Here is a 72,089-nt window from a genome sequence, read left to right on the forward strand (position 1 = left end):
AAGTTATTTAAGTTAAGAATAAAGAATAAAATAAGAATCATAGACACGTGATATACTTAGAAGGAGGAATGGACTTTTTATTTCCTCCATAGGTGATATAAATACAGTTACTATTCATTAGCTCTAAAATATAGGGAGCATAAGATCATAGATATTCCAAATTAAAATTAAAATAGCATTAAAACCTGATTGAACAGGACCAGGCTTTGAGGTCAGAGACAGTTGTGAGCAAAGAATAGCCAGTGTCCACTCACTCAACATTAGACATTGATCAGTCATGGCAACTCTTGTGGGAGGAAAAATATTTTAGGGTAAGGTTAAAAAAACAGTCTGCTTATTGAAGTGATCAACTGGGCAAAAACAAGCCATAACTAACTTTTCTCTATATATCCTTTATTTTCAAAACACTACAGACCTTTACATCCTCTTAGTCACATTAACTACTGTAATATTTGATGTACTTAATCCTTACACTAGTTAATCTGCACAGATAAGAGAGAGCACAAAGTATAGAAAGACTTCCACAGTAAAACTTTGTGGGACATAAAATTTTCTCCTAGTGGATTTTTTTAAAAGAAGAGAGCTGACATTTCTGTGTACCATCTCCACACTTAGATTTTTATTTCTAACCTAATAATTCTCAGAAAAAATGCAGGGTGTGTTTTAGTAGGTATAATAGCATTTTGTTTGTGCTTTAAAATATAAGTTTATTTAAATATACCCATGCATATTTGAAAGCACTTATTTGAGCATTAATGTGGTAAGCCTGAAGGAATCTTTATGTTGTGTTAAAAAAATTAAAGAGTCCTGTGTATCTGCATCTCTGGCTATAGTATACCATAACTTATGACAACACAAGAGAAAACTTAGATGTACAAGACACTGCTTGTTCACCTGTTTAGGCATATGTGAGTACAGATATCTAGGTCTTCTCTCAATGAAATTTTAGTTTAAAAAGTGTTAGGGTCCAGTAGAGAATGTGCCTAGCTTTATATATTTCTTGGGAAGTGGAAATGTAAGTAATCAAGATCTTCAAGCCCTCAGATAAAGCAGTAATTAAATTGAAGTCCACTTTTCATTAGTTGCCCTATCTCTCTATACCTGGAGTCCTGTCTTACAATCATGGAAGTGCAAAGCAGTAAAAAGATCTACCAAAGAGCAAGGATATTCTCTTGTCCTAACTCTGATATCTAGGTATTTTGTGGAAATCTCAATAAATATCTCATTATTGGGCTTTACTTACATCAAAATTATACTTCATTTGTTTCTATGTAGATGTATGTATGTAGATAAATGCTTAATAATAATAAAAGAAATGCACTATAATGATTATTTTAAAGTGTTATCTGTAACGATACAATACAGATTATCAAGTTTAAATGAAGGGGCTAATTTTTTAATCACTTGTTTAAAATCATCTTGAGAAATTTGAGTTAAAAATTATGAAAAATATTAGGTTATAGTTGATGACTTTAACATCTGTGACAAGAAATATTCAGTGTAATATTATGAAAATAGTGTGAACTTGTCATTCATGCTGAGTTGTGTCAAAATTCTGGTGTCTTGGCACTCTTTCCATTATGCCATTGCACTATGTTAACACTCTGGGCTTCTATTTCCTAATTAGTAAAATGGGCAAAACATTATTTAGTTTGCATTGCCCTTCCAACAAAAATGAACATTTATAAGGATTCCAAGATAATGCCTTTTTCATGTTAGGATCAACAAAGTATTACCTTTCTTCCATACTTCACATTTAAAAATGATACAAACTGAAATCACACTAATAGTGTATAAATCAAAAGAGATACCAAGTGCATGGATCTCTGTAATGACTGGTATGTTCAAATACAAATGATAAAAGTTCAGAATAGGATACAATGCGTACAGAACAGAGAGAACCTACAGGAGGCATGAGTGTTAAACCTCAGACTTCTGGAAAACTATGCAGAAGGCCAGTGAGTCTGTAACGCTCCAGTGGGAAGGCTCACACCATCCGGCAGCTTCTATGACAGGACTAGAAAAACATGGAATTGACTGATAAATGAGTAAGTATACTTGAGAAAAACTCAAACATCAGCTAGAAAAATATATTTCAGGATCACGTTAAGAAGGAAGTTGGCATAGATAAATTCTAAGATCTGTTTTCCCTATAATACCTGACATTTCTAGCAAAAGCTAATCTGGTCCTATGAGTGAGTCAGATGGGAAATTCAGTTGATATTGAATTTTCTTGCACAGAGATGTTTCAAAGTTGGGTTTTCGCTGTTTTCTTTGGAACAAATTTGTGGAATTCATGACTTGTTTGAGAATAAGTGCTTTGTGTTGGGTTGCATAGCTTTGCCCAGTGTCACTAAGCTTTTTTTTTTTTTTTTTTTTTTTTTTTTTTTTTTTTTTTTTTACTCTAAATTACAACCTTGGTGTTTTCTAATGTGATGTTTTGGGGTCTTCTAGATTTGCTTTTCATTTGTTGCCCGATTTGGTTGTGATGAACTTGCCAGAAAACTTTTGCCCTAAAAAGGAGGATTACTTCCATAAAAGACAGAGAGCAGTAGCACAATGGGACTAGCCAATAAATCTCAAACATCTCCAGACACCTTCTTCCTGATGGGCATCCCAGGACTAGAGCACCTGCATGTATGGATTGGGATCCCCTTCTGCTCCATGTACGTGGTGGCTGTGGTGGGGAATGTGACCATCCTGGCCGTGGTGAGGGCAGAGCGAAGTCTCCATGAGCCTATGTTCTTCTTTCTCTGCATGCTCTCCATCACCGACCTGGTCCTCTCCACATCCACGCTGCCCCGCATGCTCTGTCTCTTCTGGCTTGGAGCCCATGACATTGCCTTTGATGCCTGCCTGGCTCAAATGTTCTTCATTCATAGCTTTACTGCGATGGAATCAGGCTTTTTCCTAGCCATGGCCTTTGACCGTTACGTGGCCATTTGTGATCCACTGCGCCATACCACGATTCTCACCCATGCTCGCATTGCCAAAATGGGAGCTTCTGTGGTACTCCGGGGAGTGGCCTTCTTTTCCCCACATCCCATCCTGCTCAAACAGCTGCCCTACTGCAGAACACGAATCATTGCCCACACCTACTGTGAGTTCATGGCTGTGGTGAAGCTGGCGTGTGTGGACACAGGAGCTACCAAACGTTACAGCCTCAGTGTGGCCTCTGTCATTGGTTCCTGTGATGGCTTTTTCATCGCTGTCTCTTATGTCCTAATCCTCCGTGCAGTCTTTCGCCTTCCGTCACGGGAAGCAAGTTTTAAAGCTCTAGGCACCTGTGGCTCCCATGTCTGTGTCATCCTTGTTTTCTACTCTACAGCTGTCTTTACCTTCCTCACTCACCGCTTTGGCCACAATGTGGCTCCCCAAATTCATATCTTTATTGCCAATATGTACCTCCTGGTACCACCTTTCCTTAATCCCATTGTTTATGGTATTAGGACCAAAAAAATTCGAGACCATGTCCTTAGTTCTCTAAAGGTAAAAGTCACTTGATTATCCTGAAATTGTTTGCAAAGATGATATCTATCATAATAGGAAGTATGGAAATAATTGATTCCATTTTTGTAACTGACATGAAAATCATCCCTCCCTCTGGTATCAGATATTTTGGTGGGGAAGAGTGACCACATATAATAGAAATTGCCTAACTGTAATGAAACTAGAGGGCATGAGATATTTTGTGCACACCTGGATTGAAGGGAACTTACTCAAACCTTGTTGATTGGAAAAAGATTCCATTCTGCTTCTTTTTTTTCCATTATCCTTCTTGCTGCTACTGATCTTCTGTGTTGTAACTGAGGCTAGCAGTTTCTTTTCACATAGGGAGTGGTTAAAAACATGAAGAAACCCATGGCAGCCCCAGTGGCGCAGCAGTTTAGTGCCGCCTGCAGCCTGAGGTGTGATCCTGGAGATCTAAAATCGAGTCCCATGTCCGGCTCCCTGCACGGAGCCTCCTTCTTCCTCTGCCTGTGTCTCTGCCTCTCTCTCTCTCTCTCTCTCTCTCTCTGAATAAATAAATAAATAAATAAATCTTAAAAAAAAGAAAAATTAATGATCACTGTCAATATTCCACAGAGGAGGCAATATAACAGGGCTGGTGTCCTTTTAATACAACAAATAATTGTGTTTTATTCACAAGAATGGACACATAGGACAAGTTGTCAAACAGAAATGTGGAAAAGTTCAATATTGCAATAATCAAGACCACAGAAATTTAAACATTGTATCGCTCATGGAATATTGTGTCTCCGCGAAGAATGACTTGTCCATGCTATATTGTTACCTGGACTAACACTAATTATCTTTTAAAATACTCTCTTTACCTTCATCACAGAGTGTCCTGAAAATAGAAACAACATTATGCTTGATGCTACATACTTGGGAATTTGCCCAGAGTTTAGGAACAAGCCCACTGAGCTAGACTCAGCTATGCTGGTTTTCAGATATTATGTCCTTGCTAAAGAAAGGAATCTATTATTAAAATAACTCAATTTCCACAATAGCCAAACTGTGGAAGGAGCCTCAGTGTCCATCGAAAGATGAATGGATAAAGAAGATGTGGTCTATGTATACAATGGAATATTACTCAGCCATTAGAAACGACAAATACCCACCATTTGCTTCCACGTGGATGGAACTGAGTGAAGTAAGTCAATCGGAGAAGGAAAAACAGTGTATGGTCTCATTCATTTGGGGAATATAAATAATAGTGAAAGGGAATATAAGGGAAGGGAGGAGAAATGTGTGGGAAATATCAGAAAGGGAGACAGAACATAAAGACTCCTAACTCTGGGAAATGAACTAGGGGTGGTGGAAGGGGAGGAGGGCGAGGGGTGGGGGTGAATGGGTGACGGGCACTGAGGGGGGCACTTGATGGGATGAGCACTGGGTGTTATGCTATATGTTGGCAAATTGAACTCCAATTAAAAAAGTAAAATAAAATAAAATAAAATAAAATAAAATAAAATAAAAACTCAATTTAATAAAAGTGATTATGCTACTAGTGATAATTAAAAATAAAATTATTAAAAATGATATAAGTATTTTATTGGAAAAAATATGAGTATTTTCTCTTTAAAAATATGACTCTTTCCTTCACTTCTTTGCTTATACAAAATGGAAATTACTCCAGAGTCAATAAATATTATCCTGAATTTCATTGAATTGATGTTCTCTTTTTGTGATTTGTTACTTGTAAAGTATTATTTGTGCCTTCTTTCTTTTCTCTGTGATTTCCTTCTATTTAGTATAAGAGATTCTTAGAGGTAAATATTGGGGCTGCTTCTCCCCATTCCTGTTCCTTAGACTTTACTAAAACATGATTGTTCAAGGTTTTATCATTTCCCAGTTGGGCTATTTCAACAGTTGCCACTGACATTTTCAAGTCATTAGCTTTTAATTACTATGCCCAACACACCCTTCACATTGAGATCATAGTTATCCTCCTAAAAGTTTAAAAAAAAAAAAAAAGAATTGATATGTCAGACCCATGGAAGCACCAGGATAGCAAAGCAAAGCTTAATGAAATTCTTTCTGCTATTTCTCATTCTTATATATCCCTTGAACTCATTGCCAGTTCATGAAGACTCCCACCTTCATTCAAATAATAGATCTTTGGGGTGCTTGAGTGGCTCAGTTGATTAAGCATCCAGCTCTTGATTTTGGTTCAGGTCATGGTCTCGAGGGCTCTGCATTCAGCAGGGAGTCTGCTTCTCTCTCTCTCTCTCTCTCTCTGCCCACTCCTCCAAAAAATAAATAAATAAATCTACGTTGAAGCAAATTATGCTGAGTGAAATAAGTCAATCGGAGAAGGACAAACAGTGTATGTTCTCATTCATTTGGGGAATATAAATAATAGTGAAAGGGAATACAAAGGAAGGGAGAAGAAATGTTGGGAAATATCAGGAAGGGAGACAGAACATAAAGACTCCTAACTCGGGGAAACGAACTAGGGGTGGTGGAAGGGGGGAGGAGGGCGGGTGTTGGAGGGGAATGGGTGACGGGCACTGAGGTGGACACTTGACGGGATGAGCACTGGGTGTTTTTCTGTATGTTGGTAAATTGAACACCAATAAAAATTAATTAAAAAAATAAAAATAAATAAAAATAATTCACAAATAAATAAATAAATAAATAAATCTTTAAAAAAAACAGAAAACTCTCAAATAATAGGTCTCTCCATATCTTTATGTTTTGCTCAAAATGTTTCTCTCCGACTCATCCTCTTTTTTACCTGGGAAGAGTTTAATTATCCTTCAAGATATAGCTCTTATTTAAACTCCCCTACTTTATCAGAAAGATTAAGTTTCTTTTCTTTTATTTTGCTTAAAATTTTATTTATGTATTTGACAGAGAGAGACAGAGAACACAAGCAGGGGCAGCAATAGGTAGAGGGAGAGGAAGAAGCAGGCTACCTGATGATCAGGGATCCTGATGCAGGGCTAGATCCCAGGACCCTGGGGAATCTTGATCCCAAACTCCTAGGATTAAGACCTGAGCTGAAGGCAGATGCTTAACCCATTGATCCACCCAGATGCCCCAGAAAGATTAAGTTTTTTCCCTCAGGGCAAACTAACTAAAAATTCTCCCTACCTTTATTGTAGAAAATGTCATGATACATTTTAGTTAAATTCTTAATATGCCTTTTGCCAAGTAAACTCTTAGTATGGTTTGAAGTTAAGTGCACTGGCTCTAGAAGCAGAGTGTCTGAGTTCATTATTCATCTCTTCCACCTTCTGCTTTTGTGTGCTCAAGCAAGTTGCTGAAACTTTCCGGGCCTTGTTGTCAAAATCAATAAAATAAGGATCATATGATTTCCTGCCTCAGAGAGCTTAAAGGATTAAATAAATGAAAACATATAAGACACTTACAATAGTGCCACACACACACACATATAAGACACTTATAATAGCATTTATTAGTTAACACATGGATTATCATAACAATTTTGTGTATTTATTATAAGTCAGACTTTGTGAGACATAGGTATACATTTGCATATATATGTGCATAAATGCATAGCTCTATATATACACATGCAAATAAAATTTTATAATTATCACCATAATCACTGGATTGTTGGTCTTGATCTAACATGTAAGTAATTTAGATTCAGAGAGATTAAATAATATGCTCAATGTCATATATTGACTAAGTGGTAGTATCTGGATTTAAAGAAAAATAAAAATAATTAATCCCATGTTTAAGTCCCCATTTACTTTCATTATTTATTTTTTAATTTAATTTATTTTTTTAAAGATTTGCTTATTTTAGAGAGACAGAGTGTGTGCACACATGAGTGGGGGGAAGGAGCAGAGGGAGAGAGGAGAATCTTTAACCAGACTGTTCTCCATCACACGACCCATGCGATCGTGACCTGAGCAAAGACCAAAAGCTGATGCTCAGCCCACTGAGCCACCCAGGTGCTCCTTTTATTTTATTTTAAATTCTAGTATAGTTAATATGCAGTGTTATCTCAGTTTCAGGTGTACAATATAGTAATTAAACACTTCCATACATCACCCAGTGCTTAATTCTGAAGAATTAAGAAGGGTGGGCAAAACAAAGTCCATGTCTCAGGGACTTCACATTCTGGTGGAGGTGAAATAATCAAGTGATGCTCAAATGCATAACTACACTGGCTATTAAGTGCTGTCAAGTGGAAACAAAGATTTCTAGTCTAGGGCAATCAAGGAAAGCTTCCCTAAAAATGACATTTACTTGAGTCCCAGAAGGCACGTAAGCAGCTGAGAAAAGAGACAGAGGTCATGAAATGGGACTGGTCATGTTACAGGGAGAGAGAACATGAATGCATGAATATGTGTGGATCTTAAGGTAGGAAAACTGGACAAGAATCCATTTTGTGGCTGGAGGACAGAGAAGGAGGTGAAAAGTGGGTGCCTCAGACTGGGACAGTAGCATGCAAAGGTGCATAGGCCATTTTTTGGGTTCTCAATTTTATCCTAAAAATGAGAGGGAGACCGTGAATGTTTTATGCACAGGAGTGACATACTAGGTTTGTGTTTTAAAAAAGATCATTGTGGAGTGCCTTGGGTGGCCCAAGTCAGTAAAGTAGCTGCCTTCCACTTATGATCCCAGGGTCCTGGGATCCAACTGCATAGGGCTTACTGATGAGCAAGGAGTCTACTTTGCCCTCTCTCACCGCTTACCCCCCACCCCCACTCACACATGCACTGCCTGAGCTCTCTCGTTCTCTCTCTCAAATAAATAAAATCTTTTTTTAAGTGTAAAGATCATTATAGCTGCAGTGAAGAAAATGGGATGAGACAAGAATGGAATAAATGAATGCAGAAGACCTTTTAGGATGTTATAAAAGTTACCTAGGACAATATGATAACACTCTGATCCAAGTTGGTAGAAATCACAAGAGAATTAAATTGATTTGAGTACCCTGAATATACTTTAGGCTGGGGGAACATGGCTTACTGAAGACTTAGACAAGCTCATTGGAGTATGACCATTGCTTCCCCTTGCAGTGTTATTATCGGCCTAAAGTCTAGAGTGGATGCTTGATGAAGACCTGTGTAGGGGCAGGGTGTAGGGGCAGAGATACACATTTATTCATATGAAAATATTTGAAGACCTACAACTTACCAGGCACTGGGGAAATAATAGTGAACAAACAAACAAGGGCCAGTCACTATCATTAGAATGTTTACATTTGACCATCGGCAAAATAGCCTGCAGTTCATATCCCCCTTTACCATTTACTTTCAAATTGAGCTTGTCACTCCCACCAAGAGTCTTTCTGAAACTCAGTCTCTCCTAAACCTAATATTTTACAATATTTTTTTTCTAGAATTCCTCTCTTGTTCCTACTTTTATCTCACCCTTTGATGTTTCTTTTTATATATCTTACTTACCATACTATGGTCTTAATTTAATCAATTAAGATTTTTCATACATTTTTTGAAGTATAATTAATGTTCAGTGTTAATTGGTTTCAGGTGTACAATATGATGATTCTTTACATTTCTCAGTTCTCATCAAGATAAGTATGCTCTTAATTTCCCTTTTTTTCATGTTTTTTATTTTTTTATTTTATTTTTTTTGGTTTTTGGTATATTTTTTATTATAGTTTGGTTTAATATATTAAGGCCAACATATTTAATCTCCCTTTTTGCCAGCTTCTTGTGGATTTTGATTATATCTAGGAAATCAAGATTCTTTTTTTTAACATTTTATTTATTTATTTGAGAGAGAGAGCAAGACTACAAGCAAAGGGAGTGGCAGGTAGAGGAAGGGGAGAAGCAGGCTCCCCACTGAGCAGAGAGCCTGACATGGGGCTCCATGCCAAGACCCTGGAACCATGACTTGAGCCAAAGTCAGATGCTTAACTGACTGAGCCACCCAGGCACCCCAGAAATCAAGATTCTTAATTTCAGCTTAAGTTTTGTACATGGAGTCTCCCAAAGTCACTGGAACTGAAAATGGTTTAAACTATTGGTTCTTAAGCAAGGGAAATCAATTTTTATACAACTATAGCTGTAGCAGCTCTGCTACCTGTTACTCCAGGTGTTCTTTAATTTCCATCCTAAATGAGTCTCCAGTCCTTACTCTTTCTCCCTAGGGCTCCTAAACCATACCAACACTTAGATCTATAGTGTTCCTTAATATCTGCTCTTATCCTCAGGTGGTATCATCAATTATTGTCTCTATGATTTGTTTCCCAGAATATCCAGGCTAGTAAGTCACTTTGCCCAATGTAGAGAGGCCACTAGGGACCCAGAAAGATCAGAACAAACCAGCATAAATCTGCCTCCAACTCAGACACTCCATCTTATTCTGGTTGTCAACAGATCTTCCTCATACCTCAAGCAAATGGGTGCTCTGCTGGTCCCAGCCCTACTGTGACCAGATTCAACAACCATATACAGGTAATACTCTAGGAAAAGGGAGAAATAGGAGAGAAAAAATCAGAAAATCCTGGGATGCACAGTCATGTAAGGAAAAAGATTTTCAAATCTTGTTAATCCACATACTACCATCACCAACATTTATAGAACTGTGGTTGGGTCTTCAATCTTGAGAATTCCCAGTAAATTCTGTAAAAAAATAAGTACATTTCTAATTTTTATGTTTAAACTGATGGTCTTTACTTATAATTAATGTTGATATACTTGTTCCTGGCAACTGTTCCAGGATCACTCAGACAAAACTTTACAATGTTGCTTAAAACTCTAATGTCCTAATATCCCCATCACTTGGAGAATTTTCATCTACATTATTCCTCATATATCATTATTCAGTTTCTACCTGGAATCTCCCACTGGTAGTGGGCTTTTGGTTTCACAGGGTAGTCCTTTCCCCTATTGAACTAAAATGTACTTTTAAAAAAATTTTAGTGTCCTTTATTAGGCCAGATGTCTATTTCTGGTGACACTAAGTATTTTTTTGCTCTCTAGTATCTAATGAATCTAAAAATATTTGAGGATCAAACTACAAGGGCCATCAAATATTCCTCTTTATAGTGTCAATTCAAGACTGTTCATCATCTTAGAGTTCTTTCCAAGAAAAAAACAAAAAGAACATCACTTTTTGAGTATCACACATAAAATTTATACTTCATAGAAAAAGAAAAAGATTTACTATTATAGGACACCAAAGCATGTTGCATATTTTATACAATGTTGGAATTTAATAATGGATTCTATCCTCACTGCAAGCTTTGAAAGGTAAACCTCATCCTATTTTTGAGGTGAGGAAATGAGACTTCAAGTCTTAAGCAGCTTGGTCAAGTCACTTAAGTGGCAGGACTGAGATTGTATCCCCAACATGTGTTATCTCAATGAGTTGACTGTTTTCACTGTATCATGTAATCTTCCAGGATCTGCCTATCATTGGGCTATGGTGTGTTTTTTGCCAAATGCAGTTGATATATTAAATACTTAGATCTAAATAACTCAATTTATGATGTATAAATGATACAGTAGTATTTTGGCAGATATGCCACTCTATTTTGGGCTCCTAAATATTTAGAATAAGTTAATTAGCAAAAAAATGCAAATAATCCAAATCCATTGACAACTAAAAACATAAAAGGAGGGATGCCTTGATGGCTCAGCGGTTGAGTGCCTGCCGTCGGCCCAGGGCGTGATCCTGGAGTCCTGGGAAGGAGTCCTGCATCAGGCTCCCTTCATGGAGCCTGCTTCTCTTTCTGCCTATGTCTCTGCCTCTCTCTCTCTCTCTCTCTCTGTGTGTCTCTCCTGAATAAATAAATAAAATCTTAAAAAAAAAAAAACAGAAAAGGACACAGAGTTAATATTACTGCAATTCTCCTTTTAGAGCAACTTTGTATGAGTTTTTAATCTCTTTATTTTAAGCTTTTATAGAAACTTTATTTCTTCTGTGATTATCTTTTATAAATATATAGGTAGAATGTTTCTAACAAAATATGGAGTCTAAACCTTAATAGTGGAATTTAATTTCAATCATAGTAATAAGAAAAAAGTCTTATTCCTTTGTTATTTTTGTATGTATTATACATTTGTTTGGCTTCTACTTCTAATGTATTAAGTATACTCTTTATAACTTTGGTCAAATTATTTATAAATTTTTAAATATGTATTTTATAGAGACTTTATTTATTCATGAATGAAAGACACAGAGATAGAGAGAGGCAGAGACACAGGCAGAGGGAGCAGCAGGCTCCAAGCGGGGAGCCTGATGTGGGACTCGATCCTGGGTCCCCAGGATCACACTCTGGGCCAAAGGCAGTGCTGAACCACTGAACCACCCGGGATCCCCAATTTTTAAATATGTATTTTGATTCAAAATAGTTGTAGGTTAAAATATTTAGCAAATGCAATAGTCTTAATTTATATAGAAATATGTATTACCATTAATCTTAACTATCTATATTCCCTACATAAATACATATATATACAGAAGATTAATAATTTACCTTTACTTTTGTCCACTCCCCAACCATGCTTTATTGAATAATCTGGAATCTTAATACTAAATTATTATCAACTGAGGCATTTTAGATTCCACATTTATCATCCAAAATATCAGTTATTTTTCCAGAATAACATAATGCTTTCCAGGTATTAAATCAGCAGAATTTCTAGGTTCTCTGTCAAAATCAACAGAGTCCAGAAAAGAATCCTAAGCACCAAGGCCAGTCTCAAGAACTAAAAGGTAGGATGAAGAAATTCAACTTCCTCAATTTTGAATGAAAAACATGCTTTATAGCTTGTTCTTACCCCCACCTTCTGCCTATAATGTTGAAAATGTTTGGTCTCTTGTCAAATCTTGTATCTTGGAAAAAATCCCACAGGACTGCACACATTGATTATTAAATTGGATCAGAGCCACAGGAGAATCTCAAGTATGCAGTTGATATGTTTTTATTGAGCATTTATCCCTAAGACTGCTTCTGCAGAGAGAGTAGCCTAGGATTATCTCCCTCCGCACTCTAAGTAGCTGAAGCATTCATTTGATCATTAGTTTGTATCATATAATTATGATTATCACCATACGCTACTAGAATACCCAGCATTTTAGGTGCAAATGATTCAGTGACTTCAAAGTGTCCCTGTTTCTTTCTCCCTAGGAATCAGACTTTGAAGAGCTCAGGTTAGGGATGACCTCTTGCAACAACTCCATTCCTCAACCTTTGATATTTGTTCTGGCTGGAATTCCTGGCCTGGAATCTTCCCATGGCTTGTTCTCTGTGCCTTTTTTCTTGGTCTTTGTTGTTACAATTTTTGGGAATACCGCCATCTTATGCATCATCCGAGTAGAGAAGAGTCTTCATGAGCCCATGTTTCTCCTCCTGGCTATGCTATCTGTTGTTGACCTGTCCCTGGTCAGTGTCACTGTGCCCCGCATGCTGGAAATCTTCTGGATGAATGCCAAAGAAATCAGCTTCAATGCCTGCCTCACACAGATGTTTTTCATCCCTTCCTTTTACGTCATGGAGTCTGGGATCCTCCTAGCCATGGCTTTTGACAGATTTGTGGCTATCTGGTTTCCTCTGAGATATACAACCATCCTTGCTAACAAGGTACTTGTGAAGATGGCACTGACTGTCCTGGCAAGGGCAGTGGCAGTGCTGACTCCAGCACCCATACTGGCAGGAAGACTGGAAAGTTTCCAAACCCACATCATCGCTTACTCCTACTGTGCCTATATGGCTGTGGTGAAGATAGCCTGTGGAGACATCTCCAACCACATTTTCTATGGCCTCATGGTTCTTGTAGCATCCGTGGGACTTGATCTATTTTTTATCATTCTGTCATATGGGCTGATCCTTCATGCTGTCTTTCAGATACCCTCTTGGGAGGCACGGGGCAAAGCTCTCAATACATGTGGCTCCCACCTTTGTGTCATAGCTCTCTTTTATTCTCCTGTTGTCTTCTCTGTCCTGGCCCAGATTTTAGGCTACCATATGGCTCCTCATCTACAAATTATCATTGACAATCTCTACTTCCTAGTGCCTCCCATGGTCAATCCCTTGATTTATGGGGCCCGAACTAAGCAAATGCGGGAGCGGATGCTGCGGATCTTCCACTGTCATAGAAACTGAGAGTGAATCCGAGGTGGACAGGAAACCTGTGATACAGAACTGGAAATCTTGTTAGGTTGGAGGAAGAGATAATGTCAGGCAGATCAGGGGCTTCATGGAAATAGGAATAGCCAAGACAAGAGAAGGACTCAGTCAGTGTGGGAATGTAACTGGGGCATGTTCTCTCCATCAGAATGTGGTTATCATTGTAAAACCTACATGAGCAGAACCTTCCCCAAATGTATATGCAAGTAATAAATTAGGAGAATATTTTATCATTAATTTTATTATTTAATCCCTTCAAATAAATTGTAAGCACATTTTTCAAATGATATAAAGTGAAATCAGTCATAGTCTCAAGACCTATCAGCAAAAATAATTATCCAAATTTTTTATTGATTTCATCATTTTCCTTCCACAGTTATGTTTCAGATATTTCACCAACATAGAATTATATAATGGAAAATAATCCTAATGAGAATAAACGTGTAAATATCTATGATCATGTCTATGAGTAATGAGCTCATTTTTGGTCTGATGGGTTTAATAGAGAAGAGTCATCTTTAGGGAGTTAGTATGGATATGGTTACAGACTATGGAACTGATATACAGTGGACTAGGCTTGATAGGTAAGCATTTTACAAAGGAAAAAAAAAGACCTAGTAAAGTTATTTTCTTCACTGGCTTTGCTTTTCCTTTTCACCTATCTGACCTCATATGACCTCATATGTGAAACATATTTACAAATGTACAAATCTGTATCTTAAACTCTGAATCATCTCTGTATTCCAGAATGTTTTAATTATTTTATTCATTTCTGTATTCCAGAATAATAACCTTAGGAACCAGTCTACATATACACCTTAAACTAAAACCTTCCCAAACTAAACCCTTAGTCTCCTTGCCAGCTTGATTACCCTCTGCATTCCCTATTTTTGTTCTTTTGACTTGAGTTAAGTTAAAAATCTTGAAATTACTTATTTTTATTTTCCTTCATCCATCCTATGACCAAAATTTTCCTGCACGTTTCCACTCCCTTCTTTTCTATCTCATACTTTTATCACTGTCAGTCTCTATACTGCAGATTCCAACTTTTCCATGCCCAGTATATCTCATATTCAAAGTTGTCATTAACACTGCAACATTATTGTCTTTCCCAAGCAAATATATCATTTTGTCCACCTAAATCTTCACACCCTATTCCTCAAGATAAAGTCTTCACTCTACAGCATGGCACAAAAGTTATTGCATGACTTGACTCCAGTCTGCCTGGCCAGGTGCTTTATGATCACTAAATCATAGAATAGGCAGCAATCCAATTAAACCTAGCTGCTTTACTTGCCAAAAAACCTTCCACATTCCTTGTTATGTTAGCTGATTCTTCCTGCTATTTGGGAGCCATTTTCCTTTGATCTTTCTTACTCAAAATTCTTCCCACCTCAAGAGACCGTTTCTTCAATTTGTTTTCCTTAATACCTGTCTTCAAATGATATAAACCAGTCATTTTCCATATTGCCAGGCACTTTAGGTTTCTTTGACATTCATTTGTCTGTGATCTGTCCTGTACTTCATTTTTTAAAAGATTTTATTTATTTATTCATGAGAGACACACACAGAGAGAGGCAGAGACACAGGCAGAGGGAGAAGCAGGCTCCATGCAGGAAGCCCGATGCAAGACTCGATCCTGGGACCCCAGGATCACACCCTGAGCTGAAGGCAGGCACTTAACCACTGAGCCACCAGTCATCCCTTCCCTGTGCTTCAGATGCCAGTCTGCACATCTTGCCATTACTCTTACACCAACATTCCTTTAAGGACATGCTGAGAAATTGAATTTTGCATTGCCCATCAGCAGGTTGTAATTCTCCTTGTCTTAGTTTTTCACAAATGGTATTAAAACATCAACTCATAAACCAATGGTTGACTATACATGTAAATCAGACCCATCTTTCTATCTCTAATGTTCATAATCTAAATTATCCCTAGGTCTACCCAGAACAAACATCACATACATAATATTTATTTCGCACAAACATATACAAATATATACATGCTTTTTCTTTCATATACATGCTTCCAATCATCTTACTTGCCAATAAACATCTCTTTCTGTCTGTCTCTCTCTGTAATGTGCTATCATATTCATATTTACATAATTCATGTATTGTACCTGAAATACACAAGCATTCACAAGAACATGTATGTGCATGTATACATGATGTACATTTCATTACCTCAATAAATATGTAAAATCACTATTACTCTCACACTATTACTCACTTCACAATTGCCTGCACCAGTTTTCAAAGACCTAAGTTTGCTCAAGCAAATTAATGACTCCTCTCAGAATGACTACCTCTCACTACCACATGCTCTTTATCAACTTTTGGGACTCATCTTATGCAATACTTTCTCTGTGAGCTTTCCCTCACCTCTCTACTCTTTTTCTCCATTGTATATTGGGCTCATTTTCAGTGGCTGTCAATGTTATTAAATCCTTTCTCAATCATAACACATATCACTGAATATGATAATTGCCTCTTTAGTAATCTTTTTCTATACTGAAATGAATGTTTTTCTCTAAACTTGTTTCCATAGTATCTAGAATTTCCATGTTAGTTTAATAAATATCTATCGAATAAATTAAGTCTTATTTCAAAAGCTGTCTTTGATGAAGCAACAATATCATAAAAGAATGCATAGATGTATACATTCAGCCCATGACTAAAAATTAAATAAAGGAAGGGACGTTGAAAGGAGGAAAAGAAAGAAGGTAGAGAAAAGGGGCAGGAAGTGGATAATGAATAAGAATGGAAGGGTAGGAGAAAAGGAGGGAGGAAGGAAAAAAGCATTTCGTTTGCCTGGCCAGGATTCTTCTTCATTGAGGATCCTTTCATGGTCAAATCTCTTTGACTCTAGTTCTGAAGATTATTTAGGACATGTTCTTTCACCTCAGTGGATGGACATCCAATATGGCTTCACTGACAAGGCTGGTACCACCATGCTCTTCCTCCTGGGCTCTCCATAAAATTAGCCTGCTATTTTTACCTGGTGTTTCAGGGTTTCTGGAGGTAAAAAGCAGAAGTTGCAAGACCAGGTATGTTCTATACCCAAGCCTTACACAACATCGTTTTTGTAGTATTTTATTGCTTGAAACAGTCAAAGGATTTGACCAAGTCAAGGGGTTGGAAAGTAGACTTACTCCTCATGATTATATTGCAGAGGAACAAGGAGTTTAGAAAATACTATTATAGCCATCTTTGACAGGTCCAATATGGTACAGTTTCCTCTCTAGTTACAATAGTTCACATTCCTTTCATTTGCAACATATACTTAACACCTCCTCCAAACTTCTAGGTCTCATCTTATTTTGATATCTATCCAGAATTTCATCATGTAAATCATATCCAGTTATAGGGGAGGCTTCATAGACCTGGTTCCTTAGATATAGTTGAGTATGGTTCCTCCTTCTCTGAACACCTATTAACTAAAGAGATAAGTCTTCTGCCTCCTACACTGCCAGTGTATAATGTTAATACAGTAATAGGATAACTGCAAAACCATTCCCATTCCAAAAGAGGAAGAAATATGGAGCATGGTAGTTGCTGGTCCATGGCACACTGAAATCTTTTTCTGCTTTATTTTTTTTTTTGTAGATTATTTATTTATTTATTCATGAGAGACAAAGGGACAGAGAGAGGCAGAGACACAGGCAGATGGAGAAGCAGTCTCCATGCAGGGACCCCGACATGGGACTTGATCCCATGTCTACAGGATCACACCCTGGGTTGAAGGCAGCACCAAACTGCTGAGCCATCTGGCCTGCCAGACATACTGAAATCTAAGTACATGTTCCCAGCTTCTTGATTAAGGCATTTTCCTGCTCCATGTGGATAATTTCATTTCTTTGTGGTTCTTGGATTTACTTTCAGAAACCTAAGGTCTGTACTCTGCATAATCATTCATTTTCTAAAAGAAGTGGGCCAAGTTTTCATTTATCTTTCTAAGCCTATAGGTTGGGAACTCCAATGGTACTTTTCATTTTGAGCTGTCTTTGTTCTTTTCAGTCGAACCAGGCAGTTCTTCTGACTAATAAAGGATTTTAAAACTGCACACTGTTATTGAGAAGCTAGCTCTTACTTTAGGAGTATATAATGTATAGAGAAAACATGAATGAGAAAAAATTTTGTGTTCAAGATCATAAATATCCAAAGCTTTTATGGTTTTTATAAGTACTATTTGAAAGTTAGACCCTTATTTAACTCCTTTTTCTCTATACATATTTTACTACAGGTGGCACTTTCAACATTAGCTGGAAGTTCCTTCATGAAACCCATCAATTCATTATGTATTTTTTTTTATTTTCTACCTTAACAAAAGTGACAGTGAGCACTATGTTGTCTGCCTAGGAAACTAAGGATGCCCCCTCCCTCCTAGTAGAAAAGGCTATATTAACCAAACTCAATTTCTCACTGAATCAGATAAAGGGGAAAGTCTCCATGTATTGGAAAGCTGGTGTTTCCAGTTGCTTTTCTAAACAGTTGATACTTCAACTAGAATCCTTGTCATGAATATGAGACTGCCTGGTACTTGATGCCAATGTATTAATTCTCCCACAAGTCTATTTCATGGGGATTCTTTCTCTGGACTATAGTCCATGCAGCATCCAGCAGTGTTCCATTCCCTGCCTACCTCTCTGAGATCATGAGGGGACTTAGAATGTCTTCTGTGCTTTATTTATTTTTCTGCATGCTTATCCAAGAAAACTTTTTTTTTTGCTACATTTAAAAAGACTACACACATACTCTAACCTGTCCCATAAATCGCCTATAAATAGTCTCTGTTCATCCAGTTGATTCCCATGACTCTTTGTCTGAGACCTGGGAGCATGCTCTGTCCATGAGTGCTACATGTGAGAAATGTCAGAAGGTGATATTTCAGGAGTTACCATCTAATAAGAGATGGAGATTGCTAGATAAATACACTGTTTCTAGCCCTTCAATGGGACAGTTTTGAGGTGTGATCCTTACCTTTTTCTAAGCATCTCCAACAGGAAAGAGCTCTGTTAGTCCATAGCAGTAACTGTTTAGTCATGCACACATTATTGGCTTTCTTCCCTTCACTATGTTTCTTGCTCAGTCCCTTACAAAATTTTTCTTGAATCAATTCCCAAATATACCACATACACTAAAATTATTGCTTTGGTTTGCTTTTGGGGGAACCCCTGATAGGACCTCTTATGTCATATTCACCTGTTTAAAGATTGAGATGACCATAAGGTAAACTTTAATCTTCTCTTCGTACTGTAAGTAATATTATAAGTCATTAGCTTGAACATCAAGAGGAGGGGGTTAAAACACTGTGGTAAATAGAGAAACAGACTGAGTTAAGATTATTGGTGTCCACGTGGTAATAATGATGGTCTATATGCTCTCAAGACAAAAAGACACTGAACAAAAAGGTATAATATGAAGAGGGAACTAAAGGAGATTTGGCTAAACATTTAAAAAAAATTTTTATTGGAGTTCAATTTGCCAACATATAGCATAACAGCCAGTGCTCATCCCACCAAGTGCCCCCCTCAGTGCCCATCACCCAGTCACCCCAATCCCCCACCCACTTCCCCTTCCGCTACCCCTTGTTCATTTCCCAGAGTTAGGTGTCTCTCATGTTTTGTCACCCTCATTCATTTTCTCTCCTTTCCCTTTATTCCCTTTCACTAATTTTTATATTCCCCAAATGAATGAGACCATAAAATATTTGTCCTTTTCTGATCAACTTATTTCACTCAGCATAATACCCTCTAGGTCCCTCCACATAGAAGCAAATAGTGGGTATTTGTCATTTCTAATGGCTGAGTAATATTCCATTGTATATATATACCACATCTTCTCTCAGTGTCCATCGAAAGGTGAATAAATTTGGCTAAACTTAAAGCCTATGGATTTTCTATGCTAGCTTGTCAGACCTTTTGAAAGGTAAGGATAAAAATGGGATGCAAGAAGCTGTCCCTTATTAGAGAACTTGCTCAAATTGATGGGTTATGCTTCAAAACTTTCCAAAGTATCTCCTAATGACCTTTTTTGGGAAAAAAAAAGTTCATAATGAGTTGCCACACTATACAGAAAATGAACTCCTTCCAAGGCCATCACTAGCAATGCTAGCTAATCAGTGGTAACTCTGAGAGTGGAATTATTTATTTACCCAATAAAATGACTACATTTTTGCAAATAAATAAAACCATGTATCAGATATTGATATGTTGATATAGTATTCCCTACTTCAGAATGATTTGTATATTTTGATCACTGATGAAGGCACAGATGAGCCTGCTTTTTCCTGAATCCATTGCTTAAGGAGATTAGATTCACACACACACCTGCATATGCTTCTCCACATCTACGTGAGTTCTAATGGTAGTGTTTTAAAAACTTGAAATCTTGGTTAATAACATTTCATCATTTTAAGTAAAATGCATTATTCAAAACTCACATTTTCCATAACTTCTTATACAAGGTCTTCCCTGATATTTTTTCTAAAATCTAAAGTAGTTGCTTTTCACATGTGAAAACAAATCTTTTTCTATTTTCTTACCGTGGCTTAAATAACATTAAATTATATTTACTCAGTATTTTTATATCATCACTATATTGTGAGCTTTTTTTTGTGAGCTTTTTGACGTCATGGAATATGTCTTTGTCACTGTTACACATCAAAGGATAAACTACCTCTTTGTATTACAGAAAGATATAAGAGATCTGTAAACAAGGAAGGATAAAAAAAACAAGAAAGAATGATGAAAGGAAGTAAGACAATAAGAAAATATAAAAGAGAGAAATGGGAGAGATGATAGGAATTTATGAGATATGTTTATACTTTTCATTCAAGTTTTTCTCACATTTTGAGTTCTTTGGAGAATATAAATTCTTTAGAAGAGATCCTTATTAGGTAAAAGTTTCACCAGCATAGACATAGTACAAGGAGTTTGCATCTTAAACGGGTAAATACACATTTTTCCTGTGTCATAGAACTTTTGGATCACTACTCGATGTCAGACCTCAGAATACACATCTGAGCAACCCGCCTGCGGATCTCCTTGGTCTTCACACCATAGATAATGGGATTAAGGGCAGGTGGCACAAGCAGATAGATGGTAGACAAGAGAATATGAACATAGGGTGATACATGTCCAAAACGGTGGCTGAAGAAGGAAAAAAAGGCAAGGATATAAAACTCCAGGAAGACAGCAATATGGGCAGTACAAGTATTGAATGCTTTGAGTCTTGCCTCTTTCTGGGGAAGACGAAAAACAGCCTGAAAAATCAAAATGTAGGAGATGAAGACAAAGATCATATCAAAACCTAGAATTGCAAAGGCTACAAAGAGCCCATATGATTTGTTAATATGGACATCTTCTGCAGCCAGCTTGACCACAGCCATGTGTTCACAGTAGGAATGAACAATAACCACAGAATGGAAAAGTTGCAAGCGTTTAAGTAGAATGGGTAAAATTCCAACTAGCACCGTTGCCCGGATGGCCACCATCAATATCATTTGAACTAGAAAGAGAGGTGTAAGAATGGATGTGTGTCTCAAGGGATCACAGATGGCAACATAGCGGTCAAAGGCCATGGCCAACAGGATACCAGATTCCATGCCCTGCAAGGCATGGATGAAGAAGAGCTGGGTGAGGCAAGCATCAAAAGCCATGGAGTAAGAGCCAAACCAGAAGATGGCCAACATCTTGGGAGCAATGGCTACACAGAGGCCTAGGTCAGTGGCTGCCAAAACTGCCAGGAAGATGTACATGGGTTGGTGAAGACGACGTTCTGTAGGGATGATGATTAACAAGAAGATGTTCCCCAGCAGAGCCACCAGGCACACTCCAAGGAAAGGAAATCCAATCCAAAACTGCACATGCTCTAGTCCAGGGATCCCAATCAGGGTCACTGTCTTTGGGTTCAAATATGACATGTTTATAGATCCCATCAGGTCAATAAATCCTTTCCTCACCACTGATTCTGATACCAATTCAGAGAAAAATTATAGATGAAAGGGAACAAGGAAATTTTCATCACTTCTTCTATAACATGAAAAACATGGATGAAAATGTGGCCACATGACTTTGAATCTTTGGTAATCAACTTAAGTCAGTATTAAATAGGATTCTTGAATATCTTTTCCCAGAGCCAATGTGAGTAAGTGTGCATGAGAAAATTGTAGAAATGGAATTTATGATTCTAAAAGCATTGATCTTGCTACATTCTGAAGTGTCCTCAGATGGTGCTACAGATGACAGCATCAACGTTTTTGTCTATATCCATCTCCAAATTCCAGGAACATTTCAGATTAGGTGAAATCCTTTGGGGCACTCGAAGTCATATAATCCATTCTCAATCCTGTAGCCCTGTCCATTTTGTTAAAGCTCAGAATCTCCAGAAAGTGGCAGCCCTTCCCAGTCTTCTCATTTTCTCTGGTTTAGGGAGTAAAACACCTCCCTACAAATCTTAGAAAGTTATTCTCAGATGGGGGAGTGAAGGGATTTGTTCTCTCAGCAAATGTTGATTGAGTTGATTATGTACAGACCAATTATCCAGTTCTTGGAACTGAAGTGGAGGAGCTGTTCTTTTATCAGTAGAGGCAGCATGCTCTCTTTGGCAGCACATATATATATATATATATCAGTAGAGGCAGAGCATATTTGACTTCCTGGGATAATTCTGGATAGTAAGATTTCAAAGTGGATATGTAAGCAGGATGAGATAGATGGTGATGTAAGTACTCACAGATCTTAGAGGAGACAGAAAGTTGAGAAGACTGAAAGGAAGTCAATTGAATAAAGAAGTACCATAAATTAGAATAGGATGGTAACATACAAATACAGATGTATTGGAAAACCAGTGTAGCTTAAATGTTTCGATGTTTTAATGTTTTAAATGTTTTGATGACATTAATGTGTTTCAGATGCAAAAAGTCAATGAGCCACTATACTGTCCATAATGGAGCTTGACCTAAACCTAGGTGCTTTCATTCATTACACTGGTGTCAGTTGACCAATAAAATAATTTTCTACTTTTGATTATAGTATCCCACCTCACTCTCACCCCAAACTTCTGAAATTTTATAATTTACCTGCTCTCTCTCTTTATAAATTTATTCAGTAAACTCTGAGATAACTTTACATACCTTTTTTTTTTACATTTTTATTAACCATTCGAGTTGAAAGTCATCACAAAGTTTCATTTTGTTTTCCTTATGATTTTGTTATAGCCAAATTGTCAAATAGGGAATATCACTCTGACTAGGATTTTATGTATTTTTCTTTGAAGGGAAGCTTGAAGGATTACTGCTGTAAAATTATAGAAAAAAATAGGCTGGTTCATAGTCAGTAGGAATATGTATATGGATATAAGTAGGAAGTCCCTAATGCAGTAAAATCTAGAATACTAGTTGATTGAGAGTAGGAGATAGTTATATGATCTGTAGCTACATATATTAATGGACTATGACCAAGGGAATAAAGAGCTATATATTAAAATAATTAGAAATTTTATGAAAAGAAATTCCCTATAATGCCTAAATAAATAAGATTAGGTGAGCAAGTGGATTCCTAGAAATGATTGCTGATAAACATGAATATATCTTATTAAGGTGTCATGGGAAGATAAAGGCAGACTCTAAAGGAACTGTAAAAGATAACATATCCTAGATATATTTATAAGTGTCTGACAATGTAAGGATAAATGTATATATGCATTTGTATATCATATATATTTTATATAAATATATGATGTCCAAATATATAATATATATATAGTAAAAATAAAATTTGAGGCATATGGGTGGCTCAGTGGTTGAGTGTCTGCCTTTGGTTCAGGTCATGATCTCAGAGTCCTGGGATGGAATCCCACCTCAGGCTCCCCGCAGGGATCCTGCTTCTCCCTCTGCCTATGTCTCTGCCTCTCTCTCTGTGTGTCTCATGAATAAATAAATAAAATCTTTAAATAAAATAAAGTAAAATTTATATAGTACAATATATATTATATATAGTGCTTTATATATATTACTATATATAGGTAAATTTTTGCGTATAAGGATGCTTTGGCATTTTATAAAACCCTTCTAGCCAGGGAATACCCACCCCTCTCAGGGTGGGCCAGTTAATTCTGAAAGATAACAAAGGGCCCAGTCAAGAGCGTGCCTCTGAGAGACAAACTAACCAGTCCTCACCTCTTTTCTCTGGCCCTTTTATACCTGAAAGCAACATTCCTATGCCTTAATCATCATGGGGCCAAATACCAGGAAACTAGACCTATACTTCTACCTGAAGATCCACCAGAATTTTTCAAAGTAGCCAATTCTAAACTGTTCATACCTCCTTGACTTCCTTTCCTATGGAAATCCCAATAAAGGCCACAGCGTAAGCACCCAAAGGCTCTGCCCCACCCTCCCCACCTTCTGTTCTCCTCTGCCTCCTGATCACCCTGGTGATTTTCTGTGTGGCCATGTAAGGTATCTGTGTCTCCTGTCTGTAGGACCTATTGATATGATTACCTCTGTTTTCCTTAGCTCTCTTCTGCTTCTTTTTGTCACTGCTTCAGACTGATAATCTCACAAAAAGATTTTTTTAAAAACTATGTAAAATCATTGGATAGGAATTTAGAAATCTGACATATCATCTATTGCTGGCTCAAGGACTAACCTTACATGGAATCTCACCCCAGTTCCTTAAGTTTACTCGACTATAAATGGGAGTAATAATAGCAGTTAACTCATTGAATTATTGGGAGGACTGTGTTACTTTATATGTGAAAAACTCAACACCAAGTATGGAAGAAAGTAGTCACTCAGTGTTTGGTAGTTAGTGCCTTTCAGAACCTGTAGAGAACTTCTTTAAAGTCAGACACATCACTGTCTTCTTGAAAAAGACAAAACAAAATGTAAAACAAAAATAGAGAAATGAGAAAATTTCCTGAAGAAAGAATTGATTAAAAATTCATGAGATGTTGAATTTTCTGGAGTGGAATGACCTTCCCCAATTGGATCCACAAGACTGGACATTTATGGAAGCAGATGAGATGACCACTGTTACAAAAGAAAAATAACTTTGCAATCACGTGCAGACTTCGGTGGAGCCATACATCTCACTGATTTAAATTGATTTGCCCACTTCACCTGAGAAATAATCACAGCCTGCTTTAAAGTCTTATTAGGTCATTGAAAAACACATGAGTAGGAAAGCCAGTCTCTAATAGCTTCTAAGACCAGAGACGTATATCTTATGCAAGATATGCATATGCGTATGTTTTTCTATAATAATCAGATCAGAAAATGTTCATTCCTGGTCACTGAGTAAAATAGGAGTGACAAAGGAAAGATACCTTATATGGAGGCAGGGTAAAGTATAAGAGAGAAGAGACAAAACTATAAGATTTTGATGCCCCAAATAAAGAGAAAACTATATTTCAGGGAATGGGATATGAGCTGTAATTACAGGGGCAACAAGCCCAAATAGCAAAACTAGTAAAGGCAATAAATAGGATGATCCTATCTTTGATCTTCTCTCCCACATCTTATACGTTCTCTGGCTCCAACTGCACATACACACACACACACACACACACACACACACACACACACACAGAACTGTCTTCTTTTTGACAAACCAAGCAATGTTAGGACTACTTTGTAGACAGCATTTGAGTAGGAGCCTGAAAGCCTTATTTTTCTTGCCCTGCATCAAATTAACTGGGATGTCAGTTCATAATTTCACTCACATGTGATTAAAAAGATGCTATTATCCTTGCATCTCTTCCACCTCTAAATGACTGGATCTAGTCCATCCCTCATATTATTGATAAATATACTTGGGTCAGAAAAAATAATGTGACATGCCAAAGGGAAAGCATGTTACTGAGAGATGCAAGATGTAATTCACTATCCTTTCCTTATGTCTTAAAATTTGTTGCAATTAGAAACACAGAGCCATACCCAGGTCCCAATTCATGGAGGAGTAACTCACTCTGAGAAACAGATAGCTGATAGAATGTGAGATCAATGGATGGAACAGTTTTTGTTTTTCCTGCCAGACTTTGGGTTTGGAACGGTGGTGCTAATAGCTAAGTGTCTTTTATCATATGTCTTTAGCTGTTGCTTTTCTCGGCCTTTGAATCTGAGGGATCCCAGGGCAATTTTCAGACCTGGCCCTGGAGAGCTCATCACATGTCTGAAACTCAGCTCTGTTTTGGAGAAGAAATGTATCCCTTGCCTGAGGCACAAAGGCAGAAAGCACTGTTGCTGCACACAAAGTTATTTTCAAGGAATGAAAACAGGAAATCTCAAATTACAGGTCACTTTCAGATCATAATAAATCTGAGATCAGGAATGTGAGGGGAAAAAAAAAACATCTAAGAAATGGGAGGCACTTGGGTGGCTCAGTTGATTGCCTTTGGCAGAGGTCCTGAACTTGGGGTCCTGGGGTCCAGCCCTACGTGGGGCTTTGCACTCAGTGGAGAGTCTGCTTCCCTCTCAGCCCCTACCCCATATTCTCTCAAATAAATAAGTAAAATCTTTTTTTAAAAAAAATCTAAGAAATGGAAAATTTGTAAATTGAAGACAGAGACAGCAATTTAGTTCACTTTCTGGCCTTATGGCCAGACTTGTGGCTTAAGGGAACAGAAAAGGTGTTTATCTTTATAAATACAATGTTACTACAGCTGAAAACTTAGTTTCCTCTTCTTTACTCTGTCAACCTTGGACATAAAATAGCCAGTTATCTCACTAGCAAAGTAAATTTATTCAGGAATAGCAGAGGACCTTTAATTCAGGACAAGCAAACTATGGTAAATCATTGACAAGTTTGAAGAGACAAAGGGAAGGTTAGCTATTATTAATTTTTTAGGAGAAAATTGGAGAGGGTTGTTTTGTTTTTTTTTTTTTTTTTTTTTTTTTTTTTTTGAAAGTGAGCAACGATTTTATTTTTTATTTTTTTATTTTTTTTTTAATTTTTATTTATTTATGATAGTCACAGAGAGAGAGAGAGAGGCAGAGATACAGGCAGAGGGAGAAGCAGGCTCCATGCACCGGGAGCCTGATGTGGGATTCGATCCCGGGTCTCCAGGATCGCGCCCTGGGCCAAAGGCAGGCGCCAAACCGCTGCGCCACCCAGGGATCCCGAGAGGGTTGTTTTGAACAAAAGTTGTTGGAGAAGAACAAGAGTTCGAGGTTGTGATGGTCTCTCATTGGCTGAGAATGGAGTGTGTTGTTGCCACGTCAGGGAAAGATCTTCCTTCTTTCTCTTAAAAGTGGGAAATAAAATTCCTATGTGAAGTGTCCTCCCTTGTTAAGATTTGTCTTCCTTCCATGCAGCCTGCATGTTTGATAATGTGGTGTTTATTATACCTAAGGTCATGTAACACTATATTGTGTAAATGAAATTTGCCAAGAAGGTAGAATTTCAATGTCTTCAACAACAACAACAAGAAAGTGTATATCTGAGATGATAGATGTGTATTAATTTGATGGGCAAAATCCTTTCACAACATATACATATATCAAATCATCATGTTGTACATCACATTGTACTTACAATTTCATTTGCAAATTATGACTCAACCAATCTGGGAAAATGTAAAAAAAGAAAATTGTTCTAGAAGATGTTCGACTGGGTATGAGCCAACTCCCTAACTATAACCACCAGGTTGATGTCTCAGTTGTTGGGTATATGATCAGACTTCTGGGATTGTGTAAGTAATCTATGGCACTATATCTCAGAAAAAAATATACTCAATATTTAGTAGAAGTAAAATAGATGGGTAAAATATTTCCATATCTTTTATGTCCTTATTTTCCCCTACCAGACCTGTGGTCAATCAGTTTTTCCACAAATTTGACTTTTAAGTTTATTGCATTTGTTTTCCTTCTTACTCACCTTTTAAATTCTGTTCTGCAACTATCATCTTAATTTTGTCCCCATGATATCTTCTTCTTCCTTAATTTTCATTTTCTCTTTATGAATTACTTCATGGTCAGTTCCCCATCAACTGCATCTTCTTCTGTATCTTCAAGTAATTCTTCTCTATTTGTTCCTTCCTTAAACAGGCAAGTCTATCCAACTCTTATAGAAGAAAATAACCTCTTTGGAAACTAAAAGGTCTCCAGAGAATAAAAGTTTTCATTTCCCAATTGCTCTTGTTTTCATCACAGCATTATATTGTCTTCTTTCTAGTAAATATTCTACCTCACTTTGTTAAAGGCATCCATGTTTATATTAGCAACCTGAGCAAGTACTTCCTTGTCTCCACAGAAGTTAACATGCTCATATTTTTTTTTACGTGGATAACACCTAAATTTGAAATTATTTATTATGTTTATTTTATGCCCACATTGTCAAATGCTTCACTTTTTAATTCTCTCACCATTCCTTCATTTGTGGATTAATTTTCAAAATGTATGTTAGGTTCTCCTAGTGCTGAGGGTTAAAACTGTAGGAACAACTCTTCTGAATCTCTCTCTTTTTGAATCATATGTGGGTGTACACACATGTGTAAATAAGAATATACACAGGGATTAGAGCACATGTAAGTTGCAATAGTGTGTTCCAGTATAGGGTAAGTAAGGGCCTCATGGGTATTGGCTATGGTGTTGCAGTCAAGGAAAAGAAAATCCAAAGACACTGAAGTTGAACATACTAAGTGTAGGTAACTGGAAAGGAGTAAGCAAGAATAAGCTTATAAAAGACAATTTCTTTTTTTTTCTTTAGATTTTATTTATTTACTCATGAGAGATACAGAAAGAAAGGCAGAGACACAGGCAGAGAGAGAAGCAGGCTCCATGCAGGGAGCCTAATGTAGGACTTGATCCCAGGCCCCCTGGATCACAACCTGAGTCAAAGGTAAATGCTCAACCACTGAGCCACCCAACTGTCCCTGAGAGATAATTTCTGAAAGATCATAGTGGTACAGAGAATATATACCCTTGTAGCAATTGTAACACTCAGGTTCGAGAGAGAGGGAGGGATGGAGGGACGGAGGGAAGGAGGGAGGGATAGAAATTTAGGTTGGTTTTCTAGTAGAGGAGTATTAATGTTCTGAACTGTATTTAAGTAAGATGTTTGGCTACTCCTTTGGTAATTAGCCTAAATGGAAAATGGTTGAGGCAGGGAACAATGTATAATCTGTATCAATTAACACAGACTAAATAATGTAATAATAGAAATTCCCTAAACCTCAGGAACTCATAATAACAAAAGTATATTCTTGCTTATGTGTCAGTTTTGCCACTTTAACCTGACGTTTCAGCTAAAAGTGGAGCCCCTTTGTGAACCACTGCTATTGTTCTGTCACTGAGAAAAAGACACTATGAAAGTAAATAATGAATTTTAAATCATTAGTTCACAAGTGACAAGTCTATTTACATCTCTTTGACAAAAGAAAGTCACATGATGTGATTAATATGGAATAATAATGCTCACAATAGTCCTCACAGAGAGAGGACAAATATGGATGACATTATTTGGAAAGTTTAGTAAACGTTAGGAACTGATAATACAACGTTCTACATTGTGACTGCAAATGTCCAGAGAAAACGGATAGATTGTAGTAGGTAGTATATGAGGTGACAAGAAGAACTTGCTCTGGATATTTTAATAAAAGCCTAACACACTAAGAGATTTAACCAGAAGCAAAAATTCCTATCAATATGTGCAGAAAAAGAGGTTTAAAAGTTCTGTACACAACCTTCATTAAAAAAAATAAATATCCAAATAAATAAATAAATAAATATCCAGTAATTAGCAAGGTAGGAGTATCATTCACATCAACCCACAAGTTTAATTTTCATAGTGGATAGCCAATTAGAAATATAGCTGGCCTATAGCCCTTGGCATCTCAGCTCTTAAAAATACTTTCATGTTTGACTTTAGGAGAGCTTAGTATTTATACTGGTCTGTGCTTTCTTACCCTACTTCTGTCAACAATATCAGAGTAAGATGAACTTCTGTTTGCTCATCTTGTCCTATGGTATTGTTTTCTTCTTTAGCAGATGTCAAAGAGAATATATAATTGTCAGTTCTATAGGTGAGGACTGTTGTGGGAACTAACACTGAAGATGAATGGCCGACTGGTCCTATTTGCATATTGTGTTCCCAGTACATGTACCAACAACTTTATTTATTATTTGCCATGCAAGTTGTGCTGGTTAATGAATGATTACCTCTCAGCTCGAACTTCACTTTTTGCCTTCTCTGTGAAAATATACCTTGGCCCTCTGAGTACTTTTACTCTCTGAGCTGGTTGCAATGCTGAACTTTGTCAATGGAGGGCACTGGTAAGGCACTGCAAGAGGAGAGGGTTTTGCTTCCTGGTTCTTAGTGGCTGGTCAGTCCATAGACTCCGTGCATTTTGTATGCCATCTCTAGTCTACAGTGGGCTTCTGCAACTCTTGCAAATTTTCTAGGGCCCAAAGCTGTAATAAATGAAGCAAGCAGCATCCAGTGGCTAGCAGTCCTTCAGAAACCCACGAACAGCTTTTTCTGGCATCTTGGAAGGTGGATTTCTGGCAAGTTCCACTGGAGCAGTATCACAGCCACTTTCCTGTCTTTCAGTAATCCAAGGCTGTTCCTTTTCTAATGAGGCCTGGTTTGCAGACCTGAGCTTTATAGTTTTTTTCTGTAATGCTTAGGTCTATGATTCATCTTAAGTTAATTTTGCTCTGGAATATAGGTAGTCATCAAAGTTCATTTTCTCATACAATTATTTAGTTGTTACAGCTTTCCATTTCAGGAAGACTTTCTAATTCCCATTGCATTGCTTACATATCATCTTAAAAAATCAATTGACCATATATGTATGACTTTATCTCAGTGTTTGATGGGTAACATAAAAACATAATGAATATTAGTCTTATTCTTAATTGAACAAATGAAAACACAGAATATCAAAATGTATGGAATACAAAAAAAAAAGCAATGTTAAAATAAATCCATACTAGAAAATACATATATTCCAAAAGGAAAAGCTTGAAACCAATAATCAAAGCTTCCTTAATGAAGGAGTAAAAAGAACTGCAAATGAAACACCAAAGAAAGTAAAGGAAGGAAATGATAAAGATTGGATTAAAAGTCAAATACATTACAGTTAAAGAACAAGTGTCATCACTGTTAATTTGGATGACTTTTATGTCAACCTAGCTGTGGTTTTGAAAAAAAAAAAGCCTTTAAGATAGAGCATGTGAATTCCCAATGATTAATACACAGAGTCCAAACTCCATCTCTACGAAACGAAAGTATTGTCTACATGACCACAAACATTTGATAGATCACTGGTAGGATATATGACTCAGAAGAAAAATCTGTGCCACACGCTTACGAATTACCTTGTTTTTTACACCATAGACAATAGGGTTGAGTGCAGGTGGCACAAGGAGGTAGATAGTAGACAGAAGAATGTGGGTAGGGGGAGCAACATGTCCAAAACGGTGGCTGAAGAAGGAGAAGAAGGCAAGAATATAAAACTCAAGAAAAACAAAAATATGAGCTGTACATGTGTTAAATGCTTTGAGCCTTGCCTCCTTTTGGCGAAGATGAAAAACTGCCTGGAAAATAAGGATATAGGAAATGAGGATAAAAATCATGTCAAATCCCAGTATGGTAAAACCCACAAAAAGACCACATGCTTTATTGACTTGGGCATCTTCTGCAGCTAGCTTGACTACAGCCATGTGCTCACAGTAAGAGTGAGCAATCACAATGGAATGAAAAACATGCAATCTTTTGATTAGAATGGGTAACAGACCAACCAGCACTGTAGCTCGAATTGCCACTATTACTATCATGCGACACAGAATGGAAGATGTGAGGATGGATGTGTGTCTCAGTGGATCACAGATGGCAACATAACGGTCAAAAGCCATGGCCAACAGAATGCCAGACTCCATGCACTGCAAGGCATGAATGAAGAACAACTGGGCTAGGCAGGTGTCAAAGGCCATGGAGCAAGATCTGAACCAGAAGATGGCCAACATCTTGGGAGCAATGGCTGCACAGAGTCCTATGTCGGTGGCTGCCAGCACTGCCAGGAAGATGTACATGGGCTGATGCAGGCTGTGTTCTGTAGGAATGATGATTAGTAAAATGATATTTCCCAAAAGAGCCACTAGGCACACAGCAAGGAAAGGAAACCCAATCCAAAACTGCACATGTTCTAGTCCAGGAATTCCAATCAAGATTACTGTTTCGGGGTTCAAATATGATGTATTGATAGATGCCATGGAGGTTGGTATTGTCTTCTTGCTGCAGGTTCTGACACCTTCAGAAGAAAATTTGAATGAGAAGTGGAAAGGCTTCATCCTTTACTATCATTCTACTATACTGAGCATTGGACGGGTAAGTTCAAGTCTTAGGACGGCAGATGGCCAGAATGTTATGATGAAGTTCAAAAGTACACGTTTGAATGGCAGAAGCAAACAATCCTGTAGACCATAACCAGAGCTAAAAAATGGGAACATTTTGGAATCCCTGCCTTAACTCTTGTGGAAATGAAAACCATGAAACTGAGAAGACTGATTTTATATTTCTTAAGTTCTAGCCCAGTTTGCCTGAAAAGCCATCATTAGCTGTTCCTTCTTTACCTAGAGGCAAACTCAAATTCATTGCAATTGGAAATTCTTCTGGTGCTGATGCCCAGAAGAAATCCTATTTATGTCACTGTGTGTGCGTTAGTTTATAATCCTATGAGAGGCTTTAGTTTTAACTACATTACTCCTGGTGTAAGGGAGGGTATTATTTATCTCAGAGTTGTTGGCATTGGTTCTCAAAGAGGTTTGTTAGAAGAGTTTGTCTTCCTTATATTTTTTTATCAAATATTTATTTTTATTTATCAAAATATTGAACAAACTACTGATTTTCAGGGCACAAAAAGTGGACCTTAGAGGAAATTTGAAGAGGGTGTTTTTCTTACAGATATGGCCAGATGAAATTCATTCTTTAAATAATTAGTGCCCACTTATTTAGGTAGATTTGTGGATTAGGAAGTATGAAATAGGAGAAAAGAGAAGATTGCAGAGGTACCAAATTCAAGAAGAACGTACAGTTTAAAATAGGATGGTGTATTAAAAAAAAAAAAAGCAGAATCTGGTTAGTTTAGACCTGCTCTGAAGCTAGGTTACCATAATTATATTTTCTTCCCAGTGGTTAAATATCAGCAGATCATTAAACTCCTTGAGCTTTTGTTAAGATTACATATCCTATTTTGCATGGTAGACTCCTTACTTTTGCTTTTTGATATTTTTATGCTATACAATGAGTGATTAGCTATGATTTGGATCCCGAAGCACCTTTTAGTACAATGCCCAGCTCTTAATACCTCCCTAGTCCTACAGTCTTTCCAGATTTGATTGATTTTCCTTTTAGGGGAATTCAAATCAATTTGACAAAACCTTTCTTTTTTCTCCCTTTGGTCTCAGTTTCATTAATTACTCCCTAATATTTTAAACATTTCACATTTTGCTTTATTCTGTCCATGCCTCAACACTGATGCCAGTTGCTCCCACAGAGATTTCCTCAGATCTGACCTTCCATACGTGCTGGAAAAAAGAAATCCTTTATGAAGTAGTAGAAGTCTCTATTTCTTTTTTTCTCTCAATGCCAATTTCTTAAAAAATATCAGATAAATAGCTGTTTCATGGTCCCATGGAATACATGTATGTGGGTATAAAAAGGAGTTTTTGGTGAGATAATTCTTATATGAAAGAAAAAAATAATGGAAGGACATACCTCATTACCAGTGATGCTGCGACAATACTAATAAGGGGACTACAGTCACAATAGATAACTGTGAAAGCAATAAACATTGTTGTGAAAAATAATTTCCATTGACACCTCCCTGTGGTATCCGGTATGTCATGGTGAAAATAGTGAAATATGTGGACATTATTGCTGATATTTATGTGCACAAGTTGCCAGAAATAATAGAAGCTGAAAGGGAAAAAGATCTTATAAATTAGAAATATCAGCATTTCCTTAAAAATCATTCAGAATGGATAAAGAAGATGTGGTATATGTATATAATGAAATATTACTCAGCCATTACAAGGAATGAAATTTTGCCATTTGCAACAATGTGAATGAAGCTACAGAGCATTTTGCTAAGTGAGATAAGTCAGAGAAAGACAAATACCATATGATTTCCCTCATATGTGGAATTTAAGAAACAAAACCAATGATCATAGGGGAAAAAAGAGTGAGAGAAACCAAGTTCTCTTAACTACAGAGAACAAATTGATGGTTACCAGAGGGGAGGTAGGTGGAAGAGATGGGTTAAGTAGGTGATGGGGAGTAAGGAGAGTGCTTGCTGTGATGAGCAACAGGGGTTGTACAGAAGTGTTGAATCACTATATTGTACACCTGAAACTAACATTACACTGTATGTTAACTAACTGGAATTGAAATAAAAACTTTTAAAAAACATTCAGTGATTGATAGAAAGCAAATATAAATGTTATACTTTACTTACTTGATGATAACCCCTTTATCATATTACTTTTCTTGTGTGATATTGTGACTTATAATAAAAAATATATATTTATTTAGTCTCCATCCCCTTTCCTGGCACTGGGCTTCTAAAACTCTTGTCATTTTCTAAGTGATAAGAGCAGAGCAATGGGACCATCTTTTGTTGTAATAGTTGATCTTTTGTCCTCAGTTCTTGAAATAGCCCCAGAGCAATAAAGGTAAAAGGAGTGTCTTTTATTATTCCTATTAAGCACCTTTTAACCACACCTGAGTTTGTGTTAATAAGGAGATTTTTGGAAAGCCACTAGATAACCACAAGATGGGCCTGTTGCCATAATAACGAAACTTGTGATTAGTGGTTGAAACTTTCAGTCCTTCCCTGAACTTCTGCAGAAGTAGCGGGTGCTGGAGACTGACTTAATCACTGATGATTTAATCAACCACGCTTCTGTTTGAAGCTTCCATAAAAATCCCTAAGGTATGAGGTCTGGGAACTTCCAGTTTGCTGAACATGTAGAGTTTATGAGAGTGTGACATGCCCAGAGAGGTTATGTAAGTTCCATACTCCTTCCCATAGCTGGCAGTATGCAAAATCTTCCATCTGGCTGTTAAGTATACCATTTACCTGAGTTATGTAAGCCACTTTAACAAATTATCAAACCTGAGAAGGAGGTTATGGGAACCCCAGATTTTGTAGCCAAACTGGACATAAGTTCCCAGTATCCCAGTAGCCTAAGAGTCCACTACTTTTAGGTAATCTAAAGCTAGTCTCTGAGATGGAAGGCAGTCTTACAGTCTTACAGGACTGAGCTCTTAACCTGAGAAATCTGATGCTAATTTCAGGTAGTGTCAGAATCGAATTGAATATATAGGACACCCAAATGGTGTCTGCAGAAAATTGGAGAATTACTTATATGGAATCCCCTACCACCGCCACTGCATACATGCACATCTAGTGTGAGAAGTGCTGGTGTGATTGTAGAGAGAAAAACAATGTGTATGTTTTCCTTTCACCTAGTATTCAGCAAGTAGTTAAAACCAAGGACCAGAAAGTCAGATGACCTGTCTACCTATTTTGGATCCTTTACCATTTATGGACTCTTGCTAAAGAGCCATACTTATTACTCACAGTTTACTTATAAGTTAAGGACACTAGCCTCATTTGGCTCAGTGTTAAACGAGCTCATATTGTATCAGGAATAATTCAAATGCTCGAAATATGATAGCTAATAAAAAGTCTGGTATTTTTGTCAAGGCAGAAACAGGCTGTGGAAGAGAGAAGAGAAGTTAAACAAAACACAGAGATATGAAAATTTTCTCATAATAGAAATGAAAACTCCATGAAAAAAGGAAATTTCTAGACTCTAAGAGCTTTCTTCCATCATCTCATATTAAGATTGGTCATTACTTCAAGTAGTCATCAAATAACACAATTGAAATAATAAAATGATAATCTAGTTTACAGACTTTTTCTGCAATTAAAGTCATATGATTTTAAGTATTTAAGTATTATAAGTATTTAAAATACTTGTAATAATTACTTCCTCTTCACTGGATTTGAGTACATGGAACAAAAGTGGGAAAAATGAATGCATCTAGATTTCATTAAGTCCAATTTCTATGACAGACAACAAGTCATGAGCTCGATTATCCTTAGCTATTAAAAAGTAATCTAACTCTCATCACATAAGGAGTTGTCTTCTTCCTATTTTTTGAATGGAAGAAGAAGAAAAAAAGGTAATAGTTGGTGATCTCCGAAAGGCAAGAGGGTAAAAAGGAGATTGCGGTGTCCTTTTTACTTTGCCTCAAAGAAGACTGAGCTGCTGGGATCAGATACTAAATATTTTCAAAGCATATGATTCTCCTATCTTTCCTTTACTTTCTACATTCCTCAAATACCTACCACATGGCAGTTTACTTCTAAATTATCATTTTTTGTTTTCAAATAACCAGGAAACGTTAGAATTAACAAGAAGCTAGTCAGTCAGAACCCAGAAATCTTGGGAACAACCTTGCTTATGCCTTTGATTGCTTGGGATTCAGAAATACAAACTATGACTTAATTGCCTACAAAAATCTTTCAACTCTAAATTATGTTAATGTAGACCCTCATCTTTTAAAAATAAATTTAATCACAGAGAAAATATGGAAAGAGAAATTATTGAGTAAAACAAGATTTAAAACCCCTACTGTATCCGTTTTTACTAAAAGAAGGTGCCATCAAAACCCAGCTACCAGTTCCCAATTTGTAGGGACAACAACTTACCTGGAAGGAGCTGAGAGTTAGCCTGGCATATGAATGAGATGGTTGCATCAATTTGTTTTCATCAAAATTTCCAGTACATATTAATAGAAGAGTGGCTTGATATTCCCAAGTGCCTGGGTTGATTACAAAGCATCACTATCCTTCTGATGCCCCCAGAGTATGATTATTCTTCTCATCCCAGTTGGCCATCCCAGTAGGCCAGGTGGTATCAAACCTAAAAAACAATGTCAGAAAGTGCTATGTTTTCTAGAAAAAGGAGCTTCCTCAGGATGAGAATTGGGTAATATCCTGTCTTGGATCACATTTAGAGCAAGTTAATCCTGCCATGAGGGGTTATATAATATAATTGTATTGTGCTTACAAATAGAGTTATGGCACCACCATCACCACCATCACCACTACTATTACTACTTTAATGAATGTCAGCCAACTCTGTTTCCCAAAAATTTACAGTAGCTTTCAGATATGAATGAAATTTGAATAATTTTTTCAGGAATTTTTTTTTCAGGAAATTTTCCAATTTCCCTCTGTTAATTGACATATTAGATAATTTACCAATATCACCTCTATGTCTCCATAGCAGTTGAGATCAATTGCAATGACAGTGCTTATCTGATGGCATTCATGATCCATTCAAAATCCCCAGATAATAAGTTGCATAGAATATTATCCATAATATGTTTTCCCTTTCAGCAGTCTGGGGATATTTTAAATGTAGGCTATTCTTCTAACTTCAGAGTTTCAGTAGTTCACTCCCTCGCCATAGAAAGCCAATAATTCCCTGATTGCAGTGTGAGGCTAGCAAACTGCTTTCCTCTAGCAGACTCCCAGATAACAGAATTTTAGATCATAATGATCAGAATGTGGGCATGACTCTCCTGTAGATATTTTTTCCTCTGTATATGGCTCAACTGCCTGACATATTCCAGCTTCATGTGAAAATATCACTAGTTGGTTTATGTTCAGTGCTTTTAAGACAAGAGCCACTGTCCAGCTTCAGAATCATTCTTCCAGCCTCGGTATTTGTGCAAAAATCTATTTAATTGGAGAAGAAAATACTTGCAGACAGAGCAGTTGTCATCTTCAATCTTTTCTTTTTTTCCTCTCAGTTTTTTCCTCAGGAATCTGTCTATGTGTTGTTTATCTTTTCGGTTAGTCTAGCTCAGTTTCCACAGAATCATGTCTCATCAGTCCTCTATTGCTTCTTGTACAACAACTTAACCCCTGTCATTTCTCATACATGCATATGCAAATACTAAATTATTATAAAAATAATACATCTTCTCTTTTACCCAAAAATATTCAAGAGACTTTGCCCATTATATTTCATGACTAAGTTTGTCAGATAATAGTTTATATTCATTTATTCTTTTTTATAAACCACATTAATATGGATTCATGTTCATCTTTTTTATCTCTAGTGAAACCTGACCTGCAAAGAAACACATGTGCTTTTGGGCCAGGCAGTTCCACTATTTGGTATGCACTCAAGAGAAACAAATACATAAGTCCATAAGAAGATTTATATTATGATTTTTATAGCAGCTTTTGCATACTGGCCATTATCTAACATAGCCCATAAAAAGGACAATGGATCCTGAGCATTCAATTTGATGATATCTGGGAACCATCAGTATGGGTATACTGTTGTGTAACCATCATCTAGAATAAGATTGACAAAGATAAGATTTACTTTTTCTTAGATTTCTTTTACATTGAATCTTAAATTATAATTTGGATCAAATTAAGTAGAAAATGTAATGAAGAATTTAAGCAGAGGAATAGAATTGGCAAAAGAAGGGAGTCATGAAACAAGAAGGGATATAGATACATGCTTCGATGTTATTTCAGTTCAAATATTGAGTGGAATCTTGTAGGAGATGCATTCAGAAAAAGAAATTGGTGGTAGAGTGTGCAATTATTATGTATATGTATGTGTACATATAATGACAAGTTTTAATCTTATTCTTTATAGAAGAGATAGCCCTTTTTTTTAAGAGATAGCCTTTGAATGATTGTTAACAGAACAAATATAATCATATTTTAATTGCATTATACTTTATTTGATTTTTTCCTAACTATATTGAAGGATAATTGGCAAATGTAATTGTATATATTTAAAGTGCACAATGTGATGATTTGATATACATATAATCAGGATCCCTGGGTGGCGCAGCGGTTTGGCGCCTGCCTTTGGCCCAGGGCGCGATCCTGAAGATCCGGGATCGAATCCCACGTCGGGCTTCCAGTGCATGGAGCCTGCTTCTCCCTCTGCCTGTGTCTCTGCCTCTCTCTCTCTCTCTGTGACTATCATAAATAAATAAAAATTTAAAAAAAATTTGATATACATATAATCATTGTGGAATGATTACCAAGATTAAGATAATTAACATATTCATTACTTCAGATAGTTAAATGTGTATGTAGTAAAATTGTTTAATTTCTACTCAGCAAATTTCAAGTATAAATACCATGTTATTAACTAGCTACCACGTTGTCCATTAGATCCTCAGAGCTTATTTATCTCACAATTGAAAGTTTATACCCATTGACACATATCTACCATTTTCCCCTTCCCCAGGCCTGACATCTATTCTTTGTTTCCATGAACTTTTTTTTTTTTTTAAGATTCTAAATATAAGTGATATCATGCAATATTTATCTTTCTCTGTCTGGCTTCATTTAGCATAATGCCCTCCAAATTCATTCATGTTGTTGCAAATGGCAGGATTTCTTTTTATGGTTGTATAATATTACATTGCACATATTCTTTATCCAATCATTCATTGACAAATACTTAGATTGTTTCCATATCTTGGCTATTGTAAATAATGCTACAATAGACATAGAACTACAGATAACTCTTTGAGATACTACTTTTGGTTCCTTTGGACATATACCCAGGAGTGTGATTGCTGAATCAAAAGGTAGTTCTCTTTTTAATTTATTACAACCTTCAGATTGTTTTCTTTTTTCTTTTTTAAGATTTTATTTAAATTCAAGTTAGTTAACATAGCGTGTGATAGTTTGAGGTGTGGAATTTAGTGATTCGTCACTTACATACAACACTTACATCACCACACAAGCCCTCCTTAATCTCCATCAGCTATTTACCTATAGTCCCACCCAAGTCCCTTCTAGCAACTCTCAATTTGTTCTCTATAGTTAAAAGTTTGTGTCCTGATTTGCCTCTCTTTTTCCCCCCTATGTTCATATGTTCTGTTTCTTAAATTCAGATGTAAGTGAAATCATATAGTATTTGTCTTTCTCTCTGAGTTATTTCACTTGGGATAATACTCTCTACCTCCATCCATATCAGTGCAAATGGCAAGATTTCATTATTTTTTATGGCTGAGTAATATTCTAGTGTGTGTGTGTGTGTGTGTGTGTGTGTGTGTGTGTGTGTGTGTACATCTTTATCCATTCATCAATTGATGCACATTTGGGCTCTTTCCATAATTTGGCTATTGGTGATAATGCTGCTGTAAACATTGGGGTATATGCACCCTTTCAAAGCTATATTTTTGTATCCTCTGGGTAAATATCCAGTAGTGAAATTGCTGGATCATAGGGTAGTTCTGTTTTTAATTTTTTGAGTAATTTTCATCATGTTTTTCAGAGTGGCTGCACCAGTTTGTATTCCCACCAACCATGTAAGAGAGTTCCCCTTTCTCCACACCCTCATCAATACCTGTTGTTTCCTATGTTGTTAATTTTAGCTATTCTGACTAGTGTGAGGTGATATCTCATTGTAGTTTTGATTTGCATTTCCCTGATGGTAAGTGATGTTAAGCATCTACTCATATGTCTGTGGGCCATCTGGATGTCTTCTTTGGAGAAATGTCTATCCATGTCTTCTGCCCATTTCTTAGCTGGATTATTTGATTTTTGGGTGGTGAGTTTGATAAGTTTTGTATAGATTTTGGACACTAACTCTTTATCAGATATGCCATTTGCAAATATCTTCTCCCATTCCAAAAGTTTCCTTTCCATTGTTTTTTTCTTTTCAGTTTTGTTGATTGCTTTCTTCTCCATGCAGAAGTTTTTTATCTTGATGAAGTCCCAATAGTTTCCTTTTGCTTTTGTTTCTCTTGTCTCTGGAGACATGTTTAGTAAGAAGCTGCTCTGGCCAAGGTCAAAGAGATTGCTGCCTGTGTCCTTCTCTAATATTTTGATGATTTCCTCTCTCACATTTGTCTTTTATCCATTTTTATTTTATTTTTGTGTATGGTTTAAGAAAGTGGTCCAGTTTCATTCTTCTGCATGTCACTGTCCAGTTTTCCCAACACCATTTGTTGAAGAAACTTTTTTCCATTGGATTTTCTTTCCTGCTTTGTCAAAGATTAGGTGATCATATAATTGTGGGCCTATTTCTTGGTTTCCTATTCTGTTCCATTGATGTATGTTCCTATTTTTGTGTCGGTACCATACTGTCTTGATGACTATAGCTTTGTTACATGGCTTGAGGTCCGTAATTGTGACGCCTCCAGCTTTGCTTTGCTTTTTCAAGATTTCTTTGACTATTCGGGGTCTTTCATGAAAGGTTGTTTGAAAAGACAAACAACAATTTGGGGATTGTTTGTTCTATCTCTGAAAAATGCTGGGGGTATTTTGATAAAGATTTAATTAAATATGTAGATTGCCTTGGACAGTGTAGATATTTTAACAGTATTTATTCTTCTAATCCATGATCATGGAATTTTTTTTTCATTTCTTTATATCATCTTCAATTTCTCTCATTAAGGCTTTATAGTATTTCAGAGTAAAGATCTTCTACCTAATTGGTTAGGTTCATTCCTAGGTAATTTATGGCTTTTCATGCAATTGCAAATGGGATTCATTCCTTGATTTCTATTGGTGAATAGAAATGCAACAGATTTCTGTACATTGATTTTGTATACTGAGACTTGCTGAATTTGTATATCAGTTCTAGCAATTTTTTGATGGAGTCTTTTGGGTTTTCTATATAGAGTATCAAGTAATCTACAACTAGTGTAGATTCAATATTTGCAAATCAATCAACATGATGCACATTAATAAAAGAGAGTAAGAACCATATAGTCCCCTCAATAGATGCAAAAAAAAAAAAGCATTTGACAAAGTACAACATCCCTTCATGACAAAAAACCCTCAACAAAGTAGGGATAGAGGGAACATACCCCACCATGATAAAGGCCATATATGAAAACACACAGTTATTATCATCCACAATGGGGAAAAACTGAGAGCTTCCCCGGTAAGGTCAGTAGCACAACAGGGATGTCCACTCTCACCACTGTTGTTCAACATAGTTCTAGAAGTCCTAGCCTCAGCAATCAGACAACAAAAAGAAAAGGCATCTGTACTGGCAAGGAAGAATTCAAATTTTAATTAAAGGCACATTTGTTTTAAAAATAATTTTTATTTATTCACTTGAGAGGGAGAGAGACAGAGAGAGCACAAGCAGGGAGAGAGGCAGAGGGAAAAGGAGAAGTAGATTCCCGGAAGAGTAGGGAGCCTGACATTGAGCTTGATCCTAGGACCAGAGGATCATGACTTGAGCCAAAGGCAGATGCTTAACCGTCTGAGCCACCCAATGCCCCTAATGGCATACTTTTTAATTATTACTTTATCATTTGTGCTATATGTTGGTTTATTTTATATAGTTATTAACTTATGACATTCTTGAAGAATTTTTACTTTACTCTGTAAATTTTACTTTTAGATTGTTTTCTGTGTTATCAAAGTTTAAGATTGCCTTATGCCAGTGTTCTCTTCTAAACTGCCACTTCCAGAAAATGCTAGGATTTTTCATCCCTCCACTGGTAAGATTTTATAGTATATGTGTAGCTGAATTTATTAAGTATAAGACTGTATTGTATTGTATTTTCAGTACTTTTCTACTGAGTCATTTTTTTGTCTTGAATGCAAATGAAAATAAATTGGATGGAACTGGAAGGTATTATGTGAGCCAAATAAGCCAATCAGAGAAAAATAATTATCACATGGTTTTATGCATATGTGAAATATAAGAAATAGCACAGATGCTCATAGGGAAAGGGAGGAAAATTGAATGGGAAGTCATCAGAGAGGGAGAAAAACCATGAGAGACTCTTAACTCTGGGAAACAAACTAAGGGATGCTGGAGGGGAGGTGGGGTGAGGGGGTAATAACTGGATGATGGGCATTAAGGAGGGCATGTGATGCGATGAACACTTGGTGTTATATGGAATATAAATTATTGAACTCTACATCTGAAACTAATAATGTACTATATGTTGACTAATTGAATTTAAACAAACAAAAAAAGAAAATAAATTTGGAGTGGAAATGAGAAATCTATTCCACAGTCAGGCCAATACATGTCTTTAGAGTAAGAGTTTCAGTTTTTCTTGAAGTGTTTTTTTTTTTTTTAACTACATTTAGGTAGAGGTGAAATTTCCAAAACTACCAGAAAGGAGGTGTAAATGCTTCTAATACATGAGAATATTTTGAGGGAGGTTGTACTATACTGAAGTATTAAGCTTAAAAATTGAAATACATCATGTACTAATGTAAAGAATCACCACATATTATGTGTACCTTATCTTGGTATATTATTATACATTCCTTCTTCTTAAATTATTATAATTCATTTTGCTTAAAGTGAAATCTACAAAACAATGAGGTGATATTCATTATGTTCTTTTACAAACACATTGAAAAATACATTATAGCCTTTGTCAAAGCATTCGGGAGGAACTGGGGACAATTAAAACTTTAAAGTCTCTAAGAAAATGGGCAGTTTGGGTAGCCTAGGTGGCTCAGCGATTTAGCACCGCCTTCAGCCCAGGGGCTGATCCTGGAGACCTGGGATTGAGTCCCACGTCAGGCTCCCTGCATGGAGCCTACTTCTTCCTCTGCCTGTGTCTCTGCCTCTCTCTTTCTCTCTTCTTTTCTCTCTCTCTCTCTCTTTCTCTGTGTATTCTCATGAATAAATAAATAAATCTTGGATACTAGCCCTTTATCTGATAGGTCATTTGCAAATATCTTCTCCCATTCTGTAGGTTGTCTTTTAGTTTTGTTGACTTTCTTTTGCTGTGCAGAAGCTTCTTATCTTGATGAAGTCCCAATAATTCATTTTTGCTTTTGTTTCTCTTGCCTTCATGGATGTATCTTGCAAGAAGTTGCTGTAGCCAAGTTCAAAAAGGGTGTTGCCCGTGTTCTCCTCTAGGATTTTGATGGAATCTTGTCTCATATTTAGATCTTTCATCCATTTTGAGTTTATCTTCGTGTATGGTGTAAGAGAAATTTCACAAAGGAAGACATAGACATGGCCAACAGGCACATGAGAAAATGCTCTGTATCACTGGCCATCAGGGAAATACAAATCAAAACCACAATGAGATACCACCTCACACCAGTGAGAATGGGGAAAATTAACAAGACAGGAAACAACAAATGTTAGAGAGGATGTGGAGAAAGGGGAACCCTCTTACACTGTTGGTGGAAGTCTGAACTGGGACAGCCACTGGAAAACTGTGTGTGTGTGGCGGTTCCTCAAAGAGTTGAAAATAGACCTGCCCTACGACCCAGCAATGCACTGCTGGGGATTTACCCCAAAGATACAGATGCAGGGAAACTCTGGGACACCTGCACCCCAATGTTTCTAGCAGCAATGTCCACAATAGCCAAACTGTGGAAGGAGCCTTGGTGTCCATCGAAAGATGAATGGATAAAGAAGATGTGGTCTATGTGTACAATGGAATATTACTCAGCCATTAGAAACGGCAAATACCCACCATTTGTTTTGACATGGAGGGACGTGGAGGGTATTATGCTGAGTGAAATATGTCAATTGGAAAAGGACAAACATTTGGGGAATATAAAAATTAGTGAAAGGGAATAAAGGGAAAGGAGTGAAAATATCAGTGAGGGTGACAAAAAATGAGAGACACCTAACTCTGGGAAATGAACAAGGGGTAGTGGAAGGGGAGGTGGGTGGGGGTTGGGGTGACTGGGTGATGGGCACTGGCACTGAGGGGGCACTTGGCGGGATGAGCACTGGGTGTTATTCTGTATGTTGGCAAATTGAACACCAATAAAAAATAAAATTATTATTGTTAAAATTTTTTTAAATGAATAAATAAATAAAATCTTAAAAATAAAAGAAAATGGCAGTTAAAGGCTCCACATGCTTATGTATATCACCGTATTATTAGATAACTGATTCCCATTTTTTAATTTTAGGTAGTAGATAAACTACATGAACCCTGCAGTGATGTAAATCACATTGTATCTGGTTTCTAGCCACTTGGAGCCTGACCATTATTGTTCACTAAAGTAGGAGACCAAACAAAACATTGAGACAGCCCCATGGCAATTAGTTCAAGATATTCAGTATATCTACTTGTATTATTACCAGAGGAGCAAAGAAGGAAAATGAACTGATTCCTGCTTACCAATCTTCATTGGGAAAGAAAGTGTTGGCTTACACTAAAAACTGCCAAAAAATTACAACAAAACACTAATCAAAGCAGACTCTAAAAAATTATTTCCCAGGTTCTTATCTACCATGGTATGACATTCACTTCTATTAGAAACCCATCATGTTCACAACAGAATGGTGTTGGTAAACAAGATGAAGGCTCGTGTGGAGGCTGTACAGATAACTGCCAAAACTTAAAATAACTCCAACAGATGGGATGATTCTGGATTTGAATATATAACATCAGTTTTCCTTTATTAAGAATAAAAATTGCACTCTCAAGGCTCTTTATTTAATTCTAATTTACCTGTGAGTGGGCTGACATTTAATACTTAGATCATCTTTGGGGGAGAGTTGGGGGAAGGGTTGATTGTTTTTTAAAACTTTCTGAGCTATTTCCCTAAGATTATCTTCATTAGGTAAAATGGGGAAATTAGGAAATTTGAAAATAAATTTGAAAAAAAGATTTGACTATATATTCTGGAAAAGGATATTATAGTACTGTTATATACTCCAAAATTTATCTGGATGTTTACAATATATAATTGGAATAAGCTTGGACTTACCAGTAGATGCTTTATGCAGAATTCTGTTATGTTATACGAACACCAAGGTTAATTAGAGAAACTTGCAAACATTAAATTATAGGGACCCGCCTGCCAGTCTCCTGATGTCTCTTTTCCTCAAGAATAATGAGCTACCACAGTCAGAGGCTGCAGCCTTTCAACAAAACTAATGAGAACTTAAAAACAGATTTAAAATAATATCAAGTATTAATATAGAGGTAGGGTTAATATTGTCACTGGATGCAGCTCTTTATCCCTAAAGATCAAGGAGTATAGTGTTCCTTACTTGCCAGTAAATACTTGGATCACACACTCTCTGATTTGCTTAGTCCTTACTCCATAGATGGATGATAGGATTGAGAGCTGGTGGAAGGACCACATAGATGTTGGCAACAAGAATGTGGATATAAGGGGATATTTTTTGGCCAAATCGGTGAGTAAGGAAGGAGAAAAGAGAGGGTGTATAGAAGACAAACATGACTGCAGCATGAGAGGTACAAATGCTCAGTGTCTTGTGACGGGCCTCTTGTGATTTGAGGCGGAATACGGCACACAGGATGGAGCCATAGGAGATTCCAACCAGTACCAGGACAAGAACGAGGAAAGAAGCAACAAAGAGACCATAGATAGCATTGATTTGAATGCTGGTACAAGCCAACTTGGCAATGCCCATGTGCTCACAGTAGGTGTGGGCAATAATGCGGGCATTGCAGAAGGGTAGACAGTAGATTAGATAGATCATGGGCAATGTGAGCACAACTGTACTGAGTACAACACCCACTCCAATTCCTGACAGCACTCGGACTGTCTGGATGGTTGTGTAGTGGAGGGGGACGCAGATAGCAACATAGGGGTCAAAGGCCTTAGCCAGCAGAACAGCAGACTCCATTCCTGTGAAGGTGTGTATCAGAAACATCTGGGCCACGCAAGCTCCAAAGCCAATTTCATGAGCATTAAACCAAAAGATACCCAACATTTGTGGTAATGAGGTTGTGGAGAGGGCCAGGTCTATGGCTGATAGAATGACAAGGAAGAAGAACATTGGATCCCGGAGGGTTCTTTCTGTCCATATGACTATCAAGATTGTGACATTGCCTATGAGAGCAATAAAGTAAATACAACAGAAGGGCAATGAAATCCAGGCATGGGCAGTTGCAAGCCCTGGAATGCCTAAAAGAAAAAATGTGGATGGATGGAACATGGTTGTATTTTGATGGGTCATTCTGGATTTGGCTGGAATAGGAGGAGATATGTATGGTCTGTTCCTAGAAGAAGAAGAAGAAAAAAAAAAGCACAAGAAAACTCTCAAATTGTTAGTTTTTGTTTTCTTGCAGTGCAAGAGAAGGCAGTGATATTGTTTCCTACCCATTTTCTTAAACTGAATTTACCAAAAGGAAGATCCCTAATACTGGACACAATTAAATTCAAGGGATGTATCATTTATGATAATTACTAGCATAGTCAATGCTTTAAAGATAATATGACATCTTATGCAGTTCTGAAGCAAAATATTTTATATTCTGGTACTTTATTTCATGAGTAAAGAATGTTATCTGGCTTAATACAAAATGTATTGACTTCCCAGATTGAGGATGTTGAGGACAAACAACAAATAAAAGCAAAGACAAAACAAAACAACAACAAAAAAAACAAAAAATAAAAAATAAAAAAAAAAGCAAAGACAAAAATGTGTAGATACACACTTTATGTAAGTGACCACACTTACATAAACAGATAAAAAAGCTATACATATATAATGATACCTTACATGTCAAATGCCTTCAGTATGTTTTATTTAATACTACTTTTTACATGCATTCAAATATAAAAAGTCACCATCCAAACCAACAGGTATTTCTCACTAAAGCATCCAGTAAACATTTGTAGATCAACACCATTAAACAAAGCTTAAATGGAGACAAGCACAGGTATTCGACAACAACTTAGACCCGGGACATTTCTTACTAGAACAATGTGAATCCCTTTGTTGCTTAGATCATAGTAAATAAAGCATGAGGTAACAAAGATAACTTGAGCATAAGGCAACAAAGGGTTTGCCCTATTCTATACAAGGGGAACATTCAAGAGAAATAAGAGTCAGGTAGGTTGAAATAAAGGTGTTTGAGGGAAGAACTGATCATGGACATACCTCTCCCAGGTCAGAAATAATTAATACAGTTTTAACTTTACCCTGAGCAAATATCCAGGGGATTTTTACCCTATCTCCGATAATACATGCTTAACAGAGAAAATCAGATGAAACCAAGAAAGAGGTGGAAATTTGGGGGAAGCAGTAAGGCATGGGGTGGGGGGAAATAAAAGAGGGAAGAAACATGGGAGGCTAGATGGAAAATAGGAAAGAGTAAATGAAAGAAAGAGTAATAAAAATTTCAGTCCTTCTTTAAATTTACGGTAACTGGAGAAAATAAAAACCCCAAATTATGATAAATCTATCTTCTTGAATATCCTTAGGAATACTGACAAACTGGCTAACTGAGGTCTTCTGACAGCAGTAAGAAGATGCTGAAGTCCCTCTTCCAAGACTCTTTGTTCCCTGCTGCCTCCTTTGGTGTTTGCTGTTTGAGCTTACTTTCAGCCACAGTCCTATTCTAACTTGGATTTTTCTCCTGCAAGAAGGGCCATTATCTTTACTATCCTGCGGTTGTCAGAGAGAATAAGAATTACAAAGTACTAAAACAGTCTCCATGTTTCCTATTACTGAGTACTGAGTGAATAATGTAGTAGAGGTTGTCATCAAAGACCTCACTCTTGGTCAGTAGCCTATAGAGCAGAGCCCTGGTAGATGCACAATATTCCTTTATAAAAATTAATTAAAACCTCCTCCTTACCTATGAGCAAAGAGATTCTGGCTAAGGCTCACTTAGATTCCTTGGTCAACATATAACCTATCTCCAGCAGGAATGAGAACTACTGTTCCTATTATGCCTATCAAATAGAGTTTGAACCTTCCTGCCTTTCATCTCCTAAGGGACAGCTCTGAAAATAAACCCAAATCATTATCACCTTATGGCCATGGCTTTTAGAACCATGATCTCAAAGTCTCCTTGGTAAGGGCTGACATTATTCTCCAGGAAGCAGACTAAAGAGAAACACACAAAAAGACAGAGATACTATCAAAATATATACACATATACGTACACAAAATATACACACAATAAATACTGAGTATATTCAAGTGATTGTAAATTTGCATGTAGTGTTTTTCGACATTACTCTTCTCTAAAATCAGGGCAAGATATTTCTGATGTCTATGCTTCCCCTTCAAACATGCTTATATTTGTGTAGAAAAAGAAAGTTCCTGATTTCCCAAGTTATTGAATTGTTAATATTATTCTTAAGAAGCTATCTTGCCTTATTTACTGTTACTTCTATCTACACATGCAGGGGTCTTAGAAGGTTTAAAGTAGTTTCTGTTCCATAACATTTAAAACACATCCTATCTCCAAATTATGATCACCCATCTACTTTACCACACCTTGTTTCTCTTTGCTGTTTCATATATAAACATGTTTCTGTGAATAATATTCCCTCATTTCTGTTTCCATAATAGCTGGACTACACTTGTTCTTTTCCCCCCATCCCTTCCTTCTGGTCTTCTTCCTTCCTTTCCCCTTCCTTCTTTCCTCTCTTTTTTGGATTATAGCCATTGTAATGGTGTGAAGTCATCTCACTGTGGTTTTAATCAGAGATTTTGAGCGTCTTTTTACATGTTAATTGGCCACTTGTAGATCTTCCTGGGAGAGGACTAATATAGGCAGGTACCTTAACAATATCATGTCTTCCAATCTGTGACCTGGGACATCTTCCTATTTATTGGTGTCTTTTTAAATTCCTCTCAGCAAAGTTTTCCAGGTTTTAGTATGCAAATCTCTCACTTCCTTGATTAAGTTTATTCCTAAATATTTTATTCTTTTTGATCCTATCTCCAAACTGTTACCACCATCTACTTTACCACACTATTTGGGTATTTTGTTTTTCCATAAACTGCATTATTTTCTAATTTCCTTTTTGGTATGTTATTTGTTAGTGTTTAAAAATGCAGTTGGGGGCACCAGGGTGGCCCAGTGGTTGAGCATCTGCCTTTGACTCAGGTCTTGATCCTGGGGTCCTGGGATCCTGCTTCTCCCTCTGCCTATGTCTCTGCCTCTCTGTGGGTCTCTCATGAATAAATAAATAAAAATCCTTAAAAAATGCAACTAAATTTTGATGGTTGAGTTTGTATCCTGAATTTTTACTGAATTTGTTTGTTATTTCTAAACTTTTTTTAGTGAAATGTTCAAGGTTTTTGCATATAAGTTCATGTCACCTGAGAACAGATACTTTTACACTTTCCTTTCCAATTTGGATGTCTTTAATTCCTTTTCCAATTTTTTAAAAGTAGACTCTATGCAGGGCTTGAATTTACTACCCTAATTACTGTAGTTTTAACTGAACATTTTTTAGATGATTCTATTTTATAGCATATCAATTGTACTTCTTTCTCTTTTTTTCTTTTCTTTTCTTTTCTTTTCTTTTCTTTTCTTTTCTTTTTTCTTTTCTTTTCATTAACTTTTCTGTTTTTAACTCTTTTTAGTTATTGCCCTAGACTTTGTATTATACATTTACAACCAGTCCAAGTCTACTTTCAAATAACACTATACCACTTCACTATGCAAGCACCTTATAATAACAAATAACCTTAATACCTCTCTCTGTGCCTTGTATCATTGCTGGCATTCATTTTGTTTACACGTGTATATGGGTATGTATTTATCTAACAGGTGATACTTTGCTCAAAATAATTATAACAACTATGTGTAAATATAGTTGTCCCACAGTCGTTGGACATTGCTTGCATGTTTTCTTTCTTTCTTTCTTTCTTTCTTTCTTTCTTTCTTTCTTTCTTTCTTTCTTTCTTCTTTCTTTCTCTTTCTTTCTTTTTCTTTCTTTCTTTTCTTTCTCCTTTCTTTCTTTCTTTCTTTCTTTCTTTCTTATTTTGTTTCATTTCTTTTTAGTTCTTTCTCTTTTTTTGTTCTCATTTCTTTCTGGTTTTGGATGTTTCTATTGAGGTATTCTCATGATTAGAGATTCTTTATTTAGCTTTGTCTAGTCTACTAATAATTGTTTTTCTTCATTTCTCCTACTATTTTTGAACTTTAGCATTTATTTTTGGTTCTCTCCATCTGTCTGCTTTCATGGCCCATTTGTTCTTACATGTTGTGTGTTTTGTCCAATAGAGCCCCTAGTATATTAAAAATAGCTTTTAAAATTCATGGTCTGATAATTCCAACATCTCTGCCATACCTAAGTTTGGTTCTGACTTTTGCTCTTTCTCTACAGACTGTGTTTTTTGACTTTTAGTATGTCTTGTAATTTCTTCCTGATAGCAGGACTTGATGCCTTCAGTTAGAAAACTGCCATAAAGGGATGCCTGGATAGCTCAATAGTTGGGAATCTGCCTTAGGCTCAGGGCGGGACCCCAGGTTAGGGTACTGAGTCCCACTTTGGGCTCCCTGTGAGAAGCCTACTTCTCCATCTTTCTGTATCTCTGCCTCTCTCTGTGTGTATCTAATAAATAAATAAATAAATAAATAAATAAATAAATAAATAAATAAATCTTTCAAGAAGAAAGAAAGAAAGAAAGAAAGAAAGAAAGAAAGAAAAAACGCCTTTAGTAATATGATAGTTGGATGTAGGGAGAGGGGAGATATTCTGCTGATATATGATTAGGTATCAGTTTTTTAGTAAACCTTTGCATCTAAATACTAAAATTTCTGTGTTATACTTAGTTTCTCCCTCATTCTCCTTAGGAAGAACCAGGTGTCTAGTCTGGACTGAAGATGGCTATTTTCCTTTTCCCACCTGGAAGGGGAGAACCAGCTAGAATTGTGTGTTTCCCTTTGTCCAAGCAAGTTCAACCCTGATAAAATCCTAGCATGTTAGGGTTTGGTTAACTAGTTTTTCTTAAAGGCAGACCTTGTTAAGAACAGAATGCTCTAGGAATGTGAACTGGTGCAGCCACTCTGGAAAACTGTGTGGAGGTTCCTCAAAGAGTTAAAAATAGACCTGCCCTACGACCCAGCAATTGCACTGTTGGGGATTTACCCCAAAGATTCAGATGCAATGAAACGTCGGGACACCTGCACCCCGATGTTTCTATCAGCAATGGCCACAATAGCCAAACTGTGGAAGGAGCCTCGGTGTCCATCGAAAGATGAATGGATAAAGAAGATGTGGTTTATGTATACAATGGAATATTACTCAGCCATTAGAAACGACAAATACCCACCATTTGCTTCAACATGGATGGAACTGGAGGGTATTATGCTGAGTGAAATAAGTCAATCGGAGAAGGACAAACAGTGTATGTTCTCATTCATTTGGGGAATATGAATAATAGTGAAAGGGAATATAAAGGAAGGGAAAAGAAATGTTGGGAAATATCAGGAAGGGAGACAGAACATAAAGACTCCTAACTCGGGGAAACGAACTAGGGGTGGTGGAAGGGGAGGAGGGCGGGTGTTGGAGGGGAATGGGTGATGGGCACTGAGGTGGACACTTGATGGGATGAGCACTGGGTGTTTTTCTGTATGTTGGTAAATTGAACACCAATAAAAATTAATTAAAAAAAAAAAAAAAGAACAGAATGCTCTAGTATATTCAAAATGGTTTGCTTTCCCCTCCCCCTGCTGGAAGCATAAGAGAATTTTTCTTTCGTGACACTGTGAGGACCTGCTGAGCTCCTTAAGTAGAACTCAGAAAAGAGTAGAGACCCATCAATGACTGGCTTCCCCTGGAGTTTATCTTTCAGGCTTGCCTATACTAAGTCTCTAGCCATTAGTCAATTATAGTTTGTATTTTCTTATCCTCGCTGCTTCCCATGGAGATTCTGCTCTGGTATATTATGATTTTTCTGTCTTAACTTACTGGATTCTTTAATGTTGGGGACAACAGTTTGCCCTGTAACCTTGCTTCTCTTATGGGTCTAATAAGAATTGCTGACTTGTCAATTAATTCAGGTTTTTACTTGTTAGATGAAAGTGTGAACTTCAGCTTCTTACATATCAGACTGGAAAACTGAAGCCTGGACCCAGTTGTTTTTTGTTGGTTGGTTGGTTGGTTGGTTGGTTGGTTTTGTTTTGTTTTTTTAATTTTTTTATTGGAAAAACATTTTTATTGGAGTTCAATTTGCCAACATATAGCATAACACCCACTGCTCATCCCACCAAGTGCCTCCCTCAGCTCCCATCACCCAGTCACCCCAAACCCCCACCCACCTCCCCTTCCACTACCCCTTGTTCATTTCCCAGAGTTAGGTGTCAGTGAGGGTGACAAAACATGAGAGACACCTAACTCTGGACTCAATTGTTTTAATCCACTCTACCACTCTTTGGTTTGACTGGGGATTTTAAAACAGTTACATTTAAAATAACTATTTATAGTGAAGGATTTACTATTATCATTTTATTGTTTTCTGTATTTCTTATAACTTTTTTGTCCCTTGTTTCTTCTCTTACTGCCTTCTTTAGTGTTTACTTAATTTTTTAATGACACTTTTTGATTCCTTGACATTTCCTTTTGTGTATATTTGACAAATATTTTCTTTGTGATTGCCAGAGGGATTACATGTAACATCCTAAAGTTATAATAATGTATTTTAAACTGATTACAACTAAACTTCGATCACATACAAAAATTCTACTCCTCCTTTTAGATCTCTACTGGCCACATTTTATTTTATTAATGTTACAAGGTACATCCTTATATATTGTGTACCCATTAACTTAGACTTATAATTATGTTTGTGCTTTTGGCTTTTATATCCTGTAAAAGAATAAAAGTGGAGTTTTGAACTAAAATTGTGATATATATATATATATTAGATTTTGTATATTCATTTATTCATGAGAGACACATAGAGAGAGGCAGAGACATAGGTAGAGGGAGAAACAGGCTCCCTGTGGGGAATCTGATACAGAACTCTATCCCAGGACCCAGGGATCATGCCCTGAGCAGAAGATAGATGCTCAACCAGTGAACTACCCAGGCAACCTGATACTGGTTTTTATATCTCTATCTGTTTTATCTTTACTGAAGAACTTTCTATTTTTTGTTTGGTTTGAGTTATTCTCTAGCTTTCTTGAATTTCAAAATAAAGGACTCCCTTTAGCACTCCTTGTAGGGTAAGGAATAATGAACTCTCTCAGCTTTTGTGTATCTGGGAATGTCCTAATTTTCTCCTCATTTTTAAGGGCAGTTTTGCTAGATAAGGAATTCTTGATTATTTTTTCTAATAATTTAAATATACCATCTCCCTCTCTTTTAAACTGCAAGGTATATGTTCCAAGTTGACATTGGAATGAAGATGATGTATGAAAGGAATAAAGGATGTGTTTTGTATCTTTTCAGTTCCCTTCAGGTCCTATTAAGTAGTTGATAAGTTATATCAAAATACTAAAAGATGGCTACATCTGCAACTATAAACCTAAGACAGGGATACTATTATCCCTAAAATTAGGAAGATTACCAGAAATTTTACGAACAGTAAAAATACTCCACCTCTCCCAACGATTCCATGAAGACCTGTTTGTGTCAGATGTAATTTCTGCTTATCCTATGAGATTAATGTGTTAAAACTGCTAAATATAGAAACTAGATGTTTAGGTTCCTTTTTGGTTCTGAATCAGTTTCTTTATGAGCTAATTAAGCTTGTGAAACAAGGGAAGGATGGAAATAAAGAGATAGTCTGGGTGATCTAAGGAAAACTCTAAAGGATATGGGATTTTCTTTACATCTTTTTACTTTCCAAATGTCTTAGATTCAAGAAAGAAAATATAATTCTTTGAAGTAGAGGGAATACATATTTTTCACTCTTAAGATGAAAGAAAGAAAAAGATAGATTCCAGGAAACGAAGATTTTTTTAAGGATATCATAGACCATATTTCATATTGTATGAACCTATTGAAGGAACAAAAATAAGGATACCTTATGCTCTCCATATTAAACAACAGGTTTCATTTCCAGGGACATGATATCACAAAGATTATACCATGTATTTGTTAAAAAAAAAGTTTTAGAAACCAGTGTGCATATTTTGAGTGTGTACACTTTCTATTTCTGCTCTTGCAGTGCTCTGTATTGTACCTGTAACTCCAATATGCACTTAGCACCTAAATGAGTGACAGCCCCTGCATTGGTCTAGATTATAACATTTCCTGTTATGTGCTTACCCATGAATGTCTGGGGATACTTGTTTACCCATAGAATTTTATTTCACTTTTAATCTCTTGGTAACCTTTGAGTCCCAACTACACTAGATTTAATTCATTATATCATAATTCTACTCCTTTAAAAAAAAGATTTTATTTATTTTTTCATTAGAAACAGAGAGAGAGACAGAGACATAAGCAGAGGGAGAAGCAGGCTCCAAGCAAGGAGGGGAGCCCGATGTGAGACTCGATCCCAGGACTCCAGGATCAGCCCTGAGCTGAAGGCAGGCGCTCACAATTGTACTTCTAATGAAAACTTATTTATGCTTCTTTCCTTTTCCTTTGCTTATATGTGTGTGCATGTGAGTGTACATAGGTAGATATTCCATTATCTATTTCTATATCGAAATATCTATATTCAGATCCTATGGAACAAAGTCATATAATCATCACATTCCAGCATAAGTAGAAGGCTTTTCTTGACTCACTAAACTTAATTTGCTGTCATATCTGTATAACTCATCCTTATTTTTCCTTTGGGATAATTTTTTTGCCTTATAAATTACCTGTTTAAAATTAGAATACAATTACTTGTTTAAAGCTAAATCATGAAAAAAGCCATATTTGTGTTCTTCAACTGTTTTTAACAATAATAAACCCAGATTCTAGTAAATGTAAAAGTCCAGAAAAAAAGTGTTTTGGCATGATTTAGGAAAGCATATATAGAGGTAACAGTTTAAGGTCTTATTAGAACGTATGATATTTATAAGGATTTTTAAAATTTTTATTTATTTATGATAGTCACACACACACACACACACACAGAGAGAGAGAGAGAGAGAGAGAGAGAGAGACAGGTAGAGGGAGAAGCAGGCTCCATGCACCAGGAGCCCGACGTGGGACTCGATCCCAGGTCTCCAGGATCGTGCCCCGGGCCACAGGCATGCGCGAAACGCTGCGCCACCCAGGGATCCCCCGATATTTATAAGGATTTGTTTGAGACATAAGGAAGGCAGATTCTCCTTCAAAACTGGTGGCAGTATTATATACGTACTAAGTACTATCTTAATAGGAGATAGGAAAAGCAGAAAACTATTAACCAAGGGTTGCCCTACAGCTGAAGAATTTGTCTTGACTTAAAAAAGTAGTTCTTAAAGAGGCGGGGCAAGATGGCAGAGGAGTAGGGTCCCCAAGTTACCTGTCCCACCAACTTACCTAGATAACTTTCAAATCATCCTGAAAGCCTATGAATTCGGTCTGAGATTTAAAGAGAGAACAGCTGGAATGCTACAGTGAGAAGAGTTTGGCTTCAATCAAGCTAGGAAGATGAAAAAAGAAAGAAATAGATAAAAAAGCATCCAGGGGGGAGGGGCCGTGAGGAGCCTGGCTAAGGCCGCAGGGCGAGTGTCCCCAGGACAGGAGAGCCCATCCCAGAGAAACAGGAGCTTCACCAATCTTCCCAGACAGAGAGGCGCTGGCAGAGAGATGCGGCAGGATCCCAGGAGGCGGGGTGATGCCCTCAGGCTCCCAGGGGCACTAACAGAGGAGGTGGCCCCGGGGAGAGCGCCACACCCCTCCGCCGAGCTCCCTAAAGGGCTACAGCAGGCACAGGGCTGGACTGGGAGCAGCTCGGAGGCAGCTCCGTGGAGGTGGCTCTGCGGGTGAGGCTGCAGCCGAGGAGCGCGATATAGCGGTGCAGGCCCCAGAGCCCAGGGTGCAGGCCCAGGAGCCCAGGGCGCTGGGGGACACAGCCCAGGATCCAGCACTCCCCCCGGGACAGGCGGGGGCCAGGAGGGCACAGGACAGGGAGGACGATCCTGCCCCGCAGGGCCCTGAGCTGTGCAGATCGGTGCACCCTGTCCCGGGAGAGCTGCGGTAGTTACTGCGAGAGCTGACTCTAGGGCTGGAGAGCTGGATGCCGCCACTGTTGTTCCTCCTCCTGGTCTCACCTTGTACCTGGGACTGAGCAAGGGCCTCACAGGATAAACAGCTCCCACTGAGCCCTGCACCAGGCAGGGGGATGGGCAGCTCCCCCAGGTGCACACACCTGAGAATCAGCACAGCAGGCCTCTCCCACAGAAGACCAGCTAGAAGGACAGGGGAAAAGCAAGTTCTTGACCAAGCAGCACTGGAAAGTTCCAGGGGAAATCGAGGAATTTACAGTATATAGAATCAGAAGATACTCCCCCTTGATTTTTGTTTTGTTTGTTTTTGTTCCCCACCCCCTTTTTTCTTTTTTTTATTTTTTTCCATTTTTTTCTCTCGTTTTCTCCTTTTTACAGTACAACGTGTTTTTGGCCACTCTGCGCTGAGCAAAATGACTAGAAGGAAAAACTCACCACAAAAGAAAGAATCAGAAACAGTCTTCTCTCCCACAGAGTTACAAAATTTGGATTACAATTCAGTGTCAGAAAGCCAATTCAGAAGCACAATTATAAAGCTGCTGGTGGCTCTAGAAAAAAAGCATAAAGGATTCAAGAGACTTCATGACTGCAGAATTTAAATATAATCAGGCCGAAATTAAAAATCAATTAAATGTGATGCAATCCAAACTGGAGGTCCTAACAACAAGGGGTAACGAGGTAGAAGAACGAGTAAGTGACAAAGAAGACAAGTTGATGGCAAGGAAGGAAACTGAGGAAAAAAAAGAGAAAAACAATTAAAAGATCATGAGGATTGGTTAAGGGAAATGAATGACAGCCTCAGAAGGAAAAATCTACCTTTAATTGGGGTTCCCCAGGGCGCCAAATGGGACAGAAGTCCAAAAAGTGTATTTGAACCAATCATAGCTGAGAACTTCCCTAACTTGGGAAGGAGATCCAGGAGATAGAGAGATCCCCCCCTAAAATCAAGAAAAACTGCTCAACACCTCGACATTTAATAGTGAAACTTGCAAATTCCAAAGATAAAGAGAAGATCCTTAAAGCATCAAGAGACAAGAAATCTATAACCTTTATGAGAAGAAGTATCAGAATAACAGCAGACCTCTCCACAGACCTGGCAGGCCAGAGCGGTGGGCAAGATATATTCAGGGTCATAAATGAGAAGAACCTGCAGCCAAGAATACTTTATCCAGCAAGGCTCTCATTCATAATAGAAGGAGAGATAAAGACCTTCCAAGATAGGCAGAAACTGAAAGAATATGTGACCACCAAGCCGGATCTGCAAGAATATTAAGGGGGACCCTGTAAAAGACAGAGGAAGTCCAAGGGAACAACCCACAAAAACAGGGACTGAATATGTATCATGATGACACTAAATTCATATCTTTCAGTAGTAACTCTGAATGTGAATGGGCTTAATGATCAAATCAAAAGGTGCAGGGTTTCAGACTGCATAAAAAAGCAAGACCCATCTATTTGCAGTTCACAAGAGACTCATTTTAGACGTAAGGACACCTACAGCCTAAAATAAAAGGTTGGAGAACCATTTACCATCCAAATAGTCCTCAAAAGAAAGCAGGTATAGCCATTCTTGTATCAGATAAATTAAAGTTTGTCCCAAAGACTGTAGTAAGAGATGAAGAGGGACACTCTATCATACTTAAAGGATCTATCCAACAAGAGGACCTAACAATCGTGAATATTTATGCCCCGAATGTGGGAGCTGCCAAGCATATCAATCAATTAAGAACCAAAGTTGAGACATACTTAGTTAATGATAAACTTATACTTGGTGACTTGAATGTAACGCTTTCTACAATTGACAGGTCTGATAAGCACAAGATCTCCAAAGAAACAAAAGCTTTAAATGATTTACTGGACCAGATGGATTTCACAGATATTTACAGAACTTTACATCCAAAGCAACTGAATACACATTCTTCTCAAGTGCACATGGAGCTTTCTCTAGAATAGACCACATACTGGGTCACAAAGCAGGTCTTAACCCATACCAAAAGATTGGGATCATCCCCTGCATATTTTCAGACCATAATGCTTTGAAACTAGAACTAAATCACAAGAAGTTCAGAAGGATTTCAAACACATGGAGGTTAAGGACCATCCTGCCAAAAGATGAAAGGGTCAACCAGGAAATTAGGGAAGAATTAAAAAGATTCATGGAAACTAATGAGAATGTAGATACAACCATTCAAAATCTTTGGGATACTGCAAAAGCAGTACTGAGGGGGAACACATCACAATACAAGCATCCATCCAGAAACTGGAAAGAAATCAAATACAAATGCTAACCTTACACCTAAAGGAGCTGGAGAAAAAAACAGCAAATAGATTCTACACCCAGCAGAAGAAGAGAGTTAATAAAGATTCGAGCTGAACTCAATGAAATCGAGACCAGAAGAACTGTAGAACAGATCAACAAAACCAGGAGTTGGTTCTTTGAAAGAATTAATAAGATAGATAAACCATTAGCCAGCCTTATAAAAGAAGAGAGAAAAGACTCAAATAAATAAAATCATGAATGAGAAAGGAGAGATCACCACCAACACCAATGAAATACAAACGATTTTAAAAACATATTATAAGCAGCTATACGCCAATAAATTAGGCCATCTAGAAGAAATGAAGGCATTTCTGGAAAACCACAAACTATCAAAACTGGAACAGGAAGGAAGACCTGAACAGGCCAATAACCAGGGAGGAAATGGAAGCAGTCATTAAAAACCTCCCAAGACACAAAAGTCCAGGGCCAGATGGCTTCCCAGGAAAATTCTATCACACGTTTAAAGAAGAAGCCATACCTATTCTACTAAAGCTGTTCTGTACTTCCAATCTCGTTCTATGAGGCCAGCATCACCTTAATTACAAAACCAGACAAAAACCCCACCAGAAAGGAGAATTATAAACCAATATCCCTGATGAACCCAGATGTTTTTTTTTTTTTTATGGTGCCAATTTTAAATACAGTTTTATTTAAGACATTGCATTTTCCACAATACAGTGCTTATAAAGTGCAATGTTTATTTCCTTTCCCTGTGCACATATTCCATATTCAAGTATCAAGAATGCCCAGTATATTTGCTATAGCAGCTTGACTTTAAAACTGCTATGGAATTTGCTACAAATTTGGGTCCTTCAAATGTGTGGAACAATGCTAGACCTGTCATCAGGTTGGCTTAATCAACCTCTTCAATGGTAGGCCCAGAGGAGGCACCACCAGAGGGAGGAGCTCCACCACCAGGAAAGCCTCCAGGCATTCCTCCTGGTATGCCTCCTGCACTCTGGTATAGCTTCGTAATGATGGGATTGCAGACTTTCTCCAGCTCTTTCTGCTGATGTTCAAATTCTTCCTTCTCTGCAGTCTGGTTCTTATCGAGCCAGTTGATGATTTAATTGCACTTGTCAAGAATCTTCTGTTTGTCTTCATCATTGATTTTGCCCTGAAGTTTTTCATCTTCAACAGTTGCTTTCATGTTGAAAGCGTACGACTCAAGTGAATTCTTGGAAGACACCCTGTCTCTCTGCTTCTCATCTTCAGCTTTGTACTTCTCAGCTTCCTGGACCATTCGCTCAATGTCCTCCTTGCTCAAGTGGCCCTTGTCGTTAGTGATGGTAATCTTGTTCTCTTTTCTTTTGCTCTTATCCACAGCAGACACATTGAGGATACCATTAGCATCAATATCAAAAGTGACTTCAATCTGAGGAACACCACAAGGAGCAGGAGGTATGCCTGTGAGTTCAAACTTGCCAAGTAGGTTGTTATCCTTGGTCATAGCACGCTCACCTTCATAGACCTGAATAAGCACACCAGGCTGGTTGTCAGAGTAGGTAGTAAAGGTTTGTGTCTGTTTGGTAGGAATGGTAGTATTGCGCTTGATGAGCACAGTCATGACTCCTCCAGCAGTTTCAATGCCAAGAGAAAGTGGGGTGACATCCAATAGCAGCAAATCTTGAACATTTTCAGATTTGTCACCGGAAAGAATAGCTGCCTGGACAGCTGCACCATAAGCAACGGCCTCATCAGGGTTGATGCTCTTATTCAGTTCCTTTCCATTGAAGAAATCTTGCAGAAGTTTCTGAATCTTGGGGATACAGGTAGAACCACCCACCAGGACAATGTCATGGATCTGAGACTTGTCCAGCTTGGCATCTCCAAGAGCTTTCTCTACAGGGTCCAGGGTGCCACGGAACAGGTCAGCATTTAATTCTTCAAACCGGGCACGAGTAATAGAGGTATAGAAGTCGATTCCTTCATACAGAGAATCAATCCCAATACTGGCCTGGGTGCTGGAAGAAAGTGTACGCTTAGCCCGTTCACATGCAGTACAGAGACGGTGGACGGCCCTCTTGTTTTCGCTGATGTCCTTCTTGTGTTTGTGCTTGAATTCTGCAATAAAATGGTTGACCATTTGGTTGTCAAAGTCTTCTCCACCTAAGTGGGTGTCTCCAGCTGTGGACTTGACCTCAAAGATCCCATCTTCAATAGTAAGGATTGACACATCAAAAGTGCCACCTCCTAAATCAAAGATCAACACGTTCCTTTCAGCTCCAACCTTCTTGTCTAAGCCATAAGCAATAGCAGCAGCAGTTGGCTCATTGATAATTCGAAGTACATTAAGACCGGCAATAGTTCCAGCATCTTTGGTAGCCTGAGGCTGAGAGTCATTGAAGTATGCAGGTACCGTGACAATTGCATTGGTAACAGTCTTCCCAAGGTAGGCCTCTGCAATTTCCTTCATCTTCGTCAGGACCATAGAGGACACCTCCTCTGGATAGAAACTTTTGGTCTCCCCCTTGTATTCTACTTGGACTTTAGGCCTGCCAGCATCATTCACCACCATGAAGGGCCAATGCTTCATATCAGACTGGACGACAGCATCATCAAATCTACCTCCAATCAGCCACTTGGCATCGAAAACCGTGTTGGTGGGGTTCATCGCAACTTGATTCTTTGCAGCATCACCGATCAATCGTGGTGTCCGTGAAGGCAACATAACTTGGGGTGGTTCGGTTTCCCTGATCATTAGCAATTATTTCCACTTTCCCGTGCTGGAAGACACCCACGCAGGAGTAGGTGGTGCCAAGATCGATCCCAACTGCAGGTCCCTTAGACATAGTTGCTTCTGTGTGGGCCGGGCTCGGCTCGCGGAGACAACAGCCGTCTGCAGATCTGGCGCCGCGTTCAATGAGTGATGAACCCAGATGTAAAAATTCTCACCAAGATACTAGCCAATAGGATCCAACAATTTATTAAGAAGATTATTCACCATATCCATGTGGGATTTATCCCTGGGATGCAAAGAGGTTCAACACTAGTAAAGCAATCAATGTGATTCATCATATCAGCAAGAGAAAAACCAAGAACCATATGATCCTCTCAATAGATGCAGAGAAAACATTTGACATAATACAGCATCCATTCCTAATCAAAACTCTTCACAGTGTAGGGATAGAGGGAGCATTCCACAATATCTTAAGAGCCATCTACGAAAAGCCCACAGCAAATATCCTTCTCAATGGGGAAGCACTGGGAGCCTTTCCCCTAAGATCAGGAGCAAGACAGGGATGTCCACTCTCACCACTGCTATTCAACATAGTATTGGAAGTCCTACCCTCAGCAATCAGACAACAAAAAGACATTAAAAGCATTCAAATCGGCAAAGAAGTCAAACTCTCCCTCTTTGCAGATGGCATGATACTGTACTTAGAAAACCCAAAAGACTCCACCCTAAGACTGCTAGAACTCATACAGCAATTTGGCAGTGTGGCAAGGTACAAAATCAATGCCCAGAAATCAGTGGCATTTCTATACACTAACAATGATACAGAAGAAAGAGAATTTAAGGAGTCAATCCCATTTACAATTGTACCCAAAAGCATAAGATTTCTAGGAATAAACCTAACCAAAGAGGTAAAGGATCTATACCCTAAAAACTACAGAACACTTCTTCTAAAAGAAATTGAGGAAGACACAAAGAGATGGAAAAATATTCCATGCTTATGGATTGGAAGAATTAATACTGTGAAAATGTCAATGTTACGCAGGGCAATTTACATGTTTAATGCAATCCCTATCCAAATACCATGGACTTTCATCAGAGAATTGGAAAGTCTTAAGGTTTGTGTGGAATCAGAAAAGACCCCTAATAGCCAGTGGAATATTGAAAAAGAAAACCATATCTGGGGGCATCACAATGCCAGGTTTCAGGTTGTACTACAAAGCTGTGGTCATCAAGACAGTGTGGTACTGGCACAAAAACAGACACATAGATCAATGGAACAGAATAGAGAATCCAGAAGTGGACCCTGAACTTTATGGTCAATTAATATTTAATAAAAGAGGAAAGACTATCCATTGGAAAAAAGTCTCTTCAATAAATGGTGCTGGGAAAATTGGACATCCACATGCAAAAGAATGAAACTAGACCATTCTCTTGCACCATCACAAAGATAAACTCAAAATAGATGAAAGATCTAAATGTGAGACAAGATTCCATCAAAATCCTAGAGGAGAACACAGGCAACACCCTTTTTGAACTTGGCCACAGCAGCTTCTTGCAAGATACATCCATGAAGGCAAGAGAAACAAAAGCAAAAATAAATTATTGGGACTTCATCAAGATAAGAAGCTTTTGCACAGCAAAGGATACAGTCAACAAAACTAAAAGACAACCTACAGAATGGGAGAGGATATTTGCAAATGACATATCAGATAAAGGGCTAGTTTCCAAGATCTATAAAGAACTTATTAAACTCCACAGTAAAAGAAACAAACAATCCAATCATGAAATGGGCAAATGACATGAACAGAAATCTCACAGAGGAAGACATAGACATGGCCAACATGCACATGAGAAAATGCTCTGCATCACTTGCCATCAGGGAAATACAAATCAAAACCACAATGAGATACCACCTCACACCAGTGAGAATGGGGAAAATTAACAAGGCAGGAAACAGCAAATGTTGGAGAGGATGTGGAGAAAGGGGAACCCTCCTGCACTTTTGGTGGGAATGTGAACTGGTGCAGCCACTCTGGAAAACTGTGTGGAGGTTCCTCAAAGAGTTAAAAATAGATCTGCCTTATGACCGAGCAATTGCACTGCTGGGGATTTACCCCAAAGATACAGATGCAGTGAAACAGCAGGACACCTGCACCCCAATGTTTCTAGCAGCAATGTCCACAATAGCCAAACTGGAAGGAGTCTCAGTGTCCATTGAAAGATGAATGGATAAAGAAAATGTGGTATATCTATACAATAGAATATTACACAGCCATTAGAAACAACAAATACCCACCATTTGCTTCAACATGGAGGAACCTGGAGGTTATTATGCTGAGTGAAATAAGTCAATCGGAAAAGGACAAACGTTATATGGTCTCATTCATTTGGGAATATCAAAATTAGTGAAAGGGAATAAAGGGAAAGGAGAGAAAATGAGTGAAAGTATCAGTGAGGGTGGCAAAACATGAGAGATACCTAACTCTGGGAAATGAACAAGGGGTAGTGAAAGGGGAGGTGGGAGGAGGGTTGGGGTTACTGGGCGATGGGCACTGAGGCGGGCATTGGCGGGATGAGCACTCGGTGTTATGCTATATGTTGGCAAATTGAACTCCAATAAAAAATAAATTTAAAGTCAGGTGCTTAACTGAGCCCCCCAGGAGCCCTTATCTATTGAGATTTATGTTTCAGAGCTAGATTGACATTCTAGGGTTATGTTTACCGTTAATATTGCCATAGCTAATAAGAAATCTCCATAAATTACAATGCACTAAAATATATGAATGATTTTCCTATTAATATAACATGAAAAAAATGATATGTAATTAGAAAATGTCCTAAAATGCTAGAAGCCTTATACACTAACTAGTATTTTGTAACTAAGATTAATGTTTTATTTTACAGAGAAATATGAAGATTTTTCAGATTATTGCAGTGGAAGTAGAATGGAAATTAAAATTTAATCCATACGTTTTAATTAGTTTAATATAAGAACTAGACTACGTCTACTAATGTGGCAGGACTGTGAAATAATCAGCAAGCAATAAAATAAATTTTAAAAATGCATAATTAGAAAGCAATAATAAATAATGTTTACTTTATTTTGAATAATCTATGAACTATAATTGCTTTTTCTGTTTATTCAAATCTGGCTCAAAACATAAATCATCTTAAGGCCAAGTAAGCTGCTGTTTTTGTCTTTTGATATTTTGTTTCTTTCAAAAATATTTGCAGAGGGGCAAGATTTCTACTTTACTCTGAAGTTGGAGGAAGCCCCTGCTGAACTCATGAATAGAAAACTTAATTTAAAATGTAATGGCATCATTTACCATATGAATTATTATAATTAAGCATGTTAAGTGGGCTATTGCTCTCATGTCTGTGTTCTGAATACTTAAATATGAATACTGAAGATATTGTTCTTCACTGAGCCAATAAAAGTATCATCAAAGGAAGCAAATGACTGAAAGGAACTGTGGTCACTACAAATGTCAATGAAGCCAGAAATAGTCCTTTAAAAATCAGATATGCTGCCAGTGAATGCAGAAAGGGCAAAGCGTATGAGTCATTGACATAATCAAAGTAATACTTGAATGAGCTACTAATCAATTAAAAATACAAACTGAAACATTCCAGCATTTTAATTCACGTGGATATATTTAATTTAAAAGACCACATTTCATATGTAAAGGGATATGACATTTATATATCCAAAAAAATGTTTTTCTACATTTTAAAAAAGAAAATAAAAGTGATCTAAAATAAAATAATAAAAAAAGTAGTTCTTTTCTTCATCCTTCTCAATTCCTGCTCATGCTCAACAACTTTATCCGAGGGCTTCTCTGCCATGGAGGTTTGACTGTCCTTTGGAACTGCAGGAAGAAGTATAAAGAAACCTACTTAGTCAGAAACTGATATCTCAAGCATCATGAGGTAAATTTAACAATCCAGTAAATAAACTGTTATGCATGTTTGAGAATTTTGGTTTCTGGATCAAGAAATGAAGGAAATAATCTAACTCTGAAAAAGAATGACAATAAAAAAGTAGTCAGTGGGGTTAATGTTAAGAAATACCATATCTTAACCAATGGATATCTGTTGGTTCAAAAGTATGTAATATGTGCCATTCTTAAGTGAGACTTGATAGAAAGAAACAATAGGAAAAATGTGACATCATTGTTAAATTTTGTCAGATTAGTTACACATGCAGAGCAGCAAATGAAAGGTTAAAGATACAGATTGAGATGATTTTACTTCAAAAGCTGTGCCAAAGACTTCAATTTCATGTCCAGAAAGGGACAAAGACCATATATTTCTATTCCCCAAGAGAATGGCAGAGTGGATTATAAGGGTCCTTTCAATAACTCCTTGATATTTTCACAAGGCTTCTGCTGCTCACTTCCAGTTATGGAAAACTCATTGACCTGAGGGAAATACTGAATGAAAGCTCAAGAAAGAAATTCATTAACCTCACAGTAAACATTTGTTGAATTAAGTATAAGTCGGGCTAAAGATGAAATCTTACTGCAAATGAAGAGATGAGGTGACATATAGACCCCTAAGATAATATGAGTATTATCTTTCTGTACTTTTAAACAGTCATTTAGTATGTTATTACTAGATTTAGTATTATGATCCTAATGAATTTAAATACACCTAATTATGAATTTGAATTGTTTTTATCAACAGATCATTAAGGATCTTCTTGAATCAGATTTCCATGTTTTCTGCATCTGGTTGTAATCATCTATCATAGCAACTTTATTTTTAAAAGTACTGATAAGCACAGGAAAAAAAGTCATGCCTCCTTTCAACACCTCTTCTGTCACCTTCTTATTGATGAGCATCCCGGGACTAGAGGACCTGCATATCTGGATTGGGATCCCCTTCTGCTCCATGTACATGGTGGCTGTGGTGGGGAATGAGACCATACTGGCCGTGGTGAGAGCAGAGTGAAGTCTCCATGAGCCTATGTTCTTCTTTCTCAGCATGCTCTCCATCTCTGACCTGGTCTTCTCCTCATCCATGCTTCCCTGCATGCTCTGTGTCTTTTGGCTCGGAGCCCATGACATTGCCTTTGATGCTTTCCTGGCTCAAATGATTTTTATTCACAGTTTTACTGCTATGGAATCGGGCTTTTTCCTGGCCATGGCCTTTGACTGTTATGTGGCTATTTGTCATCCACTGTGCTATACTACCATTCTCACCCATGCTCACATCACCATAATGGGTATTATTGTGGTGATTCGGGGTGTAGCCTTCTTTTCTCCACATCCCATCCTGCTCAAACAGCTGCCCTACTGCAGAACATGAATCATTGCCCACACTTACTATGAGTTCATGGTTGTAGTGAAGCTGGTGTGTGTGGACATAGGGGCCACCAAGAGTTATAGCCTCAGTATGGCTTCTATCATTGACTCATCTGATGCCATTCTCATTGCTATATCCTATGCCTTCATCCTCCGCTCTGTGTTCAGCCTGCCATCCCGGGAAGCTGGCTTTAAGGCTTTGGGACATGTGGGTCACATGTCTGTGTTATTCCTGTTCTATTCCACAGCTGGTTTTTCCATTTTCACTCACCGTTTTGGGAAGAATGTGCCTGCACACATCCATATTTTTATTGCAAACATATACCTTTTGGTGCCCCCTTTTCTCAACCCCATTGTGTATGGGGTAAGGGCCAAAAAGATGCGGGAATGTGTTCTTAGGACATTAAAGGTCAAAGATCCTTGATTTTAGTTGGATTGGCAAAATAAATGGAAATAAAAGAGATGATATAAGTAAAATAACTAGCTGCTCTTAATCCTGCAAGCTGAATTGCATTTACTGCCTGAAAGTTCTCTTTTATTACTATATGTCTGTGAATTCCAAAAACTGTAATTCAAAAGTTATTTAGACTTATTCATTTATTAAATATTGAAGGACAAATTGTTAATCTTCTTCTAAGTGTGTTTTGGAGGATAATTACAAATAGCGAGTGAACAGTTGAAGAAGGAGAAAAAGATATATAGAGTAAACAAACTAAGATTTCTCTAGAGAACTAAATGATGGATGGTTTCCTATTCTTATTTATGGAACAGCTCAGGTACAACTGAAAGATGCTTCTGATGTTTCTCTTTGATAATATATATTTGTATGTAATGTTATAAAGAAAAAAGCAATGAAGACTGATCTATCATCTATGTATTTATTTATCTATCCAGTATCATCACTCATGTTTTTAGCATTAAGGTGGAACGTAACTAAAGGGCATTTACTGGTGGCTTTTTTATTATTGTGGTAAAATAACATAATAGGTATTATTTTAATCATTTTTAATTGTCCAGTCCAGTGGAATTAGTGCATTCACATTATTGTGCAATCAACACCACTATCCTTCTTCAGGGATTTTTTTTTAACTTCCCCATCTAAAATTCTACCCATTAACATTAACACCCATTCGCCACATCCCGTGGCAACTACCATTATATTTACTGTCTCCGTGAATTTGGCTACTTTAGGTTCTTCATCTAAGTGGAATCATACAGTATTTGTCTTTTTGTCACTGGCTTATTTGACTTAGCATAAAATCTTCAAGATTTATTCATGTAGAATGCATCAGAATTTCCTTCCTTTTTATGTTGAATAATGTCTATATATATATTATAGTGGACTATAGTTACATAGATAAAACAGATATAGATCTAGATATTGATTCCTATCTGTCATCTATCTATCTATCATCTATCTATCTTAGATTTTGTTTACCCATTTATCTGTGGATGGACACTTGGGTTGCTTCTACCTTTTGGCTATTGTGAATAATGCTACTGAATATAGTTGTATAAATATATGTTTGAGTTTATGTTTTAATTTGAGTATATACCCAGAAGTGGAATTCCTGTATCGTGTGATAATTCTGTGTTTTCATTCGTAAAGAATGACCATGCCTTCCTCCACAGGATCTACATCATTTTACATTCCCACTAGCAATGCACAAGGGCTCCAGTGTTTTAATATCCACACCAACAATTTTTCTTTTTTTCTATTTTTTAAAGGAATGAGTACCCTAATAAATTTGAAGTAATGTCTCATTGTGAGTTTGATTTGCAGTTCCTTAAAAATTAGTGATGTTGAACATCTTTTCATGTGTTTTTTTCCCACTTACACACATTCTTTGGAAAAATCTTCATTCAAGGCATTTGCTCATTTTCTGATTCAGTCATTTTGTTGTTGTTGTCATTGCTGTTGTGTTTTAGTTCTTTATATATTCTGGCTATTAACTTCTTATCAGATACACAATTTGCAAATACCCTCTCCCATTCTGTGGGTTGCCTTTTCACTCTGTTGATAGTGTCCTTCGATAGAAAAGAGTATTTTTTCTGCTTATTTTTTAAAATTAAAAGCATGGTCAACATACAGTGTAATATCAGTTTCAGGTGTACAATATAGTGATTCAGTACTTACATAAATCATTTGGAGCTCATCACAGCAAGTGTACTCCTTAATACCCATCACCTATTTTACCTATCTCCCCACCCACCTCCCCTTTGGCAATCACTAGTTTGTCTTCTGTATTTAAGCACAAATGTTTTAATTTTGATAAAGTCCAGTTAATTTATTTTTACTTTTGTTGTCTGTGTTTTGGTGTCATAGCCAAGAAGTTGTCAAATACAATCTCATAATGTTTTTCTCTGTTTTTCCTAACAATTTGATAGTTTTACCTCTCCTATTTAGGTCTTTGATCCATTTTTAGTAATTTTTTTACATTCTGGGAGTCCAACATCATTCTATTGTATGTGGATCTATAGTTTTTTTTATCACTGTTTGTTGAGAAAACAAACAATTTTTTCCCCATTGAATGATCTTATAGAAATTATCTGACCCTATATGTGAGTTTATTTGGGAGCTCTCTTTTTTATTCTATAGGTCATATGTCCATCTTTAGGCCATTATCATTTTGGTTTGATTACTTTAGCTTTGTAGTAAGTTATAAAATCAGGAAGTATGAGACTTCAACTTTGTTCTTACTTTTCAAGATTTTTTTTTTCTTTTGGCTATTTTGGGTTCCTTAAGATTTTGTATGAATTTTACATTGGATTTTTCTGTTTCTGCAACAAAAATGTCATTGCAACTTTGGTAGAGATTGCATTGAATTTGTAGATCACTTTGGGTAGTATTGACATATTAACAATATTATATCTACCAATCCATGGGTATGGAATAGTTTTCCATTTATTTGTGTCTTCGATGGTATCTTTCAACAATGTTTTCTAGTTTTTAGTGTACAAGTAAATATCTGTCTCTCTCTTCAATTTATTCCTATTTTATTCTTTTTGATACTATTGTAAATGGAATTGTTTATATAATTTCCTTTTCAGATTGCTCAAATCTGCAATTTTTGATTTCTGCATGTTGATTTTGAATCCTGCAATTTTTCTAATTTCTTTATCAGTTCTAGTAGATGTGTGTATGTGCATGTGTGTGTGTGTGTGTGTGTATGTATGATCTTTGTGGTTTTCTTCTTTTAAGATCAAATCATCTACAAACAAAGCTAATATTATATCTTCCTTCCTAACTTGGATGTCTTTTATTTCTTTTTCTTATCTATTTGTTTTGACTAGGACTTCTAGTACTATGTTGAATACAAGGGACAGAAGAGGGGATTCTTGTCTTGTTCCTGATCATGGAGAAAAAAAAAAGTTCAGTATTTCATCATTGAGTACAATGTTAGCACAAGGGCTTTTCATATATGGCCTTTATTATGTTGGGTTCAAGGTTGTTGGTTGTTTTTAATTTTTTCTAAAAAAATATTTCTAATATTTAAAAACAGTTAACAAGGAAATACTGTCATTATTTTAAATTGACCAATTACCAAAGCCATATAGTATTATGAAATGTATTTGTATTAGTCAGAATCTAACTAGGAAACAAAAAGCTCTTGAATATTGAAAGTTTACTCTACAAGGTATCTTTAATACTGATAATTATATAAATTATAGAACTTTTGAGAAGTGAATTATTTGAAAATAAAGTCTCCCAGAAATTAAGAACTATAGGTATTCATTGGGGTGTGTGGGTGGCTCAGTTGGTTAAACCTCCAATCTTGATCTCAGCTCAGGTCTTGATCTCAGGGTGATGAGTTCCAGCTTCTGTGTTGGACTCCCATCCTAAGTGTGGGTGGGCCTACTAAAAAAACATAAAAATTGAAAAAAAAAAAAAAGGACTATGGAAAGCCATACCAATTCTAGGTCAGTGAAACAGAGAGAGGAACCAGCAGTTCAATCATAGCTTAAAGATATGAGTCTCTTAGTGGAAGCTGAAACCATAGAAAGATCTGGAGCCCTGGAGCAGACAGATACAGTTGAAGATAGTGAGAAATAGGGAGAAATAAACCTGGATTTCTTTCCTTTTCCTTAATATTTTCTTGCCAGTGCCTCCACTGAACAAACCCAGCATAAATATAGGTGATCTGTGATCCTGGGAAATATAGCCTATAATGCTCATCATCACTCCTGAAATACAGAAATAGGAGAGGAGGATGAGGAAGGACATATCTATAAGGAAAACATACCCACTGTTTGCATAATATCCCAACCAAAATGCAAATAATGTTTTTTTTGTATATAGGGATAATTAATATCCCACAATTGATCAAACAAGTAAAGTTCAGGGGGATTCACAAACAGCAACATGACCAGAAAATATCCTGGAGCTTCAGTTGTTTTTCAGAACTAAGTAAGATTCAAGTAAGTTACTTAAAAATATCTGGAGTCATGTGGAGATGTTAATATGCATGCCCTAATTAATTCATAAACATGCGTCTTTCTGGTATCCCCCACTCCTAGCTCTCATCATATAATTTGTAAGAAGGCATTAATTCACAGCACCTGTGTGTGCTTAAGCCCAGGAGATGTGATGAGTCAAGTATCTCCAGATCTGGCATCCAGAGGCCATCTCCTATTGGTTCCTAAGCTAAAAGCGTAGGTGGTGAAGACACTAGTGACAAAGGATTGATTTCCTTCAAGAGACAAAATTATGCCTGGAGAGACTGGGAGAGATGGCTGAAATTGCTTACAATTAGATAGCATTCTCATGAGTGGTGATAGGCAAGTTATTCTTTACAAGCCTCTGGTCCCCCAGGATAAGACGTATAATGGCTCTTGTAGTTATAGCCAATATTAAGCTGACCTTCAGGGTGAGCAATGAGACCATCACATTGTAGAGGTAAGATAATTAGGTTATATCCTGCAAAATTGTAGTTGAGTTGGGGTGGGAAAATTCAGTGCTTCTGTGAGAAGTGAATGATGGAGCCTAGCATGGCGTCCTAGATCCAGTCTTAAGTAGTTATGACTCTCTGGAAGGTGGTTAAATTTCTTGACAGAAAAGTAAGGTATATGAAGATGAACTCAATCTTTAAGCTGAGAGGTAAGCTTTGTTCAGAATTTTTGTTAATCTACTCCTAGGATTTAATCCTGAACTGCATTGGTCAAAACCTTTAAAAAAAATCATACTTAGTTCTATTCAGAGTGAAAGAATCCCTCATGCTATATAAGCTTAACATGTACCAATATTTAAACCAAAATAATGATTTATCAATTCAAAATTTAGTATTGTTAGGATACCTTTCCAAAATAATTTTTCACAAATTCTAAGGCATGCTTTT

The 72,089-nt window shown here is 37.1% G+C and overlaps 5 protein-coding genes and 2 pseudogenes across 5 annotated transcripts; 3 read left to right on the forward strand and 4 right to left on the reverse strand.

Moving 5' to 3' along the window:
• Positions 1-2,559: 2,559 nt before the first annotated feature.
• On the forward strand, positions 2,560-3,504 carry LOC112912111 (olfactory receptor 52D1-like). Its single transcript, XM_025988850.2, has one exon. It carries the CDS (start codon positions 2,560-2,562, stop codon positions 3,502-3,504), a length of 945 nt encoding a protein of 314 aa, XP_025844635.2.
• Positions 3,505-12,619: 9,115 nt separating this feature from the next.
• Positions 12,620-13,564, forward strand: LOC112912113 (olfactory receptor 52D1-like). Its single transcript, XM_025988852.2, has one exon. The coding sequence runs from the start codon at positions 12,620-12,622 to the stop codon at positions 13,562-13,564; it is 945 nt and encodes a 314-aa protein (XP_025844637.1).
• Positions 13,565-20,584: 7,020 nt separating this feature from the next.
• LOC112912100 (olfactory receptor 52A1-like) lies at positions 20,585-21,532 on the reverse strand. The gene has a single exon (XM_025988837.2). The coding sequence runs from the start codon at positions 21,530-21,532 to the stop codon at positions 20,585-20,587; it is 948 nt and encodes a 315-aa protein (XP_025844622.2).
• A 9,327-nt stretch (positions 21,533-30,859) lies between these two features.
• LOC112912099 (olfactory receptor 52A1-like) lies at positions 30,860-31,810 on the reverse strand. The gene has a single exon (XM_025988836.2). The coding sequence runs from the start codon at positions 31,808-31,810 to the stop codon at positions 30,860-30,862; it is 951 nt and encodes a 316-aa protein (XP_025844621.1).
• A 13,845-nt stretch (positions 31,811-45,655) lies between these two features.
• Positions 45,656-46,552, reverse strand: LOC112912125 (olfactory receptor 52J3-like). Its single transcript, XM_072727453.1, has one exon. It carries the CDS (start codon positions 46,550-46,552, stop codon positions 45,656-45,658), a length of 897 nt encoding a protein of 298 aa, XP_072583554.1.
• Positions 46,553-59,422: 12,870 nt separating this feature from the next.
• LOC112912095 (heat shock cognate 71 kDa protein-like) lies at positions 59,423-61,622 on the reverse strand (annotated as a pseudogene).
• Positions 61,623-66,244: 4,622 nt separating this feature from the next.
• On the forward strand, positions 66,245-67,177 carry LOC112912094 (olfactory receptor 52D1-like; annotated as a pseudogene).
• Positions 67,178-72,089: the final 4,912 nt, after the last annotated feature.

This window comes from Vulpes vulpes, chromosome 11 (genome assembly GCF_048418805.1).
Source record: "Vulpes vulpes isolate BD-2025 chromosome 11, VulVul3, whole genome shotgun sequence".
Taxonomy (NCBI): domain Eukaryota; kingdom Metazoa; phylum Chordata; class Mammalia; order Carnivora; family Canidae; genus Vulpes; species Vulpes vulpes.

Bases quoted from the DNA above. Each gene is read 5' to 3' on its own strand.
- LOC112912099 (XM_025988836.2), bottom strand. From the start codon at position 31,810: ATGGCATCTATCAATACATCATATTTGAACCCCGAAACAGTAATCTTG.
- LOC112912100 (XM_025988837.2), bottom strand. From the start codon at position 21,532: ATGGGATCTATAAACATGTCATATTTGAACCCAAAGACAGTGACCCTG.
- LOC112912113 (XM_025988852.2), top strand. From the start codon at position 12,620: ATGACCTCTTGCAACAACTCCATTCCTCAACCTTTGATATTTGTTCTG.
- LOC112912125 (XM_072727453.1), bottom strand. From the start codon at position 46,552: ATGACCCATCAAAATACAACCATGTTCCATCCATCCACATTTTTTCTT.
- LOC112912111 (XM_025988850.2), top strand. From the start codon at position 2,560: ATGGGACTAGCCAATAAATCTCAAACATCTCCAGACACCTTCTTCCTG.